The following is a 72,089-nucleotide window of genomic DNA, read 5'->3' as shown; positions in this document are numbered from 1 at the left end:
TATACCTTTTGAATTTCTCCTCTTCTGCACTTCATTGAATTTTTTGTTGTTGCCCTCTAGTTTTTCCTCTCAACTTCTCCTTCTAGTTCCTCAACCATTGTCTTTAAATTTCTCCCTTTAGCCTCTTCTCCAATTTCATCCTTTCTCTTTGATTTCTCTAATCTTGAGGCCCCCTTAGATTTTCAATTTTCTCCCTCTTCAAAACATGTAGAGACTCCTCATCTGCTCTCTATTTCTAAGAAACTTGATCAATTTTTTTGAATTTTTTTTTCCAAAACTAATATTATTTTAATAAAAAAAATTTTTAAAATAACGTCAACTAGACATTTATTTCCTAAAATAATGTGTGTTGAAATCTCAGAAGATGGTTCCATGATTTTTAATCAAATTAACGGACCATCCATCTTACGAGATTTTCAAAGTTGGATCATAGACAAGCAATCTCACTGGACCAACCTATGATATTTAAATAGTCAGATTCTTTTTCTTCTTTATTTATTTTTTTTCCTTCACACCTTTCTTCTTCCTCCCCATGTCTCATCTACTCGTGATGTTGTAGAAGCAACACCAACAACAATTTTGGCCAGAGTTTGAAGTTGTCGTGTGCCAGGATGGGCTTGCTAGCACTATATTTTTGGGCTCCATGATTTCTGCACAGTGATGTCAATGGATCCCTTTGACAACATATATCCCATGGTTACAACTTAGTCCTACAAGACCCGCTGAACACTCATTGCTCAGTGCACCATATTCCAACATAGAAATCCATCTCATAATTGAATTGGAATGACCAAAAGCTAGAAACCACATCATAGTGCTAACTAATTAATAACTACCCTCTTGTAAAATGGGAAGTCTCTTCCAGAAGCCTCATGGCAACATTGATAGGCTGGTGTGCGAGTGCCTTCAAAAACTTACTTCATCATTGTCCTCTACATCTTCGTAATCACTAATGGTGACTACTTAAAAGCATCCCCAGGTTGGATGTTGGTGCTAGATTTATTTGCTAGTGCTAGGTTGGATGCATATGACATCTAAAATTGTTTCAATAAATATGATGAATGGATTCTAGATCAATAAATCTAGTGCCGATGTCCAACCCAACGCCGGCAAGCCCATCTTGAAACACAATTGCTTCAAGCTCACACCCAACAAGGACTTCTCCTTCTGCCAGAAAACACTGCCATTTCAACTCCTACTCCTGCCTAAAACCTTGTTGGAACTGTTGCTAGACATGAAGGGAAAGAAGAAAGGTGTGGAGGAGGATAGAAAGAACACGACCATTTAAAAATTGCAGGACCATTTACAATTTCCCTACCTACAATGCAACTGCACAAATCTCGCAATATGGTAGATTTGATTAAATCAAAACGCCATTTTGCCAGATTCAACACACATTGTTTTAGGAAATAAAGTTCAATTAACATTATTTTTAATTATTAAAATAATATTAATTTTGAAAGAAAAACTCTAATTTTTCCTCCCTTAGGCTAGTTTGGATAAAAGATTTTAGTAAAGGAAATGACAGGGAAGAAAAATAAAAAGGAAATATATTTTTCCATATTATTTTCCCTCTGCACCATAGAATATTAAAAATAAAAATTTATTCTAATATAATTAAAAATTAATAAAATTAAATGTTAATTATCTATACAACCAAAATGTTATTAATTGATTTACTATATATTATTCTTTCATTTCCTTTATATTTTTCAAGTTCCAAACAGACCTTAGATTTTCAATTTTGCCTCCCCCTCTTCTTTTTCCTTGTTGTGCATGGTGCCATCTTATGTCGGCTTCCCTCTTCGATAAATTTCACTTATCTATGTTATTATTATTATTATTTTAGAATTTTTTTTTTCTTTATCACTCAATCTACAAGCTCTTAGAATGACATTCTATCTTTTTATTTTTTAGGTTTTTTTTTTTTTTTTTTGAGAACTTATTGGCACTAGGGAAGCTACCATGTGACTAGGAGGTTAGATGAAACATACCATAGTTTTGAGAGCAATTCTAACGGCCATGTGATGTGATTTGAATGTGGGTTGGTCCTTAGAGTGATCTAGGTTAGTGCAAGAAGAAGAGGAATAACAAGATGAGCATAATTGAAGAAAAAAAATGGGAGATAATTATAAAAGAGAGAGAGTTCCTTTATGGCTCTAGCAACAACTTAGATTTTGGCGATTATTGGATAGATTTTTCTTTTTTTGAAAAGAGTTGGAAGCTACCCACATAACGGCTCCGTTTCAAGTTTATTAATAATCCTCACTTATGGTGGAAGAATACCGTGAAAACAAAAGGATACTTAGGGTTTACATGATAACCAATAAAACACTCCATGCATCAAATCAAATAAAAGAAGAAAACAAACTTATACCAAAACCAAAAAGAAACTAACTAAGCATATCTCATATAAGTTGTACCCATCTTAAACTATTGGTTAGATACAACTGTAAACTTTAGCAATTCCAATGACGTAGAGAGGTGTCAGCAAGAGACTCATGCTTTCTTGATGGATTGTAAGCAAGAAGTATAAAGCGCGATCGATCGATTTTTCTTTTTTTATTTAATTTTATTAATATTTTTCTCTATTATAATTTTTTTTTTAAATTAAATAGTTATTCTTTGTGAAATTTTCTCAAAATGGAGAAAACTAGAAAAGATTGACTTTTATTTTAGGATATTATTTTGAGTTTTAAATATTTTTTCTTCTGAATAAAAATGGATTGATTATTTATTGCCTTTGGTTATTTTTTATTAGTTAATTTAATTTATGTATTGAATTTTGCTTCATTTTTATTTGTTATTAATTGGCTAAAATGTAAAAAAAATTACCAACAAAATTTTCAATTTGTTTTCCAACATTCAATCTAGGGTGTAGGAGTCTTTTCACGCAAAGATGATCTTAAAATAGATTCAAAAAGTAAAAAATAAAAAAAGGGATTCAAGGGTAACTTAGTTCATATGGGATGTTATTTGGTTGCATGATTTGGTTAGCTTTGCTTGAATGGTATGCATGTATGCTCAATTCATTTAATTTCACGACTATATGATATCTCCTTTTTTGGGCAAAATGGATGGGTGTCGTGTTTGGATTTGGAACATGATGGTGAGTTGTATAAGCATTTTGAGCAAATTGAGGCATAGCATGCCATAAAATTCTCTAATGAAGAATAAGAACTATAATTAATCAATCTAACTACAAATCTCAAGTAATGTCTTGTACATACCTTTGAGAATTTCTAGGTGAGGGTAAGAGTTGTCATGTGTAGAGTTGACCCAATATTTAATAAAGGCTAAATTTACCCTAAAACACTTTCATATAATAAAATTCATCCAAATATGGACCTCAAGGTGGTGTCTTGTGCATCCCTTTTAGGATCTCAAAGTTGAAGGTAATCATTGTCTTGTGTGGGTTTATCAAATATCTTAAAGGTTGATAGTTGAAAAAAAATGAAAGGATTAAAGTTTTGATAAATTGAATTCGAAGGGGTTAATAAGGTATTGTTCATAGACCAGGTGCGTAGGGGCACTAGTATATTTCCTCCACATAACTGCATTCCTAAATTAGGCTCTAGTGCATAAACCTTGACTATTGATTCCTTTATCCCTAAGTTACCTAGCCGACTAATCAATCAATAGTAGCTAATTAGATATTCTAACCTCACCTAAGATATAAAGTAGGCTGATGGCGATTCCTTTAGTGTGTGTATGTGTGTGTACATATATTTTACCTATATCTCACCTATTCAAATCTCTTATCTCATGTTCGCCATTCACTTCAGTTGGTTTGCAGATTCACCTTGGCAAAATGTGTTGACAGTGTACGTAACTTTTAAAGTTTAAAGAGTGATCGAGTGTAAAATGTTTTTCCGAACCAATGCCACAAAATGCTTAATGAATCATTTTTAAATTAAAAAAAAATCAAATTAGAAGTAGGATTGAACCAGTTGAGATTTGATTGTTTATTCTTAGTTCATTTTTGCATTCTAAACTTTGAATTGGGAGAAGAGATTTAAAATCCTTCCGGACTTTGGGTCAATTCTAGTAGGAATTTAGACCTAGACACCTAAGCTATGGTTGGATTGTTCTGTTCGGTTGGAAAGAAGAGAAAAGAAATTGAAGGGGAAGAAAAGGAACATCGAACCGAAACCCATCTGGAACCCCAAGACCCTAAGAACCCAAACTGGAAATTGGAATCCAGTCGCAAATAGACACACCCAATCACCAAATCAAAGACCAAAATCTGACCACATTAATTCACAGACACAAATGCTAACAAAGAACTCAGATTTAGAGAGGTCGAGAGAGAGATTCATGTGCGAGATTGGAAGAGAGCATTCTAGTGACGGTGGAGGCTAAGAGGTCAGCATTGCAGATGGGCATTAGTGGCGGTGATGTCAAGCATCCAACGCTGGCAGCTAGCTAGGCAGTAAGCATGGTGGCGCACGGTCTAGTGTGGTTGCGCGTCGAGGTGAGGCCAAACCCTTGGGGTTTGTAGCTGTGTTGATTGAGGGAGTGCAGGGTGAACAAGGAGAACAAATTAGTTATAGGGTTTTATGTATATTTTTTAAAAATAGAAATAAATAAATAATATATATTTCTCTATGTTGTGAAATGAATGGTGGATGTCACCATCCATGTACCTGTCCTATCTCCCTCATGTTTCCTATGCATGAGAATCCATTATTATTATCGGACAAACTCACTTGCTCCTCCCACGACTATATATAAGGGATCACCTGATTGAGATGAGGAGAAGAAAAACGAAGAGTGCAAAGATAAGAAAGTGAGATATTTATACAAAAGTCAAGTAAATTTTGTAATTCCTTTTAAAATAGTAGATTTCATATCTCATCCATCCATAAAGTAGGTATAAACCGAATCACGTAAATTCGGTCTCACTTTTCTTTATTATTTATTTTTATTTTATTTTGTTTGTGTTCATTACTTTTTGATTATCCACGTTTATTTATTCATTTATTATTTTATAACACGTTATCAGTACGATGCTCTACCCAATTGATATATTTATATATATATCGCCTTAATGAACGGTTTTATTTTTGTTTATTAATACCACCTCAATGACTCATTTTATTTCTATACTGTCTATATATATATATATATATTACCAATCTCTATAAGAGATGGTAAATAGTCCTCCTGAAGAGGCTATATATTTAATCTCCTAAATATATAAGTCTCCCGAAGAGATAACATATTTAATTTTTAGAAGAGATAGTAATTGTTTACCTCTTAAAGAGGGTATATTTTTAATCTCCTAAAAAAAATATTATATTACTATTTCTGTATTATTTCAGTTAGTATGTTTGGCTTTTCTAAATTGCTTTATTATTGTTAATTTATTCAAATGTTGAGCCTTAGCAAAGTTGAGTTTGTTCCCCTCAACATCAAAGGCAACAACTATCTCTTATGCATTCTTGATGTAGAAATCCATTTAAATGCAATGAACTTAGGAAATATAATATTAGATGGAAATACCACATCCCAACAAGATCGCGCTAAAGCCATGATCTTTGTCCGACATCATTTAGAAGAATAATTAAAAACGGAATACCTCCCTGTTAAAGACCCACTCGTCCTATGGAGAAATTTAAAGGATATGTTTGATCATAAAAAAAATAGTGATTTTACCAAAAGCTCGATATGAATGATTGCACCTAAGGTTGCAAGATTTTAAAACTATCAGTGAATATAACTCAGCTCTACATAAAATTAGCACGAAGTTAAAGTTATGCGGAGAAAATATTACTGATGAAGACATTTTAGAAAAAACTTTTACTACTTTCCATCCCACTAATGTGCTCCTACAGCAACAATATAGGGAATGGAAATTTAATAAATTTTCCGAACTTATATCATGTCTTCTTGTCACTGAACAAAATAACGAGCTTTTGATGAGAAATCACCAAACTCATCCAACTGGTTCAACCTCATTCCTTGAAGTGAATGTAAACACATCTCGTGGTCGAGGGCGAGGCCGCAAGAATGGTCGTGGGTATGGTTGTGGTCGTGGTCAAAATAATTACTGGCATCGACGTGAGGTAACAAACCCCCAGAAGAGGGCAAATGATCAGAATCAGCGACCCAAACACTATGAAACTAAATGTTACAGATGCAGAGGAAAAGGTCATTGGTCACGTACCTGTCGTACACCCAGACACTTGGTAGATTTATACAAAACATCCATAAAAGAAAAGGAAAATAGTAAAGAAATTGAAACAAATTTTCCCGATAATATTGTTCCAATAGACCTTGATATTGAACAGTCCAACTCTGTGTATCTTGATGTTGCTGATTTCCTTGTAAATCCAGATGAAAATAATGATGTAATATTTTAGGACATATATATAGTAAGTAATATTGCGTTTTGATAAATTGTTGCTATTATTATAGTAATGGGTTTTTTTAAAAATATTTGTTGTAGTGAAAATTGTCTTAAAGCTTTGAACAAGCCTAAAATGTCTATGGAAGAAGTTTGTTTACCTGACAGTGCTACAACACACACAATTCTCTGAGATAAAAAATATTTCCATTATTTGAAAATATCATCAACAAATGTTAATACAATATCCGGGTCTACAAATTTGATTGAAGGTTCCTTAAGAGCTAATATAAAGTTACCCAATGGTACTTTATTACAAATCGATAAAGCTTTATACTCTTGTAGATCTAGAAGACTTGAAGCTTGAGTCTTCAGTCGGAACAGCAGGGGCTTGAGCTTCTCAGCAGCAAGGAGGAAGGGCAGCTGGCCGTGGGTGTCTGATGGTTGGTTGCAACATGGAGTAAGGGAAGAGAAGAGAAAGGAGAAGGGAGAAGGGAAGGAGAGAACTGAGAGGGAGAAAGTATAGAGAGACAGACAAGAGAAAGGGAGAAGAGGGTGAGTAAGGAGAAGAAATAAAGGAAGGGAAGGAGAAGAGGGTGCCGGTTGTGGCTTGGAAGAAAATATATATATATATATATATATATATATATATATATATATAAGGGAGAGTGGGGGTGTAACGACCTGCTTAATTTCCATTTATTTTTTTTTAAATAATAAAATACTACACTAACATATCAAATCCAGAATGTCATAATCAACCTAAACTCGTGGGTACTAGAGACGTACCAGAAATACAATACAGAAGTTTAAGCAGCAGAAAACATAAAAATCCTAATATTATAAACACAACACCAATCATCTCAATACTAGAGTTACTGCATCCATTGTATTTATATATATATACATCCCAAAAATAATTCTAGAGCCACTTCTCACAAAAATCATTTGGCCCTAACAAAATACTTACCCTTCAAAAAGGGCAGGTCAATTCAATCTATCCCAGCAAAGCTTTATCCACTCTCTTATCAAAGGCTCCTGAAAATTTCATGTAATTCGGGGTGAGACATCTTTCAATAAGGAAAATAAACTCATACTAGTGTGTGACAACATGAGTAATTTTGTGTTATACATAGAATCATATACGCAAACATATTTAGGAATTGTATTAATCATTTATGGGAAAAAACATATTTAATCATAGCATAGCAGAACATATTGGATTTCTACAGGCATAATTCATCTCATATAATAATAATAAGAAAACAACTCTGGTAGGTTAGATGGCTGTTATCATGTATTACCCCCACATGACTGGGTTGTGTGGCCCGAAAGCGGGACCTGATAATGGTTGGTCAACCACTGCCAAGTCAAAAGTACAGTCTGTAAGTCTGATAGGTCTATCAGACCTGGTCCGTACACCAGGGGCTCTCACACTTCTTAAAACTATATCGACTATTCGTCCTCACGCTACTCCGTACAGCAGCGTTAACACAATATCATGATGATCATGAACATATAGTAGCGGTACCATACAAGTGCTAGCCTAAACCAAGCCAACCAGGTTCTAATAACATATAGCATATAATCAAACTGTGATACATGGATATTTCATACTATTAATTGTCAAATCAAAATCATCACATCAATTTGCATATTTATATACATCATGAAATCATCGGCCTGTACGCCAACATTTCATGTTTTAACATAGCTCGGCTCGTACGTCGGCAAATCATATCCATAGCTTAGCCCGTACACCGAAAAATCATATCCATAGCACGGCCCGTACACCGGCAAATCATATCCATAGCTCGGCCTGTACGTCGTCAAATCGTATCCATAGCACGACCTGTATGCCGATTTTTATTATAAAAATCTATATCATTATCATATTCCCAGAAAACAGTTTTTTATCATAAATTCTACTCATGCCACACAAAATGGATTTTTCATAAATTCAGAATATCTCATCAGTTTCAGCAGTATATTCCAACATAATGTATAATTATATATATATCCCTGAAATCAAATGCTATAAAATCATACTTATTTTTCATAAAATATCTAACTTAGTTTATCCCCTTACCTGATTCCTGAAAAGCCCCTAAGATAAAACAGTCCTGCACTCGCAGGGTTTCCCATTCAACACCCTGAAAATGATATTTCCCAGAACTAAATTTTAGTGTTTCTATGTGTACTACGCTTTCTACAACTGTCAGGAAGTCAAATATTGAGTAGAAAGTCTAATCCTAAATCCAAGATGAATTCCGAACTCGGCCTACTGACAATCCACTCCAGCAGATATGTAGATAAATTCCCCAAGAGTATCATGGTGGCTTCGGATCGTCAATCTGGTAGCAAACGGACCAAGAAATTAAGAGAAAAGCGGTGCGAGCCGAAGAGGAGAGAGAAGGAAGATTTTACGCGTGAGTTTTCGGCCAAAAATGAAGATTTGGCTTATTTATACAATGACCCTCATCGACGAGCCACGTCACTTCATCGACGAGTTCATGAAGACAACTCATCGACGAACTCTCTCCTCATCAACGAAATTTAGAATCATCCAAAAACCCTCTCTCGGTATTTTCTCATTGATGAAGAGCACCCTCGTCGACGAGCCCAATATGGCAGGTCGTCGACGAAGACTTGTTATGCCCCCTTTTTAATTTTCTTTTCTCCCTCTTTTATTATTTAAATATTATAATTTCTCTAGGTCACTACAGGGGGGCTACCCTATGCCTAGGCAACCGAACTCCAAACCCGGCTGCATGGCCGGGTCAAATCAGGTTTGTTTTTTTTGTTTTTTTTTCTTTTTCTTGTTTCTCCTTTTTCCCTTTTTCTATTTCCCAAAGAACAAGGGCAACTTTGATCGTCTTAGAGCCCTTATCTCTCGAATCTTAAAACACGAAAGTTGTAGATAATTTTCTCAGCTTTCCATAGAATTTTAAATAGTCTCAATCGAAGCCCGAACAAGAAAATTACGTGCATATTACAACGCAACTTTGGTTTTAGCTTCCAATAATTGCCCTGCGATAAAAAATATAAAAAATTCATAAATTATTCAATAAAATCCAAATATTATAAATAGGATACCGTGCTAAAATATTGAGATTAATTAGGTATTTAATTAAAAATATAGACCTTAATGCATGAATTAAAGCATCTAATTACGCAGTTTAAATGCATAATCACCTAAAACTTGGGTGTGAATGTGACACCTCAATTTTTCATACCATTTTTTTCCCATACAAATAAAATATACACCACATGTCGGCCATGTCATCTAGTAATACCATAATACATAACTCGACCCGAAAGTGGATACCGAGTATACAATCATATTCATATACATAATCCCAATAGTGGAAGTCATTTCATAAACATATGCATACCACAGTGAATACACATACCAAAGTACTACCATTCATAAATACAAGTCAACCACAGAACTCTAGGGAAATCAAACCTCCTTAGTACAAAATACTCACCCTGACCACTCAGGGTATCAGCTCCCATCTACCTCGGAGCTCTATCACCAGGTCTACCTCAGTTTATTGAAATATTTAAATGATTGGGTGAAACACATTTCAGTAAGGCGAAATAAATTATCTATAGTGTGTGGCAATATAAGATTCATTATATAAGAACACATATTCGTTTCAATAATAATATCTTCTGAAAAAATATACCATTCCCATAATCATAATCATATAGATATAAAACACAAGCTTTCATAAGCTTTTACTTCCATTTCCAAAATCATTCATTCGTATCCCAAGTTATTGGCGAAGTTCCTAAGAATAGGGAAGCTTACCTGCCCATACAAGCAGCTTCTCTCTGCCCTGATATCATTTGCAGCCTAACACTATTAACTCGGGTTTAGCTACAACTGATACTTATCAGAGCACTTACCTTACTCAGTAAGCCATCAGGTAGTGTGTTTTACTTTGATTTAATTATTTATTAACTCACTCTATTTCATTTCCCATTTTCTTTCTCGTTTCCATTCCCAATTCATTTCCATTTCCATTATCATTTCCTTTTCATTTCCATTTCCATTTCCATATCAAGATCATGAGGGTCACCATAACTGATACATTCTTGTTTGTACTCATGGCTACCTTGAGGATATTCGCTATGCCATGCTTCTGCCTATGGTCAAGGTTGTGTGGCCCGAAGGCTGGACCTAACCACAGTTGGCCGACCCGGTTAGGTCAAATATCATCACATATCTCATATCTGTAGTACGACTGGCCGACCTATAGCCCTAATCCGGACTCAGGGGGCACAACAACTCTACAATATAATTCAATCGACTGTCACGCCACACGTTCCACGAGCCCGTGTGGTTGCACTAACACCACTAGTAATGGTACCGTGCTCTCAATATCACAACCCATCATTAGGGTTTGCATATCCATTCATCAGGGTTATCACTGCCATATACCAACAATCATTATATGGTATTACTATTTCATCAATCACACATCTATATTCCCCTTATGGAATTTCTCATTTCATTTCTCACAATTTAATATTCATATTGCAGAATTAACGGTGCAATATTCACATTTCACATATTCACATTTCCTATAAACATACTTCACATTTTCATATTGCATAATTAACATTGCAATATTTTCATTTCACATATTCACATTTCCCATATTCATATTCCTCATATTCACATTTCTCATTTTCATATTACAGAATTAACATTACAATATTTTTATTTCACGTATTCACATTTCAATATCAATATTGCAGAACTTTACATTGCAATATTCACATTTTTAGTATTCACAACTCATTTCATCTCATAAATACATATACACATTTCATTTCACAAAATTCACATTTCTCAATAAAACCTTTCTATATATCACATATTCATCATTTCTCATAAGATGTTCATTTTTCAGTACATTTCACTTTCAACATTTACCCCCATTTCAAATCTCATATCTCAATTCATATTTTCAACAATCTCATTTCAACTTTCACAATTCATTTCATCAATTCAGTAATCACATTTCCATGTACACATTTCAATATAAATCATATGCCACACAAATTTCATCTGATATTTATATCATAAATAAATTTCAGGTAAAATAACATAATTCCATTTTCACATAATAACTCTTCCAGTATTTCTCAAATCAACTATAATAATTTATTCTCCTTAACTGACTTACTGAGATTCCACTAAACACCTAATTTTCTACATCCTTTGGCGTTCATAACCCAAAAACCTGCAATTCACATTTTTCCCAAATTATTCAACACTACTCTCAGTATAACTTCTATATAACACATACTACATTTCATATATTCCAAATTAACTTAAAAACTCCAAAATACGCTGCTTACCCCAGTTTTGGGATGATACCCCAAAACCCCAACTTGAAAATCTGCTCCGTGTATGTTGTAGAGAATCTTCCTAGGAATCCTGTGGTAGTTCTTGATCGTTAATTCGGGCTTTAACGGAGTTGGAATCAAAGGAAGAAAGGAAGAGGGTTCGTGGGTTAGATGAGAGAGAGAGAGAGAAGATTTTGATTTCATAAAAATAAAATGGCTCTCGGTTTCCCCTTATACGCTCACTGTAGAGAAAACCATCGCCGATTTTCTCCAGCTCTCAGAAAACTGTCATCGGTTTTCCATTTAACCGGCCCAATTTTTACTGTTTACCCGTTACCGTTCCGTGGTAATTCCAAAACCGTCGTTGGTTTTCTGTCTTCTTCAGAAAACTGTCGTCGATTTTCTTCTTCCTTAACCAAAAATTTCCTTTTCTCAATTTCTTTTATTATTTTATTTTTCGGGTAGTGAATACCTTCATTCACAATTTCATGTAGTCTAGCACAATTTAACATACAACTAAGGTAGGAAGAGCCTATTTATTTTACCTCTAGTCTTCCTCTCCTTCGGCCTTCTGGTCCAGTCTGTGAGTCTGTTAGAGTGTCTTTCTGGGTTGGCTTCTGAATTCTTCTATGTTTAGAACGTAGGCACTATGGAGTGCCTACTCGAGGGATTGACTCTAACCTCTGAGAGACTCTACAGGATTGGCGCAGCTTTTAGGATTTGCTTCTGGAACTTCTCTCAATTTCTCTCTCTCCTTCTCTCAATTCTATCTCAATTGCTCAATTGTCTGCGCTAATTGCTCTTTTCCTCTCTGTCAATTACCCTCCTCCTCTCTAATTGTTCTCAAGACTCCCTATTTATAGGGTTGGCTTAGGCAATCAGTATTTTCTCCTTTCAATCGGTTCCAATAGAAATCAGTCCCTTATTCTAGCCATTCGATTAGTTCTCCAACTAATGGAGATTTGGGCAGCGAGTGGAGGGAATATTTCAATGGTTTGCAGTTTCTCTCTCTCGAGCTTTATTGCGCACATGCTGATTTTGTATTTTCATCTAACAGCTCTGATTTTTCTTATTTTTCTTTTAGGTGAACAGGGGACCTCGGAGATGTTGCAAAATACACCGCATGCAACCTTTGAAGATTTTGCTTTGATTTTTATTTCCTTGTTTTTTCTTTGTATTTCCTGTATTTCCTTTGTATTTTCCTTGCACGTATTGTACTGCATTTCTATGTAACTTCCTATATTTCAGCATCTCTTTAGTATTTCTATGTAACTCCTTGTATAGTGTGGTATTTACCAGAATTTCCCTATACTTCATGATTTGGGCATGTGCCCCCCCTTTAATAAAATGTATTACTTTAGGAATGTCCAAGGTCTTACTTATCTATGAAACAAGCAGGAATTGAAAGGTTCAGTTAACCAATTAATTTTAACCACACGAAGGATTTTTAAGCATTCCTAACCTCACTTAAAATTTCCATGAGATAACCGGTCTAGGGCACCTATGAACGGCTAAACAAATTGCAAACCAATTAACTTAGGAGTTTAGGAACAATCCATTAGTGATGCATGACCTCAACCTTTAAAATATGCACTTAATTTGATTCAGAAATCCTTTTTATAATTAAAAATGTCTTGGTAAAAATTAGGGTGTTTACAGTCCGTTAAGTCTATTGAATTTGGTTCTCATCTAACTTCTAATAATTATAGTAGATAAGGGGAAGAAAAAACTAAACAAATTTAGAAGTTGTATGAATAGATTCGTGAGAAGATCGCGAAGCAAAATGAGAAGTATTAGGGGTAAAGCTAACAAACGTAAAAACTTCACTGAAGTCAAAGAAGGTGATTTGGTTTGGATTCACCTTGGAAAGAGGAGATCCCTTTGAGGCCAATTTGGAAATCTCAAACCAAGGGCTTATGGTCCATCCAAATTTCTCAAGCAGATTGGAGAAAATGTAGACAAGTTTGGACTTCTTGCTAATTATTATGCTTTAGATATTTTCTAATGTTGTTGATTTTTCTCCTTATTATGGCGATAATAGCACATATGACTCAAGGACGAGTCTTCTTTTTCGAGGGGAGCATGATAGAGGAGTGTGCTCAAAGAATTCTTATGAATTTGGGCCAATGGAAGGTGACCTAACAATGCACACAATTTCAATTCTTGAAGTCGTAGATGAATAGATTTTAGCCAAAATTTGAGCCCAATTTTGGAAGGTTCTAGGGCTTGAAAACATGCATGTCACCTACCAAACTAAATTTTAAGGAGTGTTGTTTTTAGTAGAATAAATTATACATTAATTGGAGTTGTTTGCTAGAAGTTGTGGTCATTTGAACTTTTAGTGTACAACTTACTAGTTTGAACTTTCTATGTGTATCTATTTATATTCACTATGTAAGATAATATGTTAAGCTCTTATTTTAAGTCTCTTGTTTTTCAAATTCAATTACTTTTAGTTGGAAAATGTGGAGTAGCATTTTCCTATGTTTTTAGGATTGTTTCAAGCCTATAAATGCATGTAAGCATTTATGAAAAAACATAGTTTGTTTTGAATGAAAAATAAGAGCTTTAACATTTGCCATATTTCTTTCAAGTTTTGTGTCGCCTTTGTGTGTGGTAAACTTTAACCTTTAAACTCTTTATTTTTGAACTGGTGCATTGTCTTTATCTTTAAAGCATTGATTTTTCTTGCTGGAGGGGTGAGCAAAAGTGTAAAGCTACCTATTGTGTGTGCTTGTGACATGAGAGTTCCTTATTTTATAGAAATCTGATATTAGAGTTGAATAATTTTTTCCCATATTGCCTAAAGTTCAATAAATCTCGTCTCTAGCTTTTCAACTTTAACAACTATTGCCTCAAGTGCCTCTATGCACTTTGTCTTCATCGATTAAGTGGCTTTTACATTAGTAGTCATGACATCTGGTCATGCTTCGATACCAACTATCAAAGACTCAAGTTTACGTGAATTTACAAGGTTGGTACAACACTTGTCGTGAACTCTTCCTAACCAAAATAGCGATGCGTGCTCAACCAAGTTTTCATGCATGATAATTACACAGAGTCACTTGAGCCAGGGGCGTGTAGACAGCAACATTAAGCAATCATGGGCACATATAAACAAGAGTCACAAATATATTTGATAGTCATCAAGTAATATCACACACAACAAAGGACGGGCAACAAGATTTCTAGTCCCATAGGTTTGGTGCCGCATCGGGGGGTCCAAAGAGTTCGTCGATGACTGGAGTTTCTAAGTCATAAAAAAAATATCACACACAACAAATAAGCATTATAAATGTACGTAAATAAATATGATTTATTTATATTATTCACCCAATTTGCTACAATCATGCAATCAAAGAGTTTAGATCACAATATAAAAGCCTTAAATAAATAACTTATGATGTACTTGTAGGCTTGGTGCATCTTACCATCATCCTTCATAAGAGAGCATTATGAATTGGATTCCCTAATAAAATTAGATGACTTGTACAAAATTGAGTCGTACTTATTTTGGGCATGAGATTCCAGCTTGATTGAAAAATTTCCTTCCAGAAGTGTTATTTTTGAAAAGAGCTTGCCTTTGGTATCCTCGGTCTCCGATTGCTTCTTCTAGTAAAATTAGATTGGTCCACATCGGTGTAGCGAGCAGTAATTTATCCTCTCCCCTGGCCCTAATATCTTTCCCCTCTTATCCCGTACTCTTTCTTTCGCTTCCGTCTCCCCGTCGTTTCGCCACACCGAACAGGGGCGCGACCTCATCGTTATCGCTGTCTTCAACTGTGGATCTTTCTCAGAGGTACGTGCACGTGAACATGCTCTCTCTCTCTCTCTCTCTCTCTCTCTCTCTCTCGCGTTCCCGCTCATGCGCTTTGTCCACTTTCTCCTCCATCCTCTCTGTGAATAAGCACTCAATAGGGTTTTTTTTATTAAGGAAATTTAGGCATTTGTTTCCAACAGATGATTAATGCTTTCTGATCTAATTTTAAAGGTCAAGGTAATGGTGATAGCTGTTGACGGATTGAGGAAAATTTGAGAGAAGGAGTTTCCTCTTTCTCATAACATAATATAAGGCAAAGATTTTTGCTTGTCTGACCCAAATAGTTGGGATTAAGTGTTAGTTGAGGTGAGATGCGCCGTGCTCTGGATTGAATGGGTTATTCAGAAGAGGACCTGTGTATTTGTAGAGAAGGAAGGGGACAGCTGGAAGAGTGCGCTCGTTTGGGATTCCTGTGACTTTAGTTTTGTATCCTTGTCCAGCTCTAAAAGCCTCAGTGGCGTTAGTGGAGGCTGGACGTTGGGTTGTGAGAACTTACATTTGCATCTGACACCCAATGGAAACACCGAGGAATCTTTTATTCACCTGATACAGTAATAATCTTATCTGAGAAGATTTTAAAGAAATAGTATGAAAACTTGGCTATGACAAAGTGGAATAAACCTTAAATTTTAACCTCTCTAATGCCTAATTTGATTATTATAATCTGTCTAGTAGTTTGTGGTAGGAGGAAGAAGTGGTAAATCAATTCTAGTTTCATCAAAGTTCCATTATCTAACCATTGTTACTGGGAATATTGTTTCATGAACTTGCTAATGTTTTTGAAGTCTGAACTCACCCAGCGAACACGATTAATAGCTTGGATGAGGTTAGATTGGGGGGGGGGGGGGAGGTTAGGCTGGATTTTGTAGGCCTCTCTCTCTCTCTCTCTGGTGTTTTTTTTTATTATCAAAATGGGGTAAAATATATTGATCAAAAGAATACTTACAAATACACTGGGCATTCCCAGGCCAAACAATATACATCATAATCCGGACATACCCGGAGACCAATCATGGCCAATCCTTTGTAGCTAACAAAATCAATCCAAGTACACCACTCCAAGCAAATCAAACAAGAAACATATCAAATTTATCAAAAACAGCCCTATAGACATATATTTTTTTTTTTATCACAATTACCAACTCTATAGGGGAGATTACATGATTTTCAAATCTATATCTATTCCTAAAGTGCCATATAAAGTACACCGTCGTAGCAAGAGCAATTTTTTTTCCCGCCGCATGGACACCATTACCTTTCACTTCTTTATGGATCCATTTGGTGGCAGCCTTAATGGAAGACATAGATCGCCTTAGGCCCATCCACCCTTTAATTTCTCTCCACACTTCTTCCAAAAATTTACATTTGAAGAACAAGTGATCCTGTGTCTCCAACTCTTCCTTACAAAACACACAACTCTGCCCAATTCCTTCCACTGGTAGTCTATCACAAGTAGGTAGTTTTCTTTTAACTCCAAGCCAAAGACAAAAGGCATGTTTAGGTAAGCTCCCATTGAACCACACCCCTTTCACCCATGGAACTCTATGGTTTTTTTCCCTCCAGAACTCATAGATTTTTTTTGCATTATTTTCCAATTTGTTCATCAATTCAATAGCTAGATGAATGCTACTAGCTTTCAGCACAATTTGGTTTTTCAACTCCATTATCTTCTTGAAGAGGCATGAATCTCCTTTGTTTGGAGAGACATCCTAGATCTCGGATTCCTTTAAGTAGTTGTGGTGCACCCATTTTGTCCACAAGCTATCCTTCTTTGAGTGAATATTCCAAAGAGTCTTTGTTAAGAGGGTGTTGTTCCAATTTTTTAGGTCAAGTATACCAAGTCCCTCTGGTGTTGGGGGTAGGCGGGCTTGGTTTGGGCAAGTTGGGGTAGGAGGGAATATTTCTATCCATTTCAGTGCACAAAGAAATTGGTATGATATATATTCTTGGTTAATGTGTTAATGTTCAAAATTTTTAAACACTTGGGTAAATCTTCTTATGCATTATTCTATTAAGTGAGCTGTACAATTGGATTCCCATAATACAGGTTTAGTCATACAATTGTGCAGATTGGGCTAATGATTCCTTTTCCCTGATTTCTTAACAATTCAAAAGTCCTGCTTTAAATACTTCTATTCAAGTGAAGAACACTCCTCATTACATTGCAACTAAATGTTAATACCAACTACACAGGTTTTGATTAGCGACTACTCGGGTTTTGCATTATATATGTATCTTTTTATATATGTAAAGGTTAGTTCTGTTTTTTATTGTTCCACAGACCCACATTGGGCCTGGGATATACAATGCAGATCGCCCATCTCCCATCCTACCCCTCCCAAGACTGCTTTAACAATTGGGATGTCTGAGTAAAAAATGGTTAGTTCTATGATATTTTGTTTTGTTCTTATGTCTGTCATTGTTGTGCTGTAATTTTGGATTTTCTATATTAGAATTGGTGATTTACATGCACGATTCTAATTCTACAGAGGTTCATGTTAATATAAAGTGAGCTTTTTTCCTGATTAGACTGATAAAGGTCGCAGTAGTTGTTGAAATCAGAAGGATATGCAAGCAGGGGAAGAGGAAGGGAATAAGGTGGGGTTTTCAGTTATAACCATTCCCTTCTTTGAATTGACCGTGTCATCAAGGTTGGAACAGCTGAAAACATTGTAAGGGAATTGCAACCTGATGCAGGGCAGATCAGCGAAAGATCTCTGCACGTGGCTTGGGAATCTTTGGGTTAGGGAAAATAAAGAATTTTATGGTTTGTAATTATGGTTGATCGTAAGACCAGGGTTTGGAAAGTCAATTAGGGATGGATTTTATTGGGGTCTACTCACAATTGAGGCAGGAATAGATGGAATAGGTAGCTGGAAATTCTGTGCAGCAAAAGGAGAAGGATTTACGTAGCTAGGGTTAGGGTTTTATGGTTGTACAGGCAATAAATGTTCTAGGATTTTAGGGGGGTAGAAGATGGCATAGTAATTAGGGTTGTAAGGTTAAGGTAAAGGAGAAATTCCAATGCTGTGAACAGTGTCTGTGAACTCTCTGAGAGAAGAAAAAGGATACAAGAAGGTGAGAATGTTGGAAATCTTTCTAGGGTCTGAAAAATTCCTCTCACAATCACAACCATTGTGAAATCCAAGCAGTGGAGATAAAAATAAACCACAAGAATAACTTAAAAAATAAGAAAGCTACACTTTGCCCCTGAAAGTTAAAAAGTTACGACTCTGCCCTCAAGATGTGTTGCGCTTGTGTGAGAAATGTCAAATAACAACTAACTTTTTTTCCCATCCCCCAAGAATTGACTTAAAATTTGCTTCAAATCTCTCCAGCGATTCAGCTTCTAAGCATTCAACTTTGGCAAATGATTCTTTGAAAGGCATGTAATGCTTAAAAAATTTGGATCAATTCTCTGGAAATTGTTGCCAGTTATTCATGTTGAATATGATGATGAGCGGCCTTTTTACTTGCCTAGTGTTAGGGAGCCTAGAATTTTGCCCTTTGATTTGAATTTGTGTGAATTTGGACTAAACACATAAAATTGTACAAAGTTTTGTCAGAATCCAAAAAAATCAAAATCCAAGGCCTAAAATCCATGCCGCCAACACAACCTTAGAACTTTTGGAAGCAATTATAAATCATTTGATGGTTGTAACATCCTCTACTTTGTCTTGAGCTTTTGAACAAAGGGAAGTTGAATTGATCGTTCAATTCAGTGTGATGCCCATGGTATAGTGCCAAATCCTCCACATTGAAGATTTTGCTAATCATTAGATCATATGCTAACCTAAGAACATATGCATTTGGTTTGATTTTCTTTAAGCTTTTGAAAGGATGATGGCTTCTTGAATGTGACTTTTGGTGTTTTCATTAGGAAATTGTTCCAAGTCAAATTTGAACCACAACCAAGGTACCGTATTGAAATTCAACATGGCAACAAAGGTGATCAACTCATCTTGGTGAGTGGATTGACATATTCAAAAGCTGAATCTTGGAAGCATTGTTGGAATTGATATATTGTTTTATATTGAAGCTTATCTTGATTGATTAAATTAATTCATTGGGTGTTTATCTAAGCTACTGGAAGAAGTCTTGAGAAACCTACAAAGTATTTAATTTGGTATTCTCATTCATAAAGAATTATAACTAAATTAATTCTCAGATGGACTTGTGATTTAAATTCAAATCTTACATGTGTGTTTGCTGAAACTAAAAAGGGTTGAGAAAGAATTAACTAAAGAAGTTTCTAAAGAAAAAATTTTTAATCCCCATTCATCCCCTCTTGGGAGTACACCTTACTTTTCACTATGGTTAGTACGAGACCAGGTCTGGTACAAGCTGTTAGTGTGAGCACTTCAGACTATGGCATCATGTTCGGGAGGCAACAGAGTGATCCGTCAGTTATGGGATTTGTGGATGCAGACTATGCAGGAAACTTGGAAGATAGAAGGTTTACAACAGGGTATGTGTTTACTGTTGTGGGAAGACCTATTTGTTGGAAATTCAGGGTACAGTCTCTGGTTGCACTATCTACAACTGAGTCGAGGTATATGGTAGTAGCTGAAGTTGCCACAGACAAGCTCAAGCATTGCTTGGACTTGGTTTGTCCCCAGTTGTTAGACGGGAGGCAGTCCTAACCTATATATGGGTTATGTTTTCGGTTTTCTCTTAAGGGTTGTATATTCGTCAAGGTGGAGATTGTTGTAATATGTGGTTCATATGTTGAGTGGAATGCATGTACAAAGAGAAAACATAGTTGAAAACAGAGGTGCTAGCCATGTAGGAGGAAATCGTCAACGGTTTTGCGAGGTGAAGAAGAAACAATCAACTGTTTTTGTCCTGTTACATCTATTGTTTGGTCTCAGCTTCAAACCGTTGACGGTATGTCTGAAACCGTCGACGGTTTTGCTTGGTTACTCAACGCTAGTTTTCAAATTTTGAATTGGGAAGTTGCATAGGTTGGGTTTTGGGGGGAAAACCTCTGAGAGGGTTAAATATACATGTTGTATGATGTAAATCTTATGTCTTTTGACAGAAGATAGTGAAAAATTACTGCCATTTGCTCCCGTGGATGTAGGCATTACCGAAACACGTAATTTTTGTATCATTGTTTTGTTGCTTTCATATAATCTGCGTGATTGTCTTTTCTGTATATTTCACTATTGGTTGCTATGTTGTTAGATCGTTTGTTTCCTCTGCGCATTAATTTGCACAACACAAATGGAGGGTGAAGGATTGCTATATATATTTTTATTGGACTTTCTCAACTTCAGCTGTTTGTGTAACATTTTCTTGACTTAACATTCTGGTTCTATTGCAGGATTTCTGTTCCAGATTCTGGGAAAAGACACATTAAAGCATTGTTGGCTGGCAAGCAACAAGTTCTCCTCAGTAGCAGTATTTGTATGTTTAAGGGAGTAGTGGTTTTTGTTAGTAAAACCGAATTGGATGCCAAAGAGGATGGTCCAAAAAGAAGTGCTCTTAATGAACCTTGAATAAAGCATTATGTGCTTCTGACTAAGCATGTTCTATGCGTGGATGTATTGAGCAGAGTTCGCTGTGGGTTTGTCTTGATGGGCTTGAGGGGAATGTTTTATTCTTTATTTTTTTTACTCACTCTGGTTGAGTCTTCAAGCAGATCAGAGAAAATGTGGTCAATAAACCTGGGAGCTGAATCAGCTTTAGCCAAGAGCTGGCCAATCTTCACTGCAAGCATATTTGTACTTGTTGCTCTTCTTCTCTCCATGTATCTTGTCTTTGAGCATTTAGCTGCTTATAATCAACCAGAGGTTTAATCTCTTATTCTTTTAAATTATTTGGAGTTTGGAGTTTCTGTTTACCTTTGTCATTTGATGTTATTCTATATAAACATATATGTATATATTATACATACATATATGTATATATTATACATACATATATGTATATATTACACATACATAGATACATATATATATATATATTAAAAATTCTCATGCACACTCATAGAGATATTATAATTTTTCTCATGTTATATTTATGGGTCTCAAGTATTCAATTTCAAGTTGGTTAAATAATAGATTATAGATTTTAATTTTATTTTCTCACTTTGTTATTTTACCCAATTTGATAGCAGTTGGTGTTTCTTTTCAGGAGCAGAAATTTTTGATTGGACTCATTCTGATGGTTCCTGTTTATGCACTAGAGTCGGTATGCTGCCATTTTTTAATACTTCAACTGTTGCGTTTTTTTGTTTGTTTGACGTTTATTTGTTTTTTTTTTTTTTGAAAAGAAAATCAAGACTTTTTTATATGCAAATTATTATTCAAAACTTGATGCAGGAGAGTTGGGGAGAGTAGGAAAAATTTTGGAGGGAGAGTGGACAGATGTCCACTGCAAGGGATCAACTTGAAAATTTGAAATTCAATTCTCAAATTAGTCAGTCGGTCCATAACATGACACTGATGTTGAAAGGCCTACCATGCTTGGGAAATAAGAAAATAAAAATAAAGTGACTTACAAAACTAGGATGCTAGTTCTATAATGAAATTCTTGTAGAAAAAATACTGACAAAGTAGAAAAATAAAGATTACAATATTTTTATAAGAGTTAAAATGTCCCAAAGCCTAAATTTGAATTTATGGGCTCATTTCGTATACTGCATTAATGGTATGACTACTTGACTAGGTTGTTGCATAAATGAAACAAACAAATTTTTTTCTGGTCTGCAATTTTTCCATAATTAGTTGGACTTTCCACGTTGTATGGTGGTAAATTTTTGGAGAGGAATTATGCTGGTAATGTTGTTTGTGGGGAAGTGCATGTTTTTTTCATTATGAGAATACACTTCAACATACATATGATACCTGAAGGAGCGCAAGGCGAAAGCATGTACTACAGGATATTGCTGATACAAGAAGAAACAATTTTTTTGTTGGGAATGAATGTATTTTTTGTGCTTACCGTTAATGTGTTTCAGCTTCTTTTTTTTGGATATATTGTGAGCAAGGGAAAAATTCATAAAAGAGTGTATCTGTAAGTCCTCTTTTGATAGTTGTTGGAGACAACTAGGTTGAAAAATATAATGCTGTTTGTTGACCATTGTGGCTTTGTCATTATTTTCAAGAGAAACCACTTCTGTTGAAGATTGTGCCTGGGGTATGGATGAATGGCAATGGACACTAAAATCTTTTTAAATGGTAAATATATGTTATTATTTGCCTTTACTGGTCAGACAATGCAGGATATAACATACACAATAATGGCAATGCTTATTTGATTGTATGCATGCATCCAACATGAGGTTAATGTGCACTGAAAATTTGAAACCTTTGATAGTAGCGTAGACCAATCTCTCTTTTTTATTAGGTTTAATGAATGGTTTCTATGGAATCAAAGGGAGACTCAAGAGGTATGTCATATTTGCCACTATAGGATTAAAACACACAACTCTATTATGTAGAACAATGGTAGTTTTTATTTTAAAAACTTTATTTAATTGAATTAGGGAATTAAATAATTGTCGTTTAGATTTCTAGATGTAATTTGTAGTTTATAGTTGGTACTTGGTATCGAGGTCCTAAATTTCGATTTCGACTCAAATTTTGAAGCTCCAAAAGTACGAAAATTTTGACAGAAGTTTCGATTTCGATGTCAATTTCGATTTTGATTTTCAAAATAATGGAAATCAGTGGTAAAACATGGAATTCTGTTATCAAACTTTAGAAATGGTTAATTGACTTAATAATATAAGTTTTAGAACTAATATATTACATGTTAATTACATCTATGTTGTTAATGAGGTGGAAAAGTTATAATATAATTTGTGTATCAAATATATTTGTAAGATAATGCGCATTAAACATATATAGTTTATACAAATGAAATTCCTAAATCATTTAAATATTATTTATTATACAAATAATGATAATTTAGACATGAATGATTAGATAAAAAAATGTTGTTGCAAGTTTATTCTTTCATATAATTTCAAAAGCCTTTGTAGTAATCTTTTTGTTTCAGTAAATAAAATAAAATAAATTAAGAAAGAAATTTCACTTTGCTCCAAAATCTCTCATTAGAATTTTGAGGAAATTTTGTTCTATGTTTAACATTTCGACAAGTTTGGCTAAAATTTCAAGATTTAAATGAATTTCTGATGATTAGTTGAAATTTCGATGGAAATTATGTAAAATGGAAATCAACTGCCATTTCGATTTTGAAGGCGACAGGAATCGGAAATTTCAACAATTTCGTGGAAATTTAAGACCATGGTATATTGGAGTCTAGGAGACAATTGATTAAAAGAAAATCTTTCGGGTGACCTTTATGTCATTTACTATTTTGCCACTAATATATATATAAATATTGATTACAGAGGGATTGGTTGTAAGCTATAACTTATCTAGTAGCTTCCTGCTGCAGCTGGCCCAAAAAAATCATTTTAGCCTCAGGTAATGGTGAAGGATTTGAAACCCAGTCAACAACTTGAACTGTTCGTCAACTTGTTGCTGGGGGGTCCTCTGTGCGTGCATTGCGTGGTTGCCCCCTGCCCCTTCCCCCTTGCGAAGGCAATGGGAAGCATGGTGGTTAAAAGTGCATCCCTAGGAGCAAGGCACATTTAGGTGCCGAAGCTGTGCCTTATGTAAGATGACTGCTATGAGCAGCCGAGGTACCCCTATGACCAGTGCAAAAAGGGTGCTGCTGGCTTAATTGTCCTTTTTCCATCAGAATTAGCAACATTTATCCTTTTTCCAGCACAGTGGGAAGCTTATTCACATATAAATCTCAAGTTTGTTTACATGTAAAGCCTTCCTTCCTATTTACTAAAGACTTTACATGTGAAAATGGGGAAATACGTGCGACCCCTACTTGAATTCTATGCAATACTTATAAGATTTAGATTCTAAAAGAATAAAAAGCAACACTTCGTTTCAAGAATGAAAAATTGTAAAATTTCACAGCTGTTTGGCTTTCCCAAAATTGAAGTTTGAAGACATCCCATCAAAATAGACTCTAGAAATATTAACTTAGCCTAAAAATGAGAAGAAATCAAAATACCAATAAAAACTATTCTTAGTAAATGTTTCATAAGGTCTTGCTCAAAATTTGACGAGTATACGTGATTCTCAAACCTGTACAAATTCTAGACTTGGTCATTCCTATATGCAAACTTAACGTTTTACATGGTTTGAAAAAAGTATGAAATTAAGCCAAATGGGGAAAAGTTCTTTTATTTAAAACCACAAAACATATAATTAAATTCTGAATCAATTAGGTCATTCTAATTATTATTATTATGCATTGACTTAATTGATTGTGTTCTAGTAGATCATGTTGTAGAGATCACATGTGCGATTTCAATTTATATTATTGATAATTTGTTTATGATTTTAGTTAATATATGAGTATTTTATGTTCCATTTTAAATAGATGCTTGTCTTATCTTCTAGAGGTACATGCATATGCCTTGTCTAGGCCCTAGATGCGCTTTGCATCTGTGTGCCCTTGGGCCGTTAACAACTATGTTGGGGAGTTTAATATTTGGCTGAAGGTCAATGAGGTTTAAAAACTCCAATCATGGTAGGTGGATATTGAAAGGACTCTGTGTAGGCACCCCATTTTTCATTGCTAAGTTTATCTTAAGTTTTTGTGGACGCAAATAGGGTCATTGGTTCTCATTCTCTTCTTAGAAGCTTTTTGCTTTAGTTAAAGAATTGGAAGCGGTGAGGAAGTCCTTCTCTTGGGGGGGGGGGGGGGTGTTGTTGGCAAAGGGTCAAGGGAGTCAGAATCAAGTTTCGAAGCAGATGCTTTCCAATTTTTATTTTGTTCATAAAGGTGCAGGTGATGGCCTTGATGCTGGAAAGAAATCTGCTCAGGTTGAATTTTACAAAGTGTATAATGAACGAGCCACAATTCAGATGGGTGCTGAGTGATATTTTTTGGAGGATGGATGAATTAATTCTGATACAGGGACCACAAACTTTTGAGTAAGAATGGTAGTTTTTCTACTGTGAGAGCTTGATGGTTATTGATGAGGCTAGTGAGGGAGGTTTTTTAAAGGTAAACAAGAAATGGGGTTATGTTTTTGGTGGCAAAAATAATTCTGGTTACGAGTTTGCATGTGATGGCGGTTTATTATTGGATGAATTTCTGAACATAATGTTGAGGTTCCTCGAATTTAATGGATGATATTTCCCATTTGTCACCAACTTTGTTAGAAGGTTTAGAAAGCATTCCTATTTTTGAAGATGATGGGATGGATGAAGAACAAGAAGTGAATTATCATAAACAGGGTTTTATCTCATCATCCCCATTTCTATTGTGAAGGATGTTGGTGAGAAAGATATTGAATGCTTGAACTGACTGATATGATGGGAGTGGTTGTCTGATCTAGGTGGAAATGGAGTTCAGTTGGATGGTGAGTTAGGCAACTAAAGGTCAAAGTAGATTCACTAATTTGATTCTTTTGTTAACCATGAAGAAGGGGTTAAAAAGGGTTTTTAGTTGTGCTTGGTTCATGTTTGTTTTCCTTCTATTTTGTGTTTTTTCCCCTTGCAAGGACTTGTCAACTTTTAATTATTGTTCGTTTTGTTGTTCGTTTTGTCTCTCTTGGCAAACTTATTTTGTTATCTTTAAAAGAAAAAAAATTGAACCTATCTCTGTCTTGGTGATGCTTATTACAACAGCCTTATGTATGGGGTTCATCCATTATTTGTCTTGTAAATTTGATCGACTTTGTAGAAAAAAACCCTTTCCTCTCAGTGAAAATCATCTCAAAGGTTCATAACTTTATATGAGTTGATAAGTTTTGATATAAACTGTATGAATTGTTGCAACTTCCCCTATTTCAAAACCATATTTAATCCAATTCCTATTTTTTAGCCCCCATTCAGTTTTTGGAATGAAATTGAAGCAGTAAAGAAATTGATGAAGGAATGAGATCATGGTTTTAAATAAAGGCCATGACCGTTACATAACGGTTTTTTGGGTTACCGATACCGTTACACACCGTGGAATCGGTGGGAAGAAAAATCACGGCCGTAGCAGCCGTTACGAACCGCGACCGTTACGTAAAGGTCACTACGGCCGTTACATAACCGCTACAGGACTGTTACACCAAAAAATTATTTTGTTTTTTACATTTTCTTCTCACTTTTTCCTTCTCTTTCATATACCATTCTCAATATACCAAGCGGCAAGTGGGGGAAAAGATTATTTAGAGGATGACAATGATACAAAATTTACTATTTCTTTAAATACTCACAATAGATGCATTAATTAACAATTTGAAAATACTAACTTGTTAGGAAAATATTTTATTTTGATAATGTTAGTAATGTGATATTTATGTTCTATATTTTTCAACTTCAACCTTCTTTCTTTTCTATCTATTTTATATTTGTATTATTTGTATGTCTTATGTGTCTAATAGATTAATGAAGTGTATATTGTATTTTGTTTTATTAATTAATTTAGCACACATAAGAATTTATCACAGATAAGAACAATGAGAAGTATAAATACGCACACACACATAATTTTTCTATCAATGGTGGTTTAAAACAAATGTAAACTTGTTGCCCTTACCAAATAGCTTAGTTACTCGAACTAAAGGATCCAAAATACACTAAAACTCTTTCTAAGAAGGGTTAAAAGCTTAAAACATGCAAGTACGCTAATATGCACACGGTTGTGTGTGCTTCAAAAAAATTCACGGCCCTTACACTCGCTTCCCATTATGTAACATCCGCTACTCCCGCTTCCCGTTACCATTACGTTACACTACCACCTATTGCGATTTAAAACCATGAATGAGATCGAGGTAGGAATGAAATTGCTTTTGGAATGCAATTATTGTGTTTGATTAGTAACATGGGAGGACTATTGGAATCCTAGTTTCAATTTCTTTCCAATATTTGGTATTCTTCAATGGCTTATATAATGGAATGAAAAAGTTTCGGGGAAAGAAAAGAGACTTGCATATGGTTTTTATTGACTTAGAGAAAGCTTATGATAGAGTACCTAGGGAAGTTCATTGGTGGGTCTTAGAAAAGAAGGGGGTTTGCAATTGATATACTGAGGTCATTAAGGATATGCATGATTGAGTAGTGACTAGCGTTAGGACTGTAGGAGGGGAATCTAGAGATTTTCCAATCGCAATAGGTGTACATCAAGGTTCTACTTTGAGTCCTTGTCTTTTTGCTTTAGTAATTGATAAACTTACTAGGATATCTAAAATGGGATCCCTTTGTGTATGTTGTTTGTAGATGATATTGTCTTGATTGATGATAGTAGAAGCGGAGTGAAATCTAAGTTAGAACTTTGGAGAGCCGCATTAGAGTCCAAAGGGTTTAGGATAAGTAGAAATAAGACAAAATATATGAAATGTAATTTCAATAATGTAAGAAGTAGCAATGGAGAGAAGATTAAACTTGATAATCAAGAGATTAATAACACTAATAGATTTAGATATCTTGGATTTATTATGCAAGTTAAAGGAGAAATTGAAAAAGATGTAGTACATAGAATTAAAACAGGATGGGTAAAATGGAGGAGTGCGTTAGGTGTGTTGTGTGATCGTAGAATACCCTTAAAATTAAAAGTAAAGTTTTATAAGACAACTATAAGACCAGCTATGCTTTATGATTTAGAATGTTGGGCAACTAAGAAACAACATGTATAAAAAGTAAAGTTGCTGAAATGCGAAAGTTAAGGTGGATGAGTGGTTTAACATTAAAATGTAAAGTAAGAAATGAGCATATACGCAATAATTTAGGTATAACACTGGTTGAAAACAAGATAAGGGAGGGGCGGTTTAGATGGTTTGGGCATTTGAAATGCAGGCCTAGTAGAGCACCTGTGATGAAGAGTGAGTTAGTTAGTGTTTTTGGCATGAAAACGAGTAGGGGTAGACCTAAAATGACTTGGAATGACTCTTAATCTAATAGAGGAAACACTCCGATAGGGTGAATTGGCGGAAAAAGATCCATGTAGCCGACCCCTCCTAGTGGAACTTCAGGCTTGTTGTTGTTGTAATTACTATTACTATTATTATTATTATTATTATTATTATTATTATCTTAAAATAATAATTATTAATAGTTTTCCCTTTTAATTATTATTATTATTTTTATTTTTCTTGACTTCTTGTTGTTATTAGTATTCTTATTGTAATTATTATTACTTATTATTATTTTTATAATAATAATTATCCTTAAAATAATAATTATTATTATTATCTTTTCCCTTTATTATTATTACTCTTGTCGTTATTATTTTTATAGTGATAGAAATTATTGTTATTGTAATTTTTATTGGTTGTTGTTATTTTTGTAATAATAATAATAATAATAATAATAATAATAATAATAATAATAATAATTGGTACTATTATTATTTGTTGCTCCTCTGTTTGATTATTTTTTTTATAATAGTGATTATTATTAGTGTAATTATTATTTTTTATTTTTATTATTATTTTTTAGTATTTTTATGATACTTATTATCTTAAAATAGTTATTATTTTGTCATTTTTAATTATTAATATTTTATTATTATTATTTTTATAATAGTAGATATTATTGTTATTGCAATTATTATTAGTTATTATTTTTCTTATAATAGTAATAATAATTATATTATTAGTTATTACTATTTGTTGTTTTTCTATAATAATTTTTTATTATAAAATGACATTGATTCCATGGAATGAAGATGGATTCCAGCCCATCTAGACTGGAGTCACTTTGGAATTGTATTCTGGCCGGAATATGATCCTGCCCTTGATTCCTCAAACCAAATGCTGGAATACAATTCCATTCATGAAATTTGATTCCATTCTAGGCTTGATTCCGCAAACCAAAATGGTGGTTAATGTTAAGTGAAGAGGAATGAATATTTTATACTAAATTTGCTATGAAATATTAACACTAGTAATTGTACAGATTTAATTTCCCTGCCTCAATTCTTTGTTTAGTGCAATTTATTTCATGAATTTAATTTTTTCTTGTGGTACAAGATATGTTTCTCAAATTGAACTATATAGGAATTGTTAGTTGATACATTTTCATACTATGAAAACATCTGTTTGCTCAACTTCTTAAGATCGCCTTGGTACTGACTACACATAATTTGGCATCGAGTCATGCTATTGTTGGAGGATGCCTGGAAGGACGATTCAGTGCCTGCTATAAATTGCCTTTCATATGAAATTTGGTTATACTTCGTGATGTTTTTGTAATAATAAAATTGTGGGATTCTGTTTTTCTTTGTTATTTGTTACTATATTAAACAGAGATATTTTTCTCCACTTTTCTTAATACATTTGTGATGGATGATTTATTTTCCCTACAAAGCCTAGGGGTTTTTCATTGCATTTACTTATAAATGTAGTTAGTATATTCTTGATGTTATGTTCAGTAATTTTATGCAAATTAATTGTACATTATGGATTTCTTTTATTTTTTTGTGTAGTTTCTCTCTCTCCTGGATTCGAGTGCTGCATTTAACTGTGAAGTAATTCGGGACTGTTATGAAGCTTTTGCTTTATATTGCTTTGAGAGATACTTGATAGCCTGCTTAGGTATGTAAGGAGACTATATGTACTTCTCTCTTCCGTGTTATTTTACTTTATTTTAAAATTTTATATTTTCCTTGTAGTTGTACTTCTTCAGTTGAAAACTTCTGATGAGTTGCTTATCAAGTATCTGAAGTTTTCATTTGTTTATTTATTTAATTTTGCCATATTTTCTTCCTAATAGAAGTGATCTGTTGTAAAATAGTAGCAGACTTCCAACAATTTGTTTCGTAAATCACGTTCTTAGGGTTGACAACTGTTTTTGAAACAAAAAAATGATATAGGAGAAAAGTTGGTTGTTGAAGTCGTCTCCAAAGCTGATTGTAGGCCAAACGTTGCTTTCAAATTAAGTTGAAGCAAGTCAGCTTACAGTTAATTTTACATATATCACTTTTTTCTCCAAAGCCCCAACTGGGTCCTAAAACATGATGTACCTACTTATTGATATATATGTTGATGCATAAAGGTGGAGAGGAAAACACAATTGAATTTATGGAAAGTCAGAGTCTAATAAATTCCAGTACACCTCTACTGGAGGAAGCATATGCTTATGGAGTTGTTGTACATCCTTTCCCATTAAATTGCTTTCTACGGGAGTGGTATCTTGGTCCTGATTTCTACCAGGCTGTGAAGATTGGCATTGTTCAATATGTATGTTTGTTTTCTACCTTTTCTTGATTTCCTGATCTTCATTTAGAGTCAGTCTTAGTTAGATACTTCACCAAAGTATATTCTTTACAGATGATTTTGAAGATGATCTGTGCACTGTTAGCTATGATTCTTGAATTTTGTGGGGTTTATGGTGAAGGAAAATTTGACTGGAGATACGGGTAAGATATTCTTATTAATACTATTTGCTTCAAGGATCTTAAAGATCATCTTTTTCACTCCATTTCTTTCTTTAGATGCAAATGCTAACTTCACCTGATTGGGACATCAGTTTAATTGGGTGAAATTAGTTCAATTAAATAATTATGTTACATTTACTGGGCTCACTTTTGCATGTGTGCAAAATAAAGTGTACCTGCTGTAATAATGATAATGATATAGTCAAATCAGTTATTTGTACTTCTGTGGTGTAGTTTTGATCTGAAACACTGTAATTGCTTGCAGCTACCCATACTTGGCTGTCATTCTTAATTTCAGTCAGACCTGGGCCTTATATTGCCTCGTACAGTTCTATACTGTCACCAAAGAGAAGTTGGAACCAATTAGACCTTTGGCCAAGTTTCTGGTATTTAAGTCAATTGTGTTCCTGACTTGGTGGCAAGGAATTGCGGTTGCATTTCTTTTCTCAATTGGAGCTTTTAAAGGGTCTCTGGCACAGGAGTTGAAAACTCGTGTACAAGATTACATAATCTGTATTGAGGTATGTAGTAAGACCTTAATCTTTATTTTTTCTCCGGTGGCATGCAAGAGCTCTTATGGTTGCTTGAACAATTCTTTGTCATGTTTCTTGCATGTTGGTGCACATAACTGTTTGTTAATTATAATAACAAATGTTTATCTGGGGTCCTTTGTCTGAAATTTGCGTAACCAAACTGTGGCAGGTCAATTTACATATGAATGCTGTATGATGTCACATTGTCACCTGCTTGTTAAAACATAAGGGGTTTTCCTGAGTTTATATTGCATGTAGGGAAGATCAACATATTCTTTTGCATCTGCATCAGAAGCAAATCCTGAAATACATTTGCAGCTATGATCTCATGGGTAACACAGAAAGTGCACTAGAATCTCTACTAGGTTTTAATGTATTAAAGAAATTATTTGGAGTTTGATAAGCTGACTTGAAATATTGAATATGTTTTATTTAAGCTGATGAAAACTGGAAAATAAATTCAATAGTTTTCTGCTTTGCAAAAAAAATAATAATAATAATAATAATAAGCTTCCATGTATCAATTTCATGTTTGAGCGAGAAGTCAAATATTAATATTAAAGAACCTACTGTGCCCTAATACAATGTTTTGTCTACTTAGTGGAATTCCAAATTGAGGATTTCCCTGGTCCTTCTTTACCATTAGATTTCATGTCTTGAACATGGAGTAAGAGTGGAGAATGGAGCAACTTTTGCGGTATGGTGCTCAGAAAGGAGGGAGGGGGGGGGGGGGGGGGGTCGGGGGGGTGGGGAGGGGAGGGGACTGGCAAGCCTGTAAGTTGCGTAAGGTCATTTATGGGGTATATGCCCATGGATTTACAAGGTTTGTATATGAGAATGTGGAGGAAGAGTGCGCATGGAGCAACTTGTGGGGTATAGGGCTCAACTGTTTTTTTTTTTGGGGGGGGGGGGGGGTTTTTGTAGCAGTGGCGGCAGCAAGGCTTTAGAGTTGCATGAGGCCATTATGGCTTTAAGTAGTCAGTCTCCTATGGTTTGGTTTGACAAATTCAGTGTGGTATTTATGGATTTAGCTTTTTACGACACTACTCTGACTATTTGTTTTTACTTGGAAGAGGAGACAGGTATAGTGGTTCTAGTGGTTTAAATCGATGATAGCATGATCATGGGCAGTAACCTTAGTGTGATTTTAGATGTTAATTGTTGGCTGTAGTAGAACTTTGCAATAAAGGACCTGAAAACTCTTCGTTATTTTCTTGGTATTGAGATTGTAACTTGTGACTAGAGCTTGAACTTCTCTCCACAAAAATTTACTTCAGACTTGCTAAATGAGGTTGGTGTGTTGGGCACTTAACCAGTTCATACTCCTGTGGAATAAATGTGAAGTTTTCATTGGATGGCATGATTGATTTTTGAAGACAAGCATCTGTACAAACAGTTGGTTGGCAAACTGTTTATTTGACTGACATATTCTTTGCTCTGGGGGTGATTGGTCAGTTTATGGAGAGTCACAAGCAGGCGTAGACGGGACACTAATTGTGGGATTCAACGATCGAGAACTCAAGAACTCCCCTGAAAAAGGGATGTTGGAACTTTGATATTGTTGGATACTCTAATGCAGATTGGGTTAGTTCTGTTGAAGATCAAGGATCGACACCTGGATAGTGTGTACATTTGTGGGTGGTAAATCTTGTTAACATGGCATGGCAAGGAGCAGATTATGATAGCGAGATCTAGTATGTAGAGTACCGAGCTATGGCAGATCTAGTGCTGATATAGTCAGTAAAGTGTGACTGAAATCTCTTATTTCAGAGATGAGTTTGCTTTTGGTTATAATGCTTGTGGAGTTGTTTTGCAATAATCATGCTGGCACCTACATTGCTAGCAATTCCATGCGTCGCAAGAGCACAAAGCACATTGACGTTGATTGTGGAGGAATGTTTCCATGAAAAGGTTGAGTGCTCCATTTATGGAGTCTTTTGAATAGTTAGGAGGAGGGCGGGCCGTGGATCAAAGGTAAGGTCCCTCCTTTGTGATTGGTTGGTCACGGGTTTGAGTCCAAAGAAACAGCCTCTCTGCATAAAAGCAGGGGTAAGGCTGCTACACAGTGACAAACCTCCCCATTCCCTCTCAAAGTGGGGAGCCTTGTGGCCCAGGGATGCCCCCTTTTTTTTTTTTTGAATAGTTAGGAGATTTAATTATTTATTTATTTTTGGGAAGAATTAAGCACCAATATTTTAAAAGGCAGGAGAAGTGGCATAGTTGCCTACAATGTACATAGCAATACAAACAAACTGAGATTACAACCTACCAAACCAATCAAAGCAACCCCAACATACTATCAAAATATCTAACTAATCTGCTGCTAGTGATTCAAACCCCTCAACTCCAGAACGTCTTGCTTTAATATCTGAAACTTCCTGCCCTGCAACCATAATAGCATTCACAGGAATTCCTTCAAAATTGAGTTGATTCCTTGTTTTCCAACGGTGGTTTATCATCAAAACATGTATTGTCCAAAGAGGACGACCACTTCAGATTGTCTTCCCAACAAAGAAAAGGCCCTTGAATGTTAAATTTTGCATTGGATGTCATATAGATCTGTCCAAAACTTTGACAATTGGAAAACAGATCTCTTGTTTCAGATGAAGAACAAATTTTGCGTACAGAATCAGATAGTATGCCCAATTTAGCAACCCTTGCAAGTGTATTAAGTCTTTTTAGCATGGCCACCCATGCTATTAAAAAGAATTTGAGAATAAATGCTTGAACCGCAGGGAACTGGCCGAATCTACAGGATTTCCTGTCTCAGATAGCTTTCCAAGGTGAAGAAAATTTTCCATTTGATGTTAACTCCCAATGAAGTTTGTCCTCAATCACTATATTCGGGGAAAAAATTAATGCATCTCTGAGATTGTCCACACTTGTTGACTGTCTTATCAGCCATTTCCAGTTGTATCTTGTATAAGGGAGCTTACTTTTGGGCCTATTGTAAGTGCAAGTTCTACTGGCAAATGATTTCCATGTATATGATAATTAGGCTATGAGCATGCCAATTATCAAAAAACAAGAAAGTGGATCTGCATATACCAATAGAACCTGATATGTGGAAACTTCGAGAATCTCTCCATGTCCATGAGCTCCCTGCTTTAGCACTGACTTTCTATATACTCCTCTCCTTTAGTTTGTAAGTATGAATCCATATCACCCAGAGAAAGTTTCTTGAGCAGCGTAGTTGCCAAATAAGCTTAATAGATGATACAATTCTCCATTCAGGTAACAGCTTTAAACCCAAGCCTCCTCCTTCAATAGGCTTACATATCCCATTTAACCTTGGAACCTTTTAAGTTACAATCATTACCCCTCCAAAGAAATTTTTAAATTCCTTTCTAGCTCTGCTAAGACAGATTGAGGTAGAAAGAGAGCTGAAGCCCAATAACTATATATGCTTTGTGAGATTTACTTTATTAATTGCAGTCTGCTAGCATAAGAGAGATATTTATGAGCCCATGTGTGTATTCTCACTGACATTTTCTCCACTAATGTTTCAGAGTCAGCTCTTGAAATTCTCTTAGTTACTGAAGGCAAACCCAGACAGGAATCTTCAGAGCCTGCATTATTTCTTTCTCCACATCCTCAGATGCCACAGAGCTCTGACTTACTAGGGGTACATTCAGCCGAGTGAGCTTATAGAAAGTATGTGGAGTGTGCTTTATGGTGATGGCAAAGATCATCAGCAAAGCATAAGCTAATCAACCCAATCTTCTTACTTCTTGAGCGGAATGACAGCTTGCCATTTTTAACAGGAAACTGAAGTAATCTAGCAAGCAACTCCATTACCATTGCAAACAAATATAGGGGATTGGGGTCACCTTGCCTTGTACTTCTTTTCCCTTTGAAGAATCCTTTCATAAACCATTTATCAAAATAGAAAAAGTAGTAGTAATACATTCTCTAACCCAATTCTCAATGTTTTCGGGAGTATCAATACTTTCCAAAAGTTACAAGAGGAAACCCCAATCAAATACCTTTTTAACCTTTAATGCTAGTCTAGGATTCTTATCATTGGTATGATAATTGTGTCAAAGTTTCTGAGCCAATGAAAGGCTACTTGAATATTTCTCCCCTTCTTGAAAGCAGTCCAGTTGGAACTAACAAAAAAACTTAAGCAACTTTGAAGTCTTTTAGCGATTATTTTGGTTATGCACTAGTAAGCCAAATTACAACAGGCTATAGGCCTAAATCCTTACGATGTGAAGAATTTTTGGTTTCACGGACCAGTGTACTGAGAGTAGTGTTGACCTGTTTTAAAAACATGGCTGCTTTGATATCAGTTTTGTCCACGGGTTTACTTAGTCTAACTTTCTATTCATCTGACCATGTAAATTTCAGTATCTTCTTCAAAATATTGGTATTGCAAGGGATAACATCATTATCACACTGCCCCATTAATTTTGTATAATACTCCAAAATGATCAGGTTTATAAACTTGCTTCCCTTCAACATTGTTCAGTGATCAAATCTGGGTTTTGACAATTTTCTCATTAGCCATAACTGAGGAAAGCTTATTATTTCTATCCCCCAAACTCAATCAATTTGCTTTTGACCTCTTCTTTAACAGCCCGTCTTCAATTGGCAAGAAGTCCGTGAGAGTTCTCATCTTAGCTGACACAAGTCCAGGACTGCCATCCAGTAAATGACGATTATTTTGCTCCTTGCAAAGCTCTCCTATTTTGCCTTATAAATTTTTGTAGCTAGATAAGTGAAAAGTTTTGAGATTCCCCTTCAAAATTTTTAGCTTCATATGCATTGTGTACATGGGAATACCATTAATTATTACTGTTAAGGCCTGATATACATTGTTGGCTCACAACCTAATAGCTTAGACTTTTAGGTAAGGTGGTTGTCTAACATGGTATCAGAGCTGGTTACCAGGACATCCCTGGGTTCTAGTTTTGTTGCCCGTGTTTATTGTACGGAGTTTAAAAATTAATTGTATTCCTTATGATTGGTGTTATTTATAGTGTAATGTGTATTTATCTCTCCACATGCTGTTGGGCTGCACGTGCGGGGGAGTGTTAAGGCCTGATATACATTGGTGGCTCACAACCTAATAGCTTAGGCTTTTAGGTAAAGTGGTTGTCTAACAATAACATTCTGTGAATCTTTAACAATTCTCAGGAATTCTTCATTACTAGCCAGTGGTTCAGAAATTTAATGGACACTTCATAACTTGGTGCCTATTAAATGATTGAAGACAATCTTAGCAGGACAATGATCTGATATGCAAGGTGGCAGAAACTCTGCCTGCAAGTTGGGAAAAGAGCTGTTACAAGACACAGAAGTCAGAACCCTGTCCAGTTTCCTGGCTATGAAGTCTTCATTCCTTTTATTAGTCCAAGTATAAAGAGGCCCTGTAAGAGGGTAGTCGTCTAGACCTACTTCTTCACACAAGAAGTCCTTGAAATCATTAATTCCAGCCAATCCTCGAGTAGATATAGTATTACTCCTCCCAGATGATTATTTGATGACATTAAAGTCCCCAAGCACAACCATGGGATCTCTTGCCAGAATTAGTAATTCAGCCCATAGAATCCTTCTTCTTGCACATCATTAGGAAGTGTGAACAAAAGTTATCCATGTATGCTTCTCTTCAATTTTGGACCTGATAGAGATGGGTTGATTATTCTATCAAACTTAAATAATGAGTAAAATAGGGCAGCCTGCTTAAACCCTGCAAGTCAACCCATTAGCCTCATAGTTGTGCAGAAATACCCATCTCTTTGAAGACCTTTTGCAACTTTATTAAAGGTCTTTGGCTTAACTTTGGTCTCATATAAACAAATCATATATGAACTTTATGTTCAACAATAATTTTTTTTGATTTATTTCTGCTTAAGAGGATCATTGATACCCCTCACATTCTGTCTAACAAGTCATTTGATTTGTTTTTTGTAGTTTCCTTAGGATTCACCTGTTTCTTATGGGGCCTACTCTCCTTTCTTCCTTCTGCTTCATTCTTCAGTTTGCGCCCTATCTCCTCAAGGCTACCAGTAGCATTCCACTGATGCATATCATCCTTCTGTTTGCTACCTGTACTCTGCAGGGTCTGATCAGCAATGTCAGAAGAAGATCCAAAGATTCTTTACCTTAACTGTTTATTGGAGTATTTTCTTTTATTTTGAGCATTAAAGTGATTTGATTTCATAGAAGCCAGTGCATCATCTCCAGAAACAGTAGCTTCTTCAGGGAGATTACTGAGAACATCAAAAGAATTCACCTTCAAGGCTTATTCTGATGACTTGTCTCCACATCTTTAAGATTCAAAGCATTAGAAATTTTGCTGTTAGAAGAGGGCGCATTGCCTGCCTTTGAACTTTCCTTACCTAAATTCATCTCACCATCCTTCTCAGTTGGCTTAGACACCCATTTCTTGTGAGCTTTACAGTTAGTTGTTGCGTGACCAAAGACTACAATTAGTACACTTGACAGGCTTCCAATAGATAAATAGTAAGGATGTCACCATTAGGAAGCCTTAGATTCAAAAAATTAGGAAGATCATGGCTTAGATCAATTTCTTTACAGATCCTTGCATAGGTTAAAATTTTCATCTGTTTGGTATAAGAGTCCAAATAAAAGGGTTATTCACAGAGCTAGCAATATAACTCAATCCTGCTGCAGTCCAATATACACGGGGGATATTAATGAATGACTCAAATTGGTACTTTGTCCATCTAAACTGTTCATTTCTGAAATTTGATTCCATTGAGATAGCAATGAAGAATTATTCCCAATGAACCAAGGTCCATTGTCTAATATCCATTGCTTATCATCTTTGTTTGCAAATTTGAACATGAATGCACCAGAAGCCAGAGTATAAATATCAATTGCACCGAATTTTTTTCCCATATCTTATCAGTTACACTATGGACATGAAAATGGAGGAGTTTTACCAAGGATCTGACCCACTAGTGAGTCACTCCTTTTTCCTTTTTTTTTTTCTGAACGAACAGAAAATATTGTGCAGGGTCCTGTCCATCTTCTGAGGTTGATAATATACTGCAAATCATCTTAGTCTTGTGCAAATCCTTCCAGCTCAGATTTGAAGACTACCCTTTGTTAGCTTTGAAGTCAATCTTTCCTTGATCTACTCTCAAAATAGCCATAATTTCCTCAAAATCGATCCCACTATATGTTGAATTGGGAATCAAAAGGAACTTCCAGAATGATGTGAATTCAGACAGGAATCAAGAACAGCGCATGATAGCACAAACTTGCTATTGTGTGCTCTGAGAGAAAACTGAATTTCCTGCCAGCTTCTTCTTGTTGAAAAAGGCTTTATATAAACATGACAGGTTTAGAAAATTGATGTTTTTAATGTGGGGGTCTATTTGTGTTGTGAGGACATTTTAATTGAATGGATTAGGTCTGGAGACAACTACAGTCCTCTCCTCTGTCCGACAGTTCTCTTTCTGATCTCTTCTATCTCTTGCCCTAATCTTTTTTTTTGTTTTTTTTTGTTCTTTTGCTAATCAACTTAGATCTCTCAGTTTTGTAAAGTTATTAATAACGCCCAATATTTTTTTCTATAACAATCATAAGCCCAATTCCTGACGGGTTGTGTTGCCTACAAATTTTTTGCCTACGCTTAACCAAGGTGTGGTAGTATGGGGCCAAAATTGGAGCTTGGGCTGGAGATGAAATTTACTTTATTAGACTCATTCATTTGGCTGACCCTGTCTCTTTTTTGAAATAATTTTGAAGATGCTAATCTTAGCTAATGCAGGGACCCAAATGCATGGATGTGGCTAACGATGGCTTGGTACATGTAAAAGTAGGCATATAAACTTGTTAGAAAAGTAGTTTTTTCTTTTTCCTAGAGAAAAGATTAGTTTGGTGGTGATGGGTGAAGGTGGGTGTGGCAATAGTGGTGGCAATGTTGGGTAGCTATGTTAAGTGGAAGTAGCAAGATGTGGTAGTGTATGGCACCATTGGTGCATGGCAGCCATGGGGAGTGGTGGGTCATTTTGGGTGGCTGTAGGTGGTGGTGGTGAGTGGCAATTTAACAAGAACTCCAAATAGTATGTTCCTCAATCCCCATGCAAATTAGCAGTGTAAAAACAAATGATAAGTATCCTGAGAGATATCCTATGCGAGACACATATCTGGAGACAGAGCTTTTGAAGGTTGTCGACTCTGCAGCATTTTGTTGGAGCCACAAGCCAAACAAACAACTTTATCTTAGGAGAACTCTGGCATCCCATATGCCCCAAAAAGATTACAAGAGGAAATGGCACGAGTCTTAACTAAATGAGAGAAGAAAGATTTTGCCTGAACATTCTCTTGATAAATACAAATTCTAAATTCTAGTATTTTAACAAAGCAACCTTCCAGCACAATGAGCAAAGAAGAAAGCTCTCCCAACTCTTTATCATCCTAATCCCTTCTAAAATGAAAACCCTAAGAAGAAGAATCCCCCCCAAGATTAAGAAAGGGGCAATCACATCATTATGACAAGAATAAAGATGATGCAGTTGGGGAAGGAACAGGACAATACAACTTCCCCCACCCTAATATCTGTTCTGTATGGAATAAGATTGCCTCTACCAATTGAACCTTAGTAAGAGGGAAAAAGGAAGGGTACCTGTGATATGAACCTCCAAGGACTCTCGAAGGAACTTCTAAATCTTGCATTGCATCCCACCGTCTTGGGTATTTCAAATTTACTTTTTGTAACTTTGTGCCAAGGGGAATTTACTTCCATGGGCGACGGCAATTTAAGCAAGAGGGCACTGTTTTTAGATACTAAATGACAATTTTTTTCTCTCTGTTTTTGTTTTGTTTCCTTTCTTTCACTTTTTGGTTCTTATGTGAAACCATGAACTTTCTTTGATCTACTCCAGTATTTTTTTTCAAAATCAAAAGCTCAACCACCTCAACAAATCTTTGTATAGTTAAGTGCATGCAGTTGGTCTTAACTCTGAGATAAACATTTTTTATATTCCTATTTAGTAAAAGCTTTGACTGATGTTCATATTAATACTAGCCATATTCACTTAAAAGCGCGTCTCTGGGCCATAAGGCTCCCCGCTTTGTGAGGGTGAGGGGAGGGTTGTCACAGTATACGCAGCCTTACCCTTTTATGTAGAGGCTGTTTTCTTAGACTTGAATCCATTACCAACCGGTCACAAAGGAGCAACCTTACTGTTGATCCAAGGCCCGCCCTCACTAGTCATATTCACTTCATGTGAAATTTTCAATGCTTGAGTGGCACAAGATAATAAGAGTTTGTAATTAAATTATTTTTATTATTTTATAGGTTGGTTGTGCATCAAATGAAATTTGATGACTAAATTCTAATTTTGATATGTATACAATGAAATTTGAATCATTTTGTGTAGAATTGAAATTTCTAGAACAATATTAAGTATTAACCCTTTGTATAGGCATTGGTATATTCTTGAACAATGCTGTGTTTCTACTCATATGCTTGGATCCTGAAGTCATTTGATCATTAATTTTTAGAGTGAAATGATATTTTTTTGTTAGTTCAGAGTGATGTTTTTGGGCTCTGAAATTTTGAACATTATAGTCTTTGGATAGACATTTTAATGTGTTTTGCATGCCGTCATGCTATCTAATCAAAATTTCTTTGGTGGAATGTCACTTGTGGGTTGATAACTTTTGGTTCTGGGAAGATGTTCTTTCGCTTAAGTAAATTTATTTCATCATGAGAGATCAAATTAGAATAACCAAAAGCATCATTGCCTAGTGTTTGCTGAAGTATTTTTGCATAAACAAACTTTAAAAATAGTGATATTTTTGTAATATAATAATATAATATTAGTAGACCTATAAACTGAAGTTACTGAACAAAAAAGTTAGGATATTTTTATTGAAAACCAAAATTTCAACCCTAACTATGTTCATACATTTTTTTGTGTGATCTGGTATAGATTAAAGCTTCTTGGTTTCATCATTTAATTTTTTTGAAACATCAAGAGATGTTCTTATTGGAGGCTTCTGATTTTGAATTTGTCAACAGATGGGTGTTGCTGCTGTGGTGCACCTTTTTGTCTTTCCAGCGATACCTTACAAGCGTGGAGAAAGATGTGTTCGTAATGTTTCTGTGATGGCTGACTATGCATCACTTGGAGCACCTCCGGACCCAGAGGAGGTTAGAGACTCTGAAAGAAGAACAAGAATTCGCCTGGCTCGGAAAGATGAGATGGAGAAGCGGTTCAATTTTCCACAGAGTGTTCGTGATGTCGTCTTTGGAAGTGGTGAAATCGTGAGAGCTAATTTTGTCCATTACATTTACTGTTTTTGCTTTTCTTAGCCCCCTGTTTTTTCCTGCATTGTTGACTTATTGTTTGTCATGAATTCTTGTTTAGATTGTTGATGACATGAAGTTTACAGTTTCGCACGTGGTAGAACCAGTTGAAAGGGGATTTGCAAGAATAAATAAAACTTTCCATCAGATATCCGAAAATGTGAAACAGCATCAAGAGCGAAATAGGAACTCTAAGGATGATAGTTATGTTATTCCCTTGAACTCATGGACAAGGGAATTTTCTGAAGTTCATGATAATCTTGTTGAAGGGAGTGTTAGTGACAGTGGCTTGCCCAATGGGAAGAGACAGCAATTTCAGTCCAAGGCTACAGCATCTCGGATTCGATCAAATAGATGATTTTCAACTTTATTAATAGCATAACTACAGGAGTAAATTTAACTGGCGTTATGATTCTACATGTTCTACAGTCCACATCAACATATCTAGCAGGTATAATTGATTCTGACTGTTCTCTTAGTTTGCTTTTTCTTTCAAAAGGAATATTTTCTATAGTAAATTTTGATGGGATGTTTTTGTTTGTAGAAGGATCTTGGGATATCTAGAACGTTAGGTGTTCAATCCTCATGTAAATGTGGAGAAGCCACATTGTGTACTGTCATTGATGAAATCTGATTAAAGTTTTGCTGCAGAGCCAAGAAATGTACAAAGGTTCGGCTCTTGGAACAGGTACTGGTTTTAACTGTATACTCAGTATGGAAAGCAAATATTTTTACCATTAATTGAAATTTTACAATTTATATAAATATTGGCCATGTGTCAGTCCTCACTGATATGGTAGGCCTTTCTGTTTAAATATTGAAGATTACTCCACTCTGGTTGGGATTGCATTTCCATCCAAACTAACACTAGGACTCTTTTTTTCGGTGGGCGTGGGGGAAGGATGTTTTTATGCTCAATGGTTTGTGGCCTATACGTGGGTATTATCTATATAAAAATTATATAAAGGGTATTATCTATATAAAAATTATAAATTATGCTACTAATGAAATAAAAAAGGGTGTTCCTAGGCTACAAGGCTCCCCTCTTTGCGAGAATAGGTTGGCACGATTGTATGCAGCGTTACCCCTACTTTTATGTGGAAGGACTGTTTCTTTGAACTGAACCCATGACTAGTCACAAAGGAGTAACCTTATCATTGATCCAAGACCCACCCTCTCTATTACTTAATGATATATCATTAAAATTAAAACTCTGCAAGAATAATGTGTATGATTTAACATTGAAATTGTATAACACAAGCTGTTTTGTTCAAGTCTATTCATTTCGGCACAACTTTTCTTAAGTAGTTTTCTAGTGTGAAATTTCTATATATGGTGGTCATTTTTTATTTATATATAAATGATTTTCTACTTTACATTATGTTTGGATGATAACCAAATAATTTTTTTTTTTTAAATTTTGAAATGATGAAGCTTTTCATCATATGATTGATGACAATTCCTTTGTCTCTGTTTGGAAACTTTACAGGGAATTTCTAAATCATTTGCTACACATAGTAATGCATATAACATATTTAGAAAAGCACTCACAAGCATGCGTGGTACATGTGCACTTGTCACACGCCCATGTAAACACGGATGCTATTTCAACTAATATGGAATAAATTAGAAATAATCATTTTTAAATTGTCATAGGAGTGTCTAGTCCTATGCTACTGTAGAATGGGTTTGGTAAACAATTATATTTTCATTCAATATCTGCTGTTTTAACTCTGTTTTATTTTGAAAACAAAATGTAATATTAAGTTTTGGAATATCTAATTTTTAGGAATATTGTGATGATCTGATAGTACACAAGAAAAAATGTTTTCATGAAGAAAATGGTTATGCAAAAAAAATTAGTGATCTATAGCGTGAAATAGACAAGGAATGATTGTTTTTAAATTGCATTCTGTAAATATTTATCTTTATTCTACTGTGTTTGAGAGAACATCAAAAAATTTTGCATTTTCATTTGTTTTATGATGATGGTATTTTATTTTTGTAAGCTATGAAATTGTTTTAGCATGATCATTATACCAAACATTACATTGAGGTATGCGGTCATTTATTTTCTTATATAAAATTATATGTTATTTTACATTATTAGAAGCAGGGTTGCAAATGAATTAAACCATGCACGAGTGGTTTAAGAGCTTGGCTTGGTAGGAGCTCATTTAGTATATAAATGAGCTGTTCGTAAGTCCAATTTTGGGGGAAGATAAAACAGGCTCATCCCATTTTAGTTCGTGAACAATTTGGTTTTAGACTTATTTAGTGATTAGATTCATTTATGGGTTCATTTAAGAAGTACGGATTAATATACTTAGTGGCTAAAGAGAGGACTCTCTAGGCATCTTGAATTTACACGAGGGGTGAATGCCCGAGGCTAATAAGCTGACTTGGGGGCCAAAGGATTTATAGTAAAAGTCCATTTCAGGTTTTGCATAACAAAACCTTAAAAGACGCTCTTGCCTCTCACTGGGAAAGGTTCTTGAGGAATCAAATTGTTCTAGTTTGGTTGGGTAGGTGTTGTCATCTCACTCATTTGCATAAATCAACAAGTTCAAGTATATTCAAGGTTGGCTTGAGCTTAGTTCTAGCTTGAGTTCAGTTAAAATTTTAATAAATAATTTTGAGCATGGTAAAGATTGTCCGGTTTGTATGCTACTCTAGTCGGCCCGTCCACGACCTGCTTTCTAATCCGTATAACTTATAGTTTCAAGAAACAAAATAATGTAATTTCCTCAGAATACGGATATGGTGATCCTTTCAAGTTTCAAGAACTGAAATACTGATGAATCCTTTCAGGGGTTGCATGTGTGACCATCTTTGCTTGGAAATGCACTCTAGATTTTTTATAAATGTGATTTCGGATTTGGTTCATTGAAAAGAAAAATGCAGAAATAGCCTTTTATAGGGTTAGTTTAGTTACAAAAAATATTTTTAATTTTAATTTTTAAATTTTCAAATAAATGCATAAATGTTGCTTTTTTTTTTTTTAATTTTTTTTAAATTTAGATTAAATTTTAGAAAACAGTAAAATGATATAATTTTTTTTTTTCAATTTTTTACAAGCTTAAAAAAATTTTAAAAATAGGGAAGTGCATTTGTTATCGCTTTAAAAATAATTGAGACTGGAATATAAAATTGTTTTTACAAACGCACATGGGCTTAATAATTTTGTTTCCGAATTCTCACCCTTGCCGGGAGTCGTATTGTTATCACGTTGGAATTGGCGCCAATGCCGCTTATAAACAATAAATAAATAAAAGTATTGTTAGTACATGTCTGGCTTGATCCCATCTAACCTAAGTGGAAAGTATTATGAGAAAATATGTGTATGCATTGAATTTAATATGGTTTTATTATCATCTTATAAATTTTTTTCTAAATTAATAAGGTATGCACATGCTAAAATTGTGTCAAATTTGGTGCATATACTCGATGTAATTAATAATTTCTAGAGTAATCCTTTAGAAAGTTAGAAATCGTCTTGGATTGTTCGTCGTATCTTTATAGATTCTCAAAAAATGTGATGAATATGCCATCTTATTTTGACATTTATTTGGATGTCGAAATATGAGATGACGGGTATTTTGATGTTCTTGGAAATTAAGGTTTTTTGCAAAAAATATGAGTATTTCATTTTTTATCTTTATAATTGTTACATTTTATGACCACTATAATTTTGTAGTAATTTTACTTTTGGCACCAGTACATAGAATGTTAATGTCCTCAGAACATAATATTATTAGAATATATTATTGTTTTTAGAATAATAAATTATTAATTAAAATAAAATTATTATTATTATTATTAGTAGTAGTAGTAGTAGTATATAATACTTGAAATTTGGAGGCCATATTGCCCCAATTATTTTGATTTATTAGATTATTGACTGTTGATTTTTTTTTTTGGAAAGTTTTGATACATTGATTTAGTTAGGTACAATTCTTAGTTATTATATTTATTCTACATATATTGTTCATGGTCCGGTTAAAGGTATAATAGTCGTATTTTTAAAATGGTGGTTACGATTTTCGTAATGAAAAATCATTAACATAGACAACCCTATGTCATTCTTAGGAGTCTTACGAAATGAGCTAAACAAAAATAATTCTCACAAAACAGACATCTTATTTGTTTTTTGGAGATATCATCATATGAGATTTATGATGGTGCAAGAGTTAAGTTCAGGGCTTATTTCGCTTAAAATGTATGTTTCTAATTCTTTATTCACATTTAAAAATAAATTTGACATTTTTTCTCTTAAAAAATCAGAGTTTAAATATTTTTTTGTTTGTTTGTTTGTTTGTGGTGTAACTATGAATACACTAATGGATTTCTAATAGGAAAATAATCACTAACAATAATATTCGAAACAATCCATAGGTATATGAACTCAAAGTTGAACAAATATAGATATCGCTTACTTCGTGTATGTAGAGACCAGACCATTCTCTTCCATCTTCCTTAAGTTGTGGTTTGTTGGGGAACAAAAGAGATGTTGGCGCAAGGCCAGGGATCTCTCCTCTTTATTATAAAGCTTTAGGCAAGACTGTACACATCATGGGGTGCCTATTCACTAGGCCCACACTAATATGATTCTATTTGTTCATAATACCAACAAAATATGGTGCTAATTCACCATCATGGCTTTTAATTTTAATGCTTGGAAGGTCCAATCCAATTTAATTTTGGTCTTGTAAAAATAGCGTGGTCGACAAAATTCTAATGCTCTCTCACATGGATCGTAATTTTAACAAAATTTGGCTCTTTGTATGACGGTAACAATGGATGTTGAACGCGAGTGAGCGTTTAATTGCAACATGTTTAAAATAAAATTATGTATGTGTAATAATATAAATAATCTTATCTGAGAGAAACATTAATATTGTACACGTCAAAAGAAACGATTTTAAGATCATCGTGCATAGTTTAGAAAGAAACCATGTGTGCATAACAATGTAAGTAATTATATTTGAGAGGGATATCAATATAGTACATGTTAAAATACAACAATCGTTTGGTCGTTATACATGATGTGGGAGAGTGGTATAAAACATCATAACTACATGCGATCAACATGCTTAAATTTTAAAGAAGCTCATCAAGACTAAAAGTTTTATTTTGGTTAGTGTTACGACTAAATTATTAAGGCCTTGTTCATTCTTGTTGGTATATCATTATTGCCAGTAATCATCATAGAACTTTCACAAGGGTAATGGAATTAAAGTTCAATAGTGAATGACTAAGTTTGAGGCTTGGATGCTAGATGGCAATCGTATATGCAAATGCTTAAATTTTTGGATGTCAAGGGACAATCGAACCAGAAGTCAAAAGTGATACCTAACTTTGGGGCTTGAAATGTGCACCGGAAGCTCGAGTATGAACATTCATGCATGAGCATAAATACTAATTGTTGCTCAAGTTCTAAATTTTGTGGGTAAATTATAAGGGTATACGAGATAGAAGTTTAAATAGTTAAGGATAAAATGTGTGAATTTTGGTGTAAACCCGAGAGAAAAGGGGGGGGGGGTGAATTGGGTATTTTAAAAATTCTAAGACTTTAAGTTCCAATTTTAAAATGGCACAACGACGCAAACACAAGTTTGGAGATATACAGATTTCAGTATTACACAACCTAAGGGAGAAAGTGTTAGCTTTGGTGTATTCCCAAGAGAGGGGGGGGGGGGGGATGAATTGAAATTTTAAACTTTCTTCCTAAGTTAAATCAAATAACAATATGACACAACCTAGGGTCTTTCTAACCATACACCAATTGCGCAGATAATGATATGCGGAAATTAAATCATGCATAGCACTCACAAACAATTGAGAATAACATACATGTGTAGTAAATATAAAGTGCGAAAATATAAACAGACACACGATATGTTATCGGGGTTCGACCAATACTGCCTATGTCTCCGTCTTAACTCACCAGCACAAGGATTCCACTACGACTCACTTAACAGGTGGAGCGGCAACGATTATAACCAGATCAACTAGGGGGGGGGGGGATGAATTGAAATTTTAAACTTTCTTCCTAGGTTAAATCAAATAACAGTATGACACAACCTAGGGTCTTTCTAACCATACACCAATTGCGCAGATAATGATATGCGGAAATTAAATCATGTGTAGCACTCACAGACAATTGAGAATAACATACATGTGTAGTAAATATAAAGTGCGAAAATATAAACAGACACACGATATGTTATCGGGGTTCAACCAATACTGCCTATGTCTCCGCCTTAACTCACCAGCACAAGGATTCCACTATGACTCGCTTAACAGGTGGAGCGGCAACGATTATAACCAGATCAACTAGCAGGGTTGATCTTAACCTACACCTTATCAGGATGGTGCACCTAGCTTTTTTAACCGGGTCTAAGTCAATCCAAGATTATTTCATAGGGTTAGTCTTCCTCTTTAGACCTACACTTGGAATACAACAATCAATACAGTACAAACCAAATCGGGTATAGTGATTGTGCTTCTCAATCAAGCAGATATGTACCAATCACAATCAGTCAATGCACATCAATATTATAGGAATTATAAGCTCAGTGATGTATGTGTGCTATCAATACTTAGTATAATGTATATTCTCAAATATGTACAAGAGTGTATAAACTAGTTTTTCTTTAAAACATAATATAGAATATCTCAATATCAAACTAGGGTTTCAAAGATGCTAGTAATAATGTTCAAATAAACTCAAAAATATTTTCTCAGAGTAGTAAACACAAGAGTTGTTTGAAATCAAGCTTGTAAAATATTTGTGCACACAAAAATATGGGCTAAGGTATCTTGCAATATCAATGCTAAAACCCACAAGCCACTAAGTTTTCCTCACACAAGATTTTATTAGATTAAATCAGTGGGAAAACTTATGTTTGACTCTCAATATCAAAATCAATAAATAAATAATACAATGAAAGTTTTAAGAAAAGTGGAATGGAGTATAATTTCTCTAGGTACTGTCACAAGGCTTGGATTAGGAAAAGGGAAGTAGTATGAGAGTGTATAGGGTTGGTATAGCAAAATAAGGCTTAGGATTCTTGAGAGGATTTTGCTTAATTCTATTTGCTAATCACCTCTTAATTTTGCAAATGAGCTTATATATATAGGCATAGACAAAATTATGACCGTTGGGGACTCAATGGAAATTATTAAAAATGTTTTAAAACTATTTAAGAAAATTAATCCCATTTAATCCCTTTTAATCGCGGTAAAAAAATAGTCAACTTGAGAGTTGCGGGTGCTTGATCCAAGGTTTGGGAGCCCGAACAGATACAGTGCAAAAAGGTGTTTTTGAAGTTCGGGTGCCCGAATATGGGCTCGGTTTGCTGACCTAGGCGATTCCTCAAAAGCTTCGCGATTTGGGTGCCTAGTCTGAAGTTCGATTTGCCGAACTCATAAGTTTGGTCGTCCGAGGGTATTTTGAACGTGAACGTTCAGGCGCCTGAGTTGGTGGGAAAGAACCTGACACAGGTTCGGTCGCCTATGGAAGGTATGTTCATTTTTGGTTCGATTTGCCAAACTCAGGTCAACACTTTAACCTGTCCACGGTTCGGTCGATCGAGGCAATTTGAACTGCCAGGTTCGGTTGCCTGAATGCCTTACTGATTTGGCCTTTTATGTCATATTTCAATTCAATTGTTTCCCCCTATAATATATGTGATATTGGAGACTATTTTGAGTGTATGTGCAAGGACGTAAGGTCTTTCTAAGGTCTTTAAGTTAGTCCCAAAAACCTGGCGAGGTCGACCAAAGGGTGATCCCTAAGGTCATTCTAGCTTGAGCTTATCAGTTCCTATATGCATGATATGGATTATTACAGACCTTTTCTTAATTAAAACTTACAGACCCAAATAGAAATTACAATAAATAAATATGTCGAGGTCTTTCTTTTCTTCAAGTTACCGCATGCCATCAATATGATCCATCTTAGTATGATCCTGCACACAAACTTGAAAGTCATCAAATACCAAAGTATTTGTTATAATCAAAACAGGGTATGACCCATAGAGTCAATAGAGAGAAATGCAAATTCTAGATTTTATGAGGTTCGGCCATCCCGATCTGCTGCTTATAAGAGGCGTAGCTACCTCGTTACACTCTACCGTTTACAAGAGGCGTAGTTTCCTCCTCCTCGTTCACAATCTGAACTATAAATACAAGTGACGAAAGATAATTTTGAATAAACTTAGATGCTTCCTAATAAGCTAATGAGTACAATGAAACCTAAACACTCTCACAAGATATAACTTGAAGTTCAATGGAGTAAATGTGTTGATCTCAATATGATTTTTGTGATAAAAGAATATATGATCTTTGTATAAAAATATGTATGATGAGTTTCTTCAAAGATCTAAAGTCAATGCAATATATTACCGAAAAATGATTTTTCAAATTATATATGAGTTGGAGATCTTAGGGTTTGCTCTCAAATAGTTTTTGCAAAAATGTAATCTTTGAATAAAAATATGAAAATGAATGCTTCAAAGATTCAAGTCCTAGTATAAACTTTTTCCCAAAATAATTTTCAAACAAAGGATATATGGAAAACTAGGGTTTTTGCTCTTAATAAGGTTTTAAATATAAGAGTATGAGAGAAGAAAAACTTTGAAGATGAAGATTGAATGCCCAAAGAAAATACTTTCTTTATCAAACCTCAATACCAAAGATGCTTGCAAGAGATGTGAGTGAATGCCCTTTGAAAACCGAGAGAATGCTCAAAAGTATCTAAATCTGATAAAGTGTTGGGCAAAAGGTGTAAAATAAGTTTTAGGGTTTGATATTTATAGGCATTTTCAGCATATGGACGTTTTCTAACTGGAGCGTCAAGTCTGCCCGACAGACTCGTTGACGAGTGGTGAACTAGTCAACGAGTGTCCTTCACTCGCTCATCAACGAGACCAGGGGATTAGTCGACGGGTGGTCTATCTGTAAAAATTAGGGTCTCGGTATTGCTTATCGACGAGGCCAGGGGACTAGTCGACGAGTGCTATGTTTTTTAGCCTTATTAACCTTCTAAAATGTAGATCCAACCTAAGTTAAGTGTATATGAATATGTCATGAAAAACATGCACTTTAGGGTCAGTCTATTGATCATTTTGAGCTTCCTATTATATATTACGAGACATGTAAATACAAATAAGACTAAGTACAAATTACAATTGAAAAGTTGAAACATCTTCATCCTTTTGCTCTTCTACTTCCATGGAATGAGTCAAGTCGTATGCGCCTTAAGTTCCTCATGGCCTCCATAGCATCTTTAGCATCTGTGTGTGCTAAGTAATAATCATGTTTAAAATCTCAATGCACAGGTAAAATACTAATTGATTTATCATTATCAAAATAGGATTGGACTCATAGAGTCAACGATTTCTCCCTTTTTTATGATAACAAATACACGAGTAAAAATGAGTTAAGCCTAAAAAAGGCTCCCCCTAAGATTATGCATGATTTATAATATTGCAATGTAATCCAAATATATTGTAGAATAAAGACAATAGAAAATTTTCCCCCAATGTTTCTTACTCGAATTATGCCCAATTTTGCTTGACGATATTTCTCCCTTTTTGACATAAAAAAAAAAAAAAACACTACAGCAAAAAGATGTAAGTATTTAAATGAATCCCTAGCTTAGAGAAATTTTCTTTTTTTTTTTAATTATTATTTAAAAAAAAAATTATGTTGAACACAAAACAGTATTTCAAGCAGCATTTATACAAACATGGAAACAATTCAGTTTAGTAAAGTCAGAATTCATGTTTTTAGCAAGATGCGTCAACTATTCATAAGAGAATTTAAGCATATAGTTCACTATATAGTATATAAGTGTAAAATAAGATAATTGTGAGAAAGCTTAATTTTAAGTTAAGTTGGCCCCCTCAGTTATGCACTCCAAAATATCTTTGTGCAACTTCTCTACAATGCATCAAGCCTAATTTACGTCGGATTTGGATAAACTTATCCTCCTGAAGTAATTTTGTGAATATATCGACCCATTGCTCATTTATGCACACAAACTCAAGTGCCACATCCCCTTTTTGCACATGATCATGAATAAAGTGATGTCTAATTTTTATGTGCTTTGTTTGTAAGTGTGTATGGGGTTCTTTGAGATATTTATTGCACTGGTATTATCACATTTTATGGGTACAGTTTCATAGTGCAAACCATAGTCCATGAGTTGTTGCTTCATGTAAAGCATTTGAGCACAACAACTCCCAGCCGCTATATATAAAAATTCCATGTTTGGTATGTTTTATTTGAAGTCCTAGGAAGAAATTAAGTTCACCCATCATGCTCATTTCGAATTCATTTTGTATGCAACTGGAAAACTCATTACACAACTCTTCGTTTGTTGCTCCAAAAATGATGTCATCTAAGTATATTTGTACTAGGAGCATGTTATCATTTTTAGATTTTATAAATAGTGTTGTATCTATCTTCCTTTTGGTAAACCCATTATCTAACAGAAAACCACTAAGCCTTTCATACCAAGTTCTAGGAGTTTACTTCAATTCATACAAGGCTTTAGTCAGTCTATAAACATGATTTGGGAATTTGGGGTTATCGAATCCTTGAGGTTGTTCAACATATACTTTCTCATTTATATAGACATTTAGAAATTTTCTTTTAACATCCATTTGATATAATTTGAAGTTCTTAAAAGCAACATATGCTAATAACATTTGAATGGTTTCCATTCTAGTTGTAGGTGCATAGGTTTCCTAAAAATCTATACCTTTCTTTTGGTTGTACCCTTGAGCTACTAGTCTGGCTTTCTTTCTTACTACTATTCCATTTTCATCTTTTTTGTTTCTATAGACCCATTCAGTTCCAATAATAGTGTGATCATCAAGTCTAGGAACTAAGGTCCAGACTTTGTTCCTCTCAAATTAGTTTAATTCTTCTTGCATAGATAACATCCAAGATTCATCCTCAATGACCTCGTTTACATTTTTAGGCTCCCCTTGTGATAAAAATGCAAATTGGCTAACCATATTTCTAAGTGATGATCGGGTAGCTACTCCGCATGATGGTTTACCTATAATTTGATCAATGGGGTGATTCCTTACAAATTTCCATTCCTTAGGTAGTTTATATACCTCACTCTCTACTTGTTTATCCTCAGTAGGTATTTCTTTAATTTCAGTGCTCTTATCTACATTGTTTCCAATGGATAAATTTTCTAATTCCTTTCTTATTTCAAGATCATCCTCATCAATTCTTTTAGAGAAGGGATTGGACTTATCAAACACTACATGGATGGATTGTACAACAGTCATTGTTCTTTTGTTTTATACCCTGTAGGCTTTACTATCTAAGACATAGCCTAGAAAGATACCCTCATAATATTTTGCATCAAATATTCCTAGGTGTTCATTATCTCTAATAACAAAACATTTATAGCCAAATACATGAAAAATAGGAAATATTAGGTTTATGACCATTCCATAATTCATAAGAAGTTTTATTAAGAGTGGGCCTAATCAAAACTCTATTCAATACATAACAAGCAGTGCTCACTACTTCAGCCCAGAAGTATTTGGATAACTTATGTTTACCCCATTTTGTTGTGGTGTCCTAGGTGTAGAAAAATTATGAGATATGTCATAAGTGTCACAGTAGTTTTCCATATCCTGACTTTTAAATTCACTACCTCTATCACTTCGAATATTTGTGATTATATAACCCTTTTCATATTGAATTTTCTTACAAAGTTTGACAAATTTTTCACATGCTTCATCTTTGTGAGCCAGAATTAATACCCATGTGAATCTAGAATAATCATCAGTAATGAAAAAAACGTATGACATACCTCCTAGACTTTGAATTTGATTAGGACCAAATAAATCTAAGTGCAACATTTGAAGTGGTCTAGTGGTGGATATAACTTTCTTCTTCTTAAAGTTAGATCTAGTTTGTTTTCCTAGTTGACATGCATCACATATTTTATCTTTCATGAATTGTGTCTTAGGTAAACCCTTAACTAATTCTACCTTAACTAGTTTAGACAATAAATCCATGTTAGCATGTCCTAATCTCCTATGCCAAAGCCAACTAGCCTCATTTATAGCAGAAAAAGTATTTCACATGTTGAGAGGCTAACTTATTAAAACTATTAGTATAAATGTTTTCATTTCACTTAGCAGTAAACAAGATTTTATTCTCCGATATGTTTTCTACTATGCATTTATCATGCTCAAAAGATACCCTATATCCTTTATCACATAGTTGACTTATACTTAATAGATTATGTTTCAATTCATCAACCAGTAAAACATTGTCTATAATGAGAGAAGGATCCTTACCAACCTTACCCACTCCTATGATTTTGCCTTTTGCGTTATCACCGAAGGTGACGAATCCTCCATTCTTTGGTGTGATGGATGCAAACTTTGCTTTATCTCTTGTCATGTGTCGTGAGCAGCTGCTATTCATGTACTATTTGTCCTTTGAAGAGAAGGATCTTAAGCACATCTGCAATGGACTTAAGTAACTAATTTTGGTACCCAACTTTTCTTGAGTCCATAAGGGTTAATGCTCGACTCTTCCTTGACTTTCCAGACCTTCTTTATTTTCACATCCTTGTTCTTAAAAGGACAATCAAATTTTATGTGACCTAACTTCTTACATTTAAAACATGTAATATACCTGTAGGAGTCTTTAGATGAAACTTAAGATTTTGATTCTCTCACAAAGTAACCCATGTGAAGATGTTTCTGTTTTGGGTTTTCTTTTCCATTAAAACCAAAACCTTCCTTGTCTAGAGAATTTCTTTGCACCCCAAGGAGTTTTTTAAAATTATTTTGGCCCTCTGTGAATTTATAAATAATCTTAGAATTTTTTTCCAAATTTCTTTCTGACTTCACTAGTTTCGAATCCTTTTCTTTTATTAAAGAAGCATGAGACTCATTTTGTTTTTCCAAACAACAACAAAAATAAAACCAAGCCTTAGTCCCACTAAGTGGGGTCGGCTATATGAATCCTTTTTTGCCAATTTATGCGATCATGAACCATTTCTTTTGATAGATTCAAGGATATTAAATCCTTACTCACTATCTCCTCCCAAGTTATTTTAGGTATACCCCTACCCCTTCTACTGCCCCCCACAGTAATTAAATCATTTTTCCTCACATGTGCACTATAAGACCTACGTTGCAAGTGTCCATACCATCTGAGTCGTCCCTCCCTTATCTTATCTTCTATAGGAGTCACACCTAACTTACCACGAATATGTTCATTCCTTAATTTATCTTTCAATGTTATACCACTCATCCATCTAAGCATTTCATATCATAGTGATCTGACAAATTTTATAGTGGCTGTCAGCTACCTAACGCAACCCTCCTCCTTAATCCGGGTTTGGGACCGGCTGTGTGAGAAAAAATTAGGGCATTAAGTGCATCACAGGTGGAGTTCATTTTGTTTTTCCAAAAGCTTTGAAAATTCCTTTAATTTAGTTTTCAAATCAGAATTTTTGTTTTCAAATCAGAATTTCTCTTAGTCATTTTCTCAAACATTTTAAGAGTATACAAATATTCTTGTTGTAGATCATCATATAAGGGCACACTTTTATCATTATCAGAATCACTAGAATAATATGATGAGGCGGAGCAAGATGATTGTACCTCATGATCTTCGTGTGCCTTTAGGCACATATTAGCAACCTGATAGTCGCTTGATTTAGTGTCTGAGCTGTTGGTACTGTGCGTGTCCCATCCGACTTTTAGTGCTTTCTTTTTCTTTTTGGACACTTTCTTTAGTTGAGGACAATCTAGCTTGATGTGCCCAACTTCTTTGCAATTGTAGCACGTTGGAGGATCATCCTTTTGTTTCCTTTTGCTTAACTATTCTTTTTCTGTTTTTAAGCCCCAAAATTTTCTAGTATACTTCTTGTTGACTCTATGAGTCCAATCCTATTTTGATAATGACAAATCACTTGATATTTGATCTGTGCATTAAGATTGTGAACATGAACAATATTTAGCATAGACGGAACGATAGCAAGTCATGGAATTCACGAAGATTAAAGAATATACATCTTGACACAATCCATGGAACTAAAAGAGTTGAAGAATGGAGATACAAACGGCAAGTTCAACATCTTTATGGGAATGAGTATTTAGAACTAATGTATTCACATATTTCACATGATTTAATTTGAGGCTCACAATATACCCTAAATTGACCTTAGGACTCATGCATCTCATGAACATCTTTAGGGGATATTTATAGACTTAGAGATTGTTTTTGAAACCCCAGAAAGTTTTTTATAAAAGAGCCAAGAAAGAGAGCAAAATAGATTTTTGAAACTAAAAAGAAAAATCTAGAAAATGCACTGTTCAGAAGACCGAACTCCCTGTTCAGTATGAAGTGTCAACTTCAGAAGACCAAAGTTAAGTTCAGTCGTTTGAAGGATTTTTTCAGAAGACTGAAGACTAAGTTTAGTCATCTGAAGAATTACTAGAGAAACACATAAATAGGCAGAAGCACACCAGAAGACTGAACCTTGACTTCAGTTGTCTGAACCCACAACTTTAGAAGACTGAACCCCAACTTCAGTCATCTGACCCTGTGTCTAAGTTCTATTTTTCAAAGTTCTAAGGAACTTCAGTTGTCTGAACTCTAACCCTCAGTCGTTTGAAAAAACGAGAAGGTTAAAATTTTGATTTTTTAATGAGAACACACTCGAGATATTTCTTCATCAAGCTGATTCAACGGTTAAAAATCATCCTAAGGGCAAGATTACCTATATAATCAACATCTAAACCTTTGTGCCCCCAAGCAGTGAAGAGAGAACAAACATTTGGCATACAATTGAACATATTGTTAGATTAACACAACTTTGGGAAACACACTACTAAAACTTTCGCTTGTGATTTCAAAGTTTATACGTCAAATCTGAGTTAAGGCTATCTTGATCTTCAAAAGGAAATCTAGCAATCGTTGTGCTTTCATTTTGGTATTGAGGTTTGGTAAATCGATCTGCTTGTTAATATTCATTCTCATAGAGTTGTTCATCTAAACTGATTTGCTTGTTGATATTTATTTTTCAAAGAGCTTTTCATCTCAAAATCCATTACTGAATATTTGTTGAAAGGTTGATCTTGAGTGTGCTTATATTAAATTGTTTTGATAAGATCACTACATAAGAAAAGTTTTAGCTATTGGTTAAATATCTTTGATTCAAGTGAGTATTTATTTAAAGACTTGATACTTAAGATTTTAATTGTACTCACCAGTTTTGTTAGAAGCAAATCTTGAGTTGTTTTGCAGGTTTAAATTCTATATTGTAATCATGATTCGGGTTATGAACCGGGTGAGGAGGAAGTTGTGCCTTTTGTAAGCAGCGGATGTAAGGAAAGTTCCATCCTGGTTAAAGGAGTAAGGATTTAGTGGAATCCTTGAGTGGGTTGCTCAAGGCGAGGATGTAGGCCGAGTTGGATGAACCTTGTAAAAATTGTGTTTGCCTTCTCACTTCCTTTACTCCTTTTATTTTCCGTAACGCATTTCAATATCTATTTTACATGTGTATGTTGAATAACCTCACATGCACTTAAAAATTAATTGGGTGAAAAGAATTCATTGATATAATAATTTAAATCAGTCTTAAATTCCTGCAATTGATTTGTTAAATATAGAAATCGGGATTAAGTGGTAAGTAATATTAAAGGTTTTTAAAAATACCCAATTCACCCCCCTCTTGGGATTACACCTGAATTAACATTTGGTATTAGAGCGGGTTTACATAGACTTAATTGTTCATTTGTAAAAAGGTCACATGACACACATTGGTGTAACTCCATTTGGTAAGGGACACTCGTCCACTAGATCACCAATTTTCTATGGTGTAAATTACACCCATTGGAAATGTAGGATGAACATATACTTGTTAAATGTAGATTGGAAGGTATAGAAAATAGTTACTACGGGAAATCATGTTCCCATGAAAGTAATTGATAAGGTAAATGTACCTAAAACTGAAGATGAGTATAAGAGGAAGACTGAAAATCGGTACAAATAAATGCTATTGCGATGAACTTGCTTTTCTGTGCACTAGATGTAAATGAGTTTAATAAGGTAATGACATGTAACTCTGCTAAAGAGACTTGGAAAAAATTAGAAGTTACATATGAAGGTACTAAGGAAATAAAAGATAGTAGGATAGACATGCTCACTAGTGAGCATGAAGCATTTAAAATGACTGCTGATGAATCTGTTCAATCCATGTACACTAGATTCACACACATCACAAATTTTTTAAATGCTCTTGGTAAATCTTACCCTACTTATGAGTTGATCAGGAAAATACTCAAGGGATTACCTCCAGTTTGGGAAGCTAAAGCTACTGCAATAGTAGAAGGGAGAAATCTCAAAGAGATGTTAGTTAATGAACTAATTGGATCACTTATCACCTATGAGCTTATAATAAATGAGAAAAAAAATTGAGCAACTAAAAGTAAATAAAGCTACAACACTTAAGGCATCATCTCACTGCTCCAGTGAGGGAAGTGAGTCAGAATTGAATGACAACATGACACTCATCACTAAGAAATTTGGAGAATTAATGAGAAAGAACAAGAAATATACGATATAATTCAAAGGCTCAAAAGCAGACAAGGGAGAGTCAAGCAGAAGGAAGCAAAAAGATAATCCCCCCCATGTGTTATAATTGTAGAGAATTTGGACACATTAAGCCGGATTGTCCCCAGCTGAAGAAAGTGCCTACGAAAAAGAAGAAGAAGACTCCAAAAGTGGGTTGGGACACACACAGTACCAGTAGTTTGGAATATGAATCCAGGGATGATGAGATGATGAATCTATGTTTGATGGCACACGATGACCACGAGGTACAATCCTTTTGTTATGCTTCATCTTACTATTCAAGTGATTCAGAAAATGAAAATAGTATGCTTTCATATGATGAATTGCATCAGGAATATTTGTACACCCTTAAAATGCTTGAGAAAAATGAATAAGAAAAATTCTAGTTTGAAATTAAAGTTGAGAATATTTTCAAAGTTAGTTGAACGTCAAAATGAATCTCATGCTTCTCTCATGAAAGACAAGGATTTGAAAATTGAGCAGTTGGAAGAGAATTTGAAAGATAAAACTAAGATTATTTGTAAATTTACTAAAGGTCAAAATAATTTTGAAAAACTCCTAGGAGCTCAAAGAAATTCCCTAGAGAAGGAAGGTCTTGGTTTTAATGGGAAGGAGAATCTAAAATAGAAACATCTCTACATGAGATATTTTGTAAGAGAGTCAAAATCGTATGTTCCAACTAAAGACTATCATAGAAATGTTACATTTTTTAAACGTAAGAGGTGGGGTCACATAAAATTTGATTGTACTTTTAAAAATAAAGATGTCAAACTTAGGAAAGTCTGGAAAGTCAAAGGAGAATCTAGTACTAACCTCCATGGACCCAAGAAAATATGGGTACCAAAAGTAGTTATCTGATTATGTCCTACAGATGTGCTTGAGATTGTCCTCCTCGAAGGACAAGTGGTATATGGATAGCGAATGCTCACGACACATGACAAGAAATAAAGCTAAATTCACATCTATCATATCCAAAGATGAAGGATTTGTTACATTTGGGGATAACTCTAAAGGTAAAATCATTGGAGTCGGTGGAACCTTCACTTGTCATTGATAATGTGTTGTTAGTTGGTGGACTAAAACATAACTTATTGAGTATAAGTCAACTATGTGATAAAGGTTATAAAGTCTCATTCGAACATGACAAATGCATTGTAGAGAACAAATCTGAAAACAAAATATTATTTACTATTGATCATCATGAAAATGTGTACATCACTAGCCTTGATAACCTTGCTTCTCAACATGTTACTTGTTTCTTTGCTATAAATGACATTAGTTAGATCTGGCATAGGAGACTAGGACACGCAAACATGAACTTAATATCTAAACTTGTTAAGAAAGAATTAGTTAATGGATTGCCTAAGATAAAATTCGTGAAAGATAAAATCTGTGATACACGCCAACTAGGAAAACAAGTAAGAACGAGCTTTAAGTGAAGAAAAAAATCTTTACTACTAGGCCACTTCAAATGCTACACTTAAATTTATTTGGTCCAAATCCAATTCAGAGTTTAGAAGGAAAATCATACGCATTCGTCATAGTTGATGATTATTAAATATATACATGGGTCCTATTTTTAGGTCACAAAGATGAAGCGTGTGAACAATTCATAAATCTGTGTAAGAAAATTCAAAATGAAAAGGGTTATACTATCACTAAAATCTGAAGTGATAGGGGTAGAGAATTTAAAAATCAAAGCATGGAAGACTACTGTAATTCATTAGGAATTGCTTATAATTTTTTGGCTCCTAGAACACCACAGCAAAATAGTGTAGTTGAAAGGAAGAATAAGTCTACAAGAAATAGCTAGAATTATACTTAACGAACATAAACTACCTAAGTACTTCTGGGCCAAGGCAGTAAATACCACCTGCTATGTTCTAAATAGATTTTTGATTAGACCATCTCTAAATAAAACTCTGTACGAATTATGGAATGACCATAGACCAAACATATCATATTTTCATGTCTTTGGTTGTAAATGTTTTGTGCTTAGAGACAATGAACATTTAGGAAAGTTTGACGTGAAATTAGATGAAGGTATCTTCCTAGGGTATGCCTTAGATAGTAAAGCCTACAGAGTATATAACAAACGAACATTAACAGTTATAGAATCCATTCATGTAGAATTCCATGAATCAAATCCCTTCTCTAAAAGGACCGATGAAGATGAAATTGAGATAAATAAGGAATTTGAAAAACTATCCATTAAAGATAATTCAAGAAAGAAAAATGAAATTAAGGAACTGTCCGCTGAAACTAATCAAATTGAAAATGAGGTTAATGAACCACCTAGAGAATGGAAGTACATAAAGAATCATCACATTGATCAAATAATAGGTGAACCATTACGTGGAGTAGCCACACAATCCTCACTTGGGAATATGATTAGTCATTTTGCCTTTCTATCTCAAGAAGAACCTAGGAATGTGAGTGAAGCAATTGAGGATGAATCGTGGGTGTTGTCCATGTAAGATGAGTTAAACCATTTTGAGAGAAACAAAGTATGGACATTAGTTCCTAGACTTGAAGATAAGACAATTATTGGAAGAAAATGGATATATAAGAACAAGAAAGATGAACATGAGATAGTTATTAGAAATAAGACAAGACTAGTAGCTCAGGGATATAACCAGGAAGAAGGAATAGATTTTGAAGAAACCTTTGCACCTGTAACTAGAATGGAAGCCATTCGAATGCTCTTAGTCTATGCTTTTTTTAAGGATTTCAAGTTATATCAAATGGATGTCAAAAACACGTTTTTAAATGGCTACATAAGTGAAGAGGTATGTGTAGAACAATGCCCAGGCTTTGAAAACCATAAGAATCCAGATCACGTATATAGACTAACAAAAGTATTATATGGTTTAAAACAAGCTCCTAGAGCTTGGTATGAGAGATTAAGCGACTTTCTACTAGACAATGGATTTATTTGAGGAAGGATAGATACAACACTTTTTATAAAGTCTAATAAAGAGGACATGCTCCTAGTTCAAGTATACTTAGATGATATTATATTTGGAGTTACAAATAAAGACTTGTGCAATGAGTTTGCTAGCACTATGCAAAATGAATTTAAGATGAGCATGATGGGTGAACTAAATTTCTTGCTAGGACTTCAGATCAAACAAACAAAACATGAAATCTTTATAAATCAATCAAAGTACATTAGAGATCTGCTAAAAAATTTTAATATGGAAAATGAAAAAATAATAGAAGTACCTATGAGTGCTTCTTTGAAATTAGACAAAGATGAACAAGGTATCCCAGTAGATATCAAACTCTATCGTGGAATGATCGGTAGCTTACTTTATCTGACTGCCAGCAGACTTGACATAATGTTTAGCATATGTTTGTGCGCAAGATTTCATGCTGCACCAAAAGAGTCACATTTGTTAGCTGTCAAATGAATACTTAGATACCTGAATGGAACCGTTGAACTTGGGTTATGGTATCCTAAGTATACATCTTTTGAGATTATCAGCTATTTAGATGCTGATTTTACTAGTAGTAAAGTGGATAGGAAGAGCACGAGTGGTACGTGTCATTTCTTAGGACATTCGTTAGTCTTTTGGTTTTCTAAGAAGCAGAATTCGGTAGCTCTTTCTACAGCTAAGGTAGAATACGTAGCGGCAGGAAGTTGTTGTACTCAAACACTATACATGAAGTAACAACCGACAAATTTTGGATTAAGTTATGACACAATACCTATAAGATGCGACAATACGAGTGCGATAAACATCTTAAAGAATCCTATATTACATTCACGAACTAAACATATAAAAATAAGACATCATTTTCTTCATGATCATGTGTAAACAGGAGATGTGACACTTGAGAGTTTGTATGCACAGATGAACAATGAGTTGACATATTCACAAAACTACTTGCGGAGGATATGTTTATCCAAATTAGGCATGAATTAGGTATGATACATAGTCGAGAGGTTGCCTAGAATTATATTAGATGACATAATTTAGGGGAAGCAATGTCACTTAATATTCACAACTGGCTACAAAATTTCATATTCAGCTAATCTGTTCTCATTCGGTATCACATTTGTTCACATCATGATAAGAGTTTATTGTACACATGTTAATCATCACATAGTCTTTGAAATCTGCCACACTGTGTATATTCACATTGAAATTTACATTCAAAAATACAACTTTCTACATTAGTAAGGGGGAGAAGTAAATTGAATTAATACATGGAGACACATTTCACAATACAATTTTTAAAATCTGATGGTTGAACAAGTTTAAAACTTTAAGCTTTAAAAGGGGAGAAGCTTATAAGATTATGTTCACTCATGTATTATTCTATACCTTTTTGTCGATGTCAAAAAGGGGGAGAAGAATTAGGCTATAGCAAAAATGGGCAAAAATAGTTTGGCAAAACTAATTGTGTATGAGCATAAGCATATTTAATTTGGCATGAGCATATTTCATTTGCTGAATATTTGTGCATTATTTGACGGGGAGCCTTGTTAGGCGTAACCCATTTTATACTTTTGCTCGTGTATTTGTCATCATAAAAAAAGGGGAGATTGTTGACTCTATGAGTCCAATCCTGCTTTGATAATGACAAATCACTTAGTATTTGATCTGTGCATTGAGATTGTGAACAAGAACAATATTTAGCATGCATGGAAGAATAGCAAGTCATGGAAGTCACGAAGATTAAAGAATATACATCTTGGCACAATCCATGGAACTAAAAGAGTTGAAGAATGAAGATACAAGCGGCAAGTTCAATATTGTCATGGGAATGGGTATTTCGAACTAATGTATTCACATATTTCACATGATTTAATTTAAGGCTCACAATATACCCTAGACTAACCTTAGGACTCATGCATCTCATGAACATCTTTAGAGGATGTTTATGAACTTAGAGATTATTTTTGAAACCCCAAAAAATATTTTATAAAAGAGCCAAGAAAGAGAACAAAACAGATTTTTGAAACTAAAAAGAAAAATCTAGAAAATGCATTGTTCAGAAGACCGAACTCCCTATTCAGTCGTCTAAAGTGTTAACTTCAGAAGACTGAAGTTAAACTAAGTCATCTAAAGAATTTCTTTAGAAGACCTAAGATTAAGTCCAGTCGTCTAAAGAATTACTGGAGAAATACAGAAACAGGCAAAAGCACACCAGAAGGTTGAACCCTGACTTCAATCGTCTGAACCCTTAATTTCAGAAGACTGAACCCCAACTTCAGTCATCTGACCCTGTGTCCAGGTTCTATTTTTCGAAGCTCTAAGGAATTTCAGTCGTCTGACTTCTAACCCTCAGTCGTTTGAACTTACGGGAAGATTAAAATTTTGATTTTTTAATGAGAAAACACGCGAGATATTTCTTCATCATGTTGATCCAACAGTTAGAAATCATCCTAAGGTTAAGATTACCTATATAATTAACATCTAAACCCTTGTTCCCCCAAGAAGTGAAGAGAGAACGAACCTTTGGCATACGATTGAGCATATTGTTAGATTAGCACAACTTTAGGAAATACACTGCTAAAACTTTTGCTTGCGATTTCAAAGTTTATACGTCAAATCTGAGTTAAGGCTATCTTGATCTTCAAAAGGCAATCTAACAATCGTTGTGCTTTCATTTTGGTATTGAGGTTTGGTAAATCGATCTGCTTGTTAATATTTATTCTCATAGAGTTGTTCATCTAAACTAATTTGCTTGTTGATATTTATTTTTCAAAGAGCTTTTCATCTTAAAATCCATTACTGGATATTTGTTAAAAGGTTGATCTTGAGTGTGCTTATATTAAATCGTTTTGACAAGATGACTACTTGAGAAAAGTTTTAGCTATTAGTTAAATATCTTTGATTCAGGTGAGTATTCATTTAAAGACTTGATACTTTCGATATTACAAAACCACTTGATTAAATATCCATAGAGCTTATAACTATATTTATTTTTTAGGGATATTTTCTAAAAAATATTATATTAGATTTTTGATCTTTGGAAATCATATCATATCATATATATATATATATATATATATATTTGTATATTACAAAGATCATATTATGGTAGAATATTTGAAAGAAAACTTATTGATTTTGATCGTTATAATATTCAAGACAAATCTTTTGATAAGTTCACATTTGATATTCGTGCATCTAGTAAGTTGAATTAGAACTCTAATTTCTCCAAAACTTTTACGTATATCATTATTTTGGGAGATTTGATAAAAGGGAAATTGTGTGAAGCATATCATTCATATAACAATTATATCGTTACATACATACTGAGCTTTAAGTTTCATCATATGGATATGTGTTAGGATTTTAATTGTACTCACCAGCTTTGTTAGAAACAAATCTTGAGTTGTTTTGCAGATTTAAATTCTATATTAAAATCTCGGTTCGGGTTGTGAATCGGGTGAGGAGGAAGCTGTGCCTCTTGTAAGCAGCGGATGTAAGGGAAGTTCCGTCCTAGTTAAAGGAGTTGGGATTTAGTGGAATCCTTGAGTGGGTTGCTTAAGGTGATGACGTAGGCCGGGTTGACTAAACCTCATAAAAATTGTGTTTGTCTTCTCTCTTCCTTTACTCCTTTTATTTTCCGCAACACATTTCAATATCTATTTTGCATGTGTATGTTGAATAACCCCACATGCACTTAACAATTAATTGGGTGAAAAGAATTCATTGATATAATAATTTAAATTAGTCTTAAATCTCTACAATTGATTTGTTAAATATAAGAATCAGGATTAAGTGGTAAGTAATATTAAAGGTTTTTAAAAATACTCAATTCACCCCCCTCCCCCTCTTGGGATTACACGTGAATTAACACTTGTTCTTTTTTAGGAACTTGCCAAAATTTTTTGTTAGAAAAGCCATATCGTCTTCCAATTTTGAGTCACTCTCTTCACTGGAGCTACTAGAAGATGCTTTAAGGGTTGTTACTTTCTTCGTTTTGTTCTGCTCACTTTTCTTTTCATTTATTGCCAATTCGTATGTGATGAGTGACCCGATCAGCTCATCCACCATCATTGCCTTTAAGTTCCTTCCTTCAGCTATGGTAGTAGCTTTTGCCTCCCAAACTGGCGGTAGACCCCTAAGAATTTTCGTAATCATTTCATATGCAGGGTAAGCCTTTCTAAGAACATGCAAAGAGTTTGTAAATTTTGGTGTACATAGATTGAATTGATTCATTTGGAGTCATTTTAAATGCTTCGTATTCTCTGGTAAACATGTCTGTCCTACTGTCTTTTACATTCTTAGTGCCCTCATATGCAACTTCTAATTTTTCTCATATTTCCTTAGCATTTTTACAAGCCATTATTCTATTAAATTCATTTACATCTAATGCACAGTATAAAAGATTTATGGCTATAGCATTTACTTAAATTGCTTTCTTGTCATCATCTGTATATTTGTCTTTAGTCTTAGGTACATTTTCTTTTTCAACAATTTTCATAGGAACATAATCTACTTTGGAGACAATTCTCCACACTTTCCAATCAGAATTTTGAATAAAAATACACATTCTTTGTTTCCAGTAGATGAAATTAACACCACAAAAAATGGGTGGACGTGTGGACGAGTGTCCCTCACCAAATGGGGTTACACCGATATGAGTCATCGTGATCTTTTACAAAAACAGTTAAGTTAAATGCAACGAGACTCTGATACCAAATGTGAATTTTGGTGTAAAGCCAAGAGGGGGTGATGAATTGAGTATTTTAAAAATTCTAAGACTTAAGTCCTAATTTTAAAATGGCATAACCACACAAACACAAGTTTGGAGATACACAGATTTCAGTATTACACAAACTAATAAATTAAAGCTAATGTATTCCACAACCAATCAATCAATCACAAGTGCAATATATATTTAAGACATACACAATAGGTATATGTGAAATAAATAATCAAACACAAGCGGAAATAAAATGAGATAAGGGAGAGAAAAATGCAAACTCTAGATTTTACGAGATTCTGCCAATCCGGCCTACGTCCTCACCTTAGGCAAACTACTCAAAGATTTCACTATAACGCTCATTAACCTAGGACAGAGCTTCCCGTTACAATTTGTTGCTTACAAGAGGTGTAGCTACCTCCTTACACTCTACTGCTTACAAGAGGCGTAGCTTCCTCCTCCTGATTCACAATTCGAACTGTCAATACAAGTGATGAAAGATAATTTTGAATACACTCATATGCTTCCCAATAAGCTAATGAGTTCAATGAAACCTAAACACTTTCACAAGATATAACTTGAAGCTTAATGGAGTAAATTTGTTGATCTCAATATGGTTTTTGTAATAAAAGATATATGATCTTTGTATAAAAATATGTATGAAGAGTTTCTTCAAAGATCTAAACTCAATGCAATATATTAGCAAAAAATAAATTTTCAAATAATATATGTGTTGGAGATCCTAGGGTTTGCTCTCAAATAGCTTTTGCAAAAATATAATCTTTGAATAAAAATATGATAGTGAATGCTTCAAAGATTCAAGTTCTAGTATAAACTTTTTCCCAAAATATTTTTCAAACAAAGGATATATGGAAAACTAGGGTTTTTGCTCTCAATAAGATTTTAAATATAAGAGTATGAGAGAAGAAAAACTTTGAAGATAAAGATTGAATGCCCAAAGAAAATACTTTCTTTATCAAACCTCAATATCAAAGATGCTTGCAAGAGATTTGAGTGAATGCCCTTTGAAAACTGAGAGAATGCCCAAAGTGTATGAATTTGATAGAGTTTTGACCAAAAGGTGTAAAATAAGTTTTAGGGTTTGATATTTATAGGCATTTTTGACATATGGACGTTGTCTAATTGTTGGATGAATAAAAGATATTTTAATTAAAAAAAAATATGCCTATTGAGTGCTGGAGCGTCAGGTCTACCCGACAGACTTGTCAACGAGTGGTGAACTAGTCGACGAGTGTCCTTCACTTACTCGTCAACGAGACTAGGGGATTAGTTGACGAGTGGTATTTCTAAGAAAATTAGGGTCTCGGTATTTGCTCGTCATTGAGGCCAGGGGACTAGTCGTCGAGAGTCCTGTTTTTCAGCCCTATTAACCTTCTAAAATGCAGATCCAACCTAGGTCAAGTGTATATAAATATGTCATGAAAAACATGCATCCTAGGGTGAGTCTATTGGTCACTTTGATCTTCCTATCATATCTTAAGAGACATGTAAATACAAATAAAACCAAGTACAAATTACAATTGAAAAGTTGAACCATCTTCATCCTTTAACTCTTCTACTTCCATGAAATGAGCCAAGTCGTATGCGCCTTAAGTACCTCACTGCCTCCATAGCATCTTTACCATCCGTATGTGCTAAGTAATAATCCTATTTAAATTATCAATGAACAGGTAAAGTACTAAGTAATTTGTCATTATCAAAACAGGATTGGACTTATAGAGTCAAAAAAATGTCACATCCATAGCTGAGTGAGTGGTCGTACTTCACCTAGGGTACAAAGTTTTTAACTTTTTAAAATGAAATCCTTCAAAAACTTGAGTGAATTATTAAAAATTTTCTATCATGTAAAACATGGTGTTGGAATTGGTGTATTCCCAAGAGGGGAAGGGGTGAATTGTGTATTTAAAAATTCCTAGGTGAAATTAAAGTCACAACCAGTAATTCACAACGTAGGGTTTGTCTATACAAATACCAATCGCTCAATAATATAAAACTGAGCAGAAGTTAAAATGACTATAGTAAGCTTAGTACTTCCCGATCATTCACAATAATAAAATTATAAACATTAAAGTGCAGAAATTAAACAGCGTAGGGAAGAGAAAGCAAACACGATATTTATTATCGAGGTTCTGTCAATGCTGCCTACGTCTCCACCTCAAGCTAACGAGTAAGAGGATTCAACTAACTTTGCTCTCTTACAAGTGGAGCGTCACCGATTATACTACCCTTTCCTTACTGGGCAAGGGAATACCTCAGGTCAGATTACAGGGCTGACTCTAACCTTTACAATCATACATTAGAAAGGTGCACTTGGTTCTCCTAACCGGGACTGAACCACCTGGTGCACGTTACAGGTTAGTGCAATCCTTTTCCGAAAATCACACACCTGGAATGCAAAAAAGATGTAACAATTTGCGTACAAATAAATTTGCTTATTACACAAGCAGATATGTACTACAATTCAATCAATGCACTCTAGTATGATAGGAATTTTTGCTTAATAGAGTTTGTATAATTCACCTCTCAAGGATATGTTAATCAAATAATGTGAGAGAGGATAATATATACGATCTTTGACTTAGGTGTGAAAAATTCACTATGTGTATCTCAAAGATTTAAAACCCAAAGAAAATAACATCTCCAAAAGTATTTTTCAATAATAAAGAATAAGAGATGATGATGATTAGCCTTATAAAAAATAAATATGTGGCTAAGTATTATAATTTTCATTTGAAGTATTCAACGAAAATATTATAATAAAGTACATGCCACAATGAATTTAAAACAGATCTAAGCTAAAAATGTTGGTGAACATAATATGATAGATATTTAATTTAGGATGCTCCCCCTATCAATTTGAATACTAGTTTAGATGAAATAAATTGTGTATACTAGTTAAAGACTAATTTCACTATGCCTAGTAGTATAAGCCATTTCCAAAAGAGCAACTATACTGAGTATTAATTAAAGCTATCTTTATCACTTAATCAGTATAGTCTCCCTATAGACTACAAATGCATCAAAAATATAGATATTAAGGAATGTGATATTGCACATAACCAAGAACAAATCATATCTAATCATAAAACCGTGGAAGCCAGAAACAATGTTTAGGGTTTTCAGAAGAGCCTCAATATTCAAAAAGTGAAGTGATGCAAGTGAGTCCATTTATGCTCTTTATCTAAGAATGGAGCATAACTCTCCTAAATATTTGATGGTTATGTGAGGATGAAGTCTAATATTAATTTAGTTTTCACTCATCATTTCAAAAATATTTTAGCTTTTATTTTATCATAATCATCTAGCACATGATTTTATTTTGAAAAAAAAAATTTAATGAAATTTCGATAGCATGTCGTTTGTAAATTGGACATTTTCCCATAAAATCCATATCTGATAGATTCAAGTAAGCAATTCATAATAGTCTACATCATGCAGATACCATTTAATTTAAGCATGCGAGAACCTATATCAACCACCAGCATGCAATACACAAGATACTGCATCAGCCATGCAGTTGGCATTCCATATAGGCATGCATTTTAGTAGTTCAAATATATATACTATCCAACAAAAGATATAATCACCAGGCACGCAATGGATAGTAGTTTGCAGTATTATTCTCATCAAGGCATATAAGCGAAAAATAATATGAGAGCATTAAATTTATAGACGTAAAAGAGAGATGTTCCCCCTGAGTTATACACTTATTCATTTTATGCCTTTTTCCACTTTGTCAAATTCTTAAGCCAAGTCCCCTAAATTTTTAATGTTTTAAACTTGGCTTTGAATTCTTAGGCTCATTAGACGAAAAAGTCATTTTATTCAAGGTCATAAGCCTACAATGCCTCTTTTCTTATGAATTTCATCGTGTGAGAGGCTCAAGTTCAAATGGCTTTAAATTTAAACTGTTCGAGGATAGGTTTCTTTTGAAATAAGTTTCTTCATCTAAATTGAAACTTAGGCAATCTTCTTAGCCATTTGATACCAATTTAAGGAAATGAAGCTCTTAATGATTTGATATTAATTTGAGAGTTTGTGAAGATAATTTGAATAAATACTCTCAAGGAATAAATTTCTATTAGGTTCAGAAGAGTATTTAGGAGAAGCAAGACAATATTCAAAATATTTTCATACTTGCAAATATGTTTAACTGCTTAGACAAAGAACTTCAAGGAGTATATGAACTTTTCTTGAACAATGCTCTTTGGTGATTGGAAAGTATTCTTAAGTTATGATCACAATTTAGAGCAAGGATATGGACCATTGAAAGGATGAATCTCTACTTGATGTGATCGTGGTTTGGTAAAGAGATCCTATGGAGGAGGAAGGCTTATTCATGAATCACCATTAGGGAATGTTTACAATTTTAACACAAAGGGGGTATTTTAATTTTGACAATAAAAATCGAATCCCTTAGTGGATGTCCTCTATTTTGGTTATGAAGGAAAGACTTTTATTACACACTTTAATAGATTAGGAAATTATTATACTCAGTGCGTGTGGCTAGAGTGATTACTATTATTTGATCAGACCTTTATGGTCAAGGATAAGCTTAGGGTTAAATAAAATATAGTGCAATATGGATTCCCTAAAGCTTAGGCTTGTGCAATGGACAAAAATGAGCTTAACTTAAAATTTTATATTTAAGTATAGGTTAAGCATTAAGAATTATTTGACTAGCAATGATGTCTTGTCCATTTGGAAGTGGATTTAACTCAAGCATGCTTCTGAGAAATTATACACGATTTAAAGTTAGCATGCTGCAGCCAATGTTTTCAATTCATCCAATCATTATGATATTTCTACATCAAGCAATTAGATTGGATACATTACTTGAATACTCATATTGACTTAATTTTCAGATACTCTTAGTATACAAAATAGTGTGTAGTGGATGCATATACTAAGTTTTTGCATATTAAGCTCGAACCACTTTCCAAGCCTACAGTCATCACTACCCCCTATAGTTAATCCTATGCTCTAAGGAAGAATTTAATAAATATTTAATTTCTATTGTAACCCATCCTTCCTTTTGTCCAATGGGATTAGCCATCATGATCACCTATATCATCCATTTATCCAAGCCTCTAGCACTTCTAAATAGACCATTAAACCAGACATGCCCTTTCCTTTTACAAAATAAGTAGGTTTTATGTGCAGACGAAGGATTTTGCTTATATATTTTATTTCTGCTTGGTGAGGTGTGAGGATAGGATTTATTAAAAGATTTTAAACCCTTTTTTAACAGATTTTTCTTTTTAACTCCTAAGGGTTTACTTGAATTATTATTTTTACTTTCAACCTTTGATATTATATTAGGATAATATTTCATTGTTCTTTTCAAGCAAGTGATTTTCAATATCTTTTCAACCTTTTTCCTTTCTGAGGTGGCATGATATTCTCTTAGACTTTCTAATTGTTTTGCCAACCTTCTACTTTCATTTATCAATAAGATTTTATGCTTAGATATTTTAACTAGAAACTTATGTATTCTCTATGTGAAAGCATGCTTTCATCATTAAATTCAACATATGATTCATCACAAGATTTAACACGATACCTATCACATAAATCATTGCATGTATCATTAACAGAACTATCATGATATTCAATAGATGATTCAACATATAATATATCACAGGATTCGGCATAAGAATCATCTGTAGAGGCAGAGTTAGGATCATATACCTCTTTGTCTGTTAATGCAATTTGCCTATCATATACCACTATCTGATTATCTGAACTTGACACTTCCAGAGTGGTGGTTTCATTCTCCTAGGTCTCTCCATATTTCTTTTCGAGCTCTTCCCAGATTTTCTATGCACTTTTACATGTCATGATCTCAAGAAAAAACATTAGAATCTAATGTAAGATATAACATGTCCATGGCATATGAATTCGCATGCATTAACCTAATATCATTTTCATACAAGAGCATACGAATTCCATTAACAATCACTCACCAGGCCATCTGTTAATTTAGGTGTAATC

At 34.3% G+C, this 72,089-nt stretch overlaps 1 protein-coding gene across 6 annotated transcripts; it reads left to right on the top strand.

Annotated features, from left to right (window-relative positions):
• The first annotated feature begins 15,217 nt into the window (after positions 1-15,217).
• On the top strand, positions 15,218-42,533 carry LOC131146721 (protein LAZ1 homolog 1). Of its 6 annotated transcripts, none has more exons than XR_009134444.1 (11): positions 15,368-15,512; positions 19,414-19,498; positions 20,860-21,328; positions 21,672-21,728; positions 29,994-30,102; positions 30,563-30,747; positions 30,838-30,926; positions 31,210-31,465; positions 41,481-41,726; positions 41,830-42,219; positions 42,316-42,533. XR_009134444.1 is itself a non-coding variant. In XM_058096478.1 (9 exons), exons 2-9 carry the CDS (start codon positions 21,113-21,115, stop codon positions 42,124-42,126), a joined length of 1,455 nt encoding a protein of 484 aa, XP_057952461.1. In that variant the 5' UTR covers positions 15,368-15,512; positions 20,860-21,112; the 3' UTR covers positions 42,127-42,533. The 6 variants fall into 6 exon arrangements, 1 of the variants encoding a protein (XP_057952461.1); XR_009134441.1 differs by having other exon boundaries at positions 42,313-42,533; XR_009134445.1 differs by lacking the exon at positions 19,414-19,498 and having other exon boundaries at positions 15,218-15,512.
• The last annotated feature ends 29,556 nt before the right edge of the window (positions 42,534-72,089 follow it).

The sequence above is a fragment of the Malania oleifera genome, chromosome 13, assembly GCF_029873635.1.
Source record: "Malania oleifera isolate guangnan ecotype guangnan chromosome 13, ASM2987363v1, whole genome shotgun sequence".
Lineage (NCBI taxonomy): Eukaryota > Viridiplantae > Streptophyta > Magnoliopsida > Santalales > Ximeniaceae > Malania > Malania oleifera.
Note: the sequence above shows the minus strand (reverse complement) of the source record. Positions and strands in the feature narration are given on the sequence as shown.

Excerpts from the sequence above, each read along its gene's own strand:
- LOC131146721 (XM_058096478.1), top strand. The coding sequence starts at position 21,113 with ATGGGCTTGAGGGGAATGTTTTATTCTTTATTTTTTTTACTCACTCTG. Across the intron at positions 21,729-29,993 it reads CTGTTTATGCACTAGAGTCG|TTTCTCTCTCTCCTGGATTC; the intron begins GTATGCTGCCAT and ends TTTTTTGTGTAG. Across the intron at positions 30,748-30,837 it reads AGATTGGCATTGTTCAATAT|ATGATTTTGAAGATGATCTG; the intron begins GTATGTTTGTTT and ends TATTCTTTACAG.